Source organism: Taudactylus pleione, unplaced genomic scaffold, assembly GCF_031769625.1.
Source record: "Taudactylus pleione unplaced genomic scaffold, aTauple2 ptg000333l, whole genome shotgun sequence".
In the NCBI taxonomy this organism is placed as follows: domain Eukaryota; kingdom Metazoa; phylum Chordata; class Amphibia; order Anura; family Myobatrachidae; genus Taudactylus; species Taudactylus pleione.
The window spans coordinates 9542797-9614885 of NW_028284734.1; the positions used below are offsets into that span (position 1 = coordinate 9542797).

The following is a 72089-nucleotide window of genomic DNA, read 5'->3' on the forward strand; positions in this document are numbered from 1 at the left end:
ACAGCCGCCCAGCTCCAGCTCCTTTAGCCTGGCCTGGGCAGCACTGGGCTCTTACAGGTGGCTCAGCTGCGGCCCAGGCCGGGCAATGACCTTTACACTAACAGCTGACTGCAACGCGGCGGCGTGACGTCTTTTGTCACGTTGCCGCATGTCTTCCCTGCCCGGGCAGATGTGGATGGATTCCTGGCCTGCCATCACGTGAGGCTGCTGTCGGAAGAAGAGGCAGAGGAAGGTGACGGGGCGGAAGGTGATGGGCTGGACGTGGAGGACAGAGATTGTCCCTGGTGAAGGAGGCTGATGCAGAGGAAGGTGATGGGCTGAGGCAGAAGGTGACAAGCTGGGCGCACAGGAAGGTGATGGGGCGGAGGGTGACGGACTGGAAGCAGAGGACAGCGATGGTGCCTGGTGAAGGAGGCTGGATGCAGAGGAAGGTGACAAGGGCTGGGGCAGAAGGTGATGAGCTGGACGCAGAGGAAGATGAAGGAAGCTTGGGCAGAGAAAGGTGACGGGGCTGGGGCAGAAGGTGACAGGGGGTGGAAGTAGAGGAAGGTGAAGGAGGCTGGATGCAGAGGAAGGTGATGGTGCCTGGTGACAGAGGAAGGTGAAGGAGGCTGGACGCAGAGGAAGGTAACGGGCTGGTGCAGAAGGTGACGGGCTGGATGCAGAGGAAGGTGAAGGGGGCAGAGGAAGATAAAAGGGGCTATGGGCAGAGGAAGGTGAAGGGGCAGAGGAAGATGAAGGGGCCTGGGGACAGAAGGTGATAGGGGCTGGGGACTGAGGATGGGGTCTGGGGACAGAGAAAGGTGATGGGGGCTTCTGGGTTGAGGATGCTGATGAGAGGCTGAATTTGAGGAAGGTGATGAGGGGCTGATGACTGGCTGCAGACACCATCCCTCCTACCCCTGAGGCATCCACAGCACTGACATCAAGAAGACCTTGCAAGAGATGGCAGAGAAGAACTACAGCCTGCATCATCAGTGACAGAGAGACACATGTGGTATTTGGTAAGTCATAGTGTATTTTTACTTTATTTAAAGTCTGGCGTATCTTTTAGTTAACATATCGTGCTTCACATATCGCACATGCAGGGGAGAGATGTGCGGGATCGGGGACGGTGGCGAGAAGGTGGGGCCCCCTGAGTCATCAGTGTACCAGGCCCCGAGATTTCTGCTGCCGGCCGTGTATGGGGCCCACAAAGTTCTAGTTAAGCCCCTGCTGAGAACTCATGTTTTGGTGTATGTGCAGTGGCATATCTATAATAGGTCCGGGGGGCCCGCTCCGCGTACACTGCACCCATATTTTTTTAAACTTACCTGTCCGTGGTCCTGCGTCAGGTGTCAGCGCTGCTCAGAACACTGGAAAAATGGCCGCTCTAGTGCCCGGAGTCTACTAATGCTCCTGTGGCTGGCCAGCCACGTCAGTCGGGTGCCAGCCACCGGGGAGAGAGGAGGGGTCTCTGCACAGGGAGTGCACACGAGCCCCCTCCTCTTTTAAGACGCCCCTGTGTATGTGCCATTAATAAATGTTGATTATTGTACAATGAGTTCTATATCATCATAAAAAAATGTTTTTAATTAATGTATGTGATTGTGATGTGGCGTGTGTGGTCTGTTGTAGTTTAATATTAGCAGCTATCCATCTGAATTGAAGCTGTAAGAATTACTAAGTACTATTACCTTTGTAAGAAGCCCCGGGAATTATAATATTTAATAATAACTATTCCCAATCTCGCAACATGGCTGAGATGAGGTAAGTTTCCTGGGTACAATGGGTAGTCACTGCCTGCATGCAACCTGTATAGGGCAGGTATACACCCAGGTGAGAGAGGCAGAGCCTACGTTCCACCCTTATTCAGATGTCACATGTGACACGGGTGGGGGAAGGCCACGTCTGTCTGCAGCAGGAAATCACTGGCTGGGAGCTGTGCTGTATTATTGGGAACGACATTTTACAGGAGAGTGGGAGTCCGACACCACATTAAAGTAGGAGAGTCCGACAACCCAGGAGACCCCCCCTGACTACTACTGTACACAGCTGGTAAGACCCCACTTACTACACTACCTGAATGTATATTCCCTATGATTCCACAGGAGAATATGTATACTTATTACTGACAAATGCATTGTAATACAAAAGTAATGATGGAGCAGATCTCAGCATATGGGGTGACTGTGGCATCAGAGGGGGTTACTCAGGTGTGTGAGCACCCTTCTTCTTCCTGTCCTAGGGGTGTATATATGCAATGTATGGCATATCAGCTCTATCTGGGAGCGGTCTGTGCTAGTCTTTCCTGTACACATACAATGCTCTGGAGGTTCCTGTAACACACACAGCAGCAACTTTACTGACAGGACACAGTGTGATTCAATTTGCTATTTGAATCTAATGCAACAGGGTATGTATATGTGGGGAAAAGAGCTAGTAAGTATGCTCCACAACCAGCAGCTGTATAAAGAGTTAATTACATATATTGTGTATAATAGTAAGTTAGCAATAAGGACAGTGGCTAACTACATCACATCTATAGGCAGTATAGTAAATTTGTTTTATTCTTATTGTGGGTTTGAGTAAGTGCATTATTTTGGAAGATAATATGAGAGAAAAGTTATTTTAAAGGGATGTAAATGTGATCACTGGTATACAGCACCTTCACATGACAATGTTGAAATAAGCACTCTTAATGATGGAAATACAATTTGGTGATTTATTACATAAATAACAAATCCAATATCCAAAAAGAAACCAATCCAATATAAGTTTAATTGGAGCATGGGTACAATTGACCGCTCTATACTGATAAGCAGTTGTTCTTTGTGTTTTCTATACACTATACAAATCGCAAAAAGTACGGTCCTGTGCTACTACGGTCCTGTGCTATTACGGTTCTGTGCTATTATGGTTCAGTACTACTACGGTCCTGTACTACAGGTTGAGTCTCCCCTATCCAAAATGCTTGGGACCAGGGGTATTTTGGATATCGAGAATATTCCGTATTTTGGAATATTTGCATACCATAATGAAATGTCTTGGGAATGGGACCCAAATCTAAACACAGAATGCATTTATGTTCTATATGCACCTTATACACACAGCCTGCAGGTCATTTTATACAATATTTTTAATAATTTTGTGCATCAAAAAAAGTTTGTGTACATACATGAAATTCATTTATGTTTCATATACTACTGTACACCCTATGCACACAACCTGAAGGTTATTTTATACTGTATTTTCATAATTTTGTGCTTTAAACAAACTTTGTGTACATGGAAACATCAGAAAGCAAAGGTTTCACTTTCTCAGTCATGCTAAAAATATTCCGTATTTCGGAATATTTGGATATGGGAGATTCAACCTGTACTACGGTCCTGTGCTATTATGGTCCTGTGCTATTACGGTTCTGTACTACTACGGTTTTATTTAAAAATTTTCTTGTCATAAAATGTTACTTGCGTGCCAGTTTGTTTCAGCGCCGTTGTAGGGGCATGCATAAATGATCCACTGTGAAGCCATACTCAGTGTGAGGACTCATAGCGTGCGTGGCTGTTAGCAATTTCTGAGTAAGGTCAGGGCTTGTGCAAGTGTGCGTTTGGGTCTGATGGTACTCCTCGATTGTACCGATGGTTTCGCTATTCTGCTAAGTATTACAGATGTGCGTATGGTAAAGTGGGCATCCTTATATAGTGTTGGGTTTGCATTGCGATCGCAGTGGAGTGGCTTGCTATCACAATTGAACTGCGTGTGTACGAAATATTGCGATCCGTACTGAATAAGGCCCTTAGTTAATTACCCCGGTATGTACTTAGAAATGCTATTAAAATTGCAAAGGACAGCTCTCCCGGTAAGAGCTGTCCTTTGCGATAGCCTCGGATAGAGGGACCTTTCCGGTTTAACACCCAGAAGTCCCTCTGGCGTGTTTCTGCGCATGCCAAGAAGGGAGCTGGGAGGGATCTGATTGGATCCCTCTCAGAGGGCGTCCCTATAAGAATCCTCATCAGATAGCGTTACTGGGACGAAGCACTTAGTACATATGGGTAATGCGGTAAAACGTTTTACTGCAATTTTCAGTTTAGTACTTCTCGCTCTTAGAGAGGATGTTTAGTTAATAGAATGTCCCCCAGCAGAATGACAAACTCCTCAGAAGGCACATACAGGGGTGTAACTAGACCTAAAGGGCCCTATAGCAAAATTATAATGGTCCCCCGTCCCCCTCTGCACTTCTCACTCACCTTCTGCGATTTACCTCTGCTCCATGGTTAGGTCCTCCTTCAGCAGAGTGCTGTGTAGGGCAGGCACATCGCTTCTCCTGGTCGGCTCCATCTCTCCTCACTGTAGAGATGGCTAGCGAGTGAGTGTCTCAACACACTGACTCGAATCATTCAGATGAGTGAGTGATTCGAGTCACTCAGTGTTTGGTGTGTCGAGACACTCCCCTCCCTAGCCTCTCTGTCACAGTGAGTGGCAGCTTCGCCCCCTACACTGCTGATCCGACCTGATTTATACTTCTGCACTGTGTCAGATCAGCAGTGAATTGGGCGGAGCTGTCAGCGACTCACTCGGAGCTGTCAGCGAGTCGCGCAGTTACTGCCAGGGCTCAGGGAGTTCACTGACTCAGGAGAGTCAGTGAGAACCCTGAGCTGTAGTGCTGGGCTGTGGGGGTGCGGAGCTGTCAGCGACTCACTCTTGAGTCGCTGGCTCCCCTGCTGGCTACAGCGCTGCACTATCTAAAGAGCCGTGTCTCGAGACACTTCACTGAGTTGAGCCATGTGGCTCAACTCAGTATAGTGAATCATTCTGCCCATTCCTACCTCACTGACTGATGCTGGGAGGAGCAGTGCTGAGCCTGCTGGGAAATCCCCTGATCATGGCCACGCCTTCTCCCAGCGTCATTCAGTGAGGAGAGATGGAGCCGCCCGGGAGGGCAGATGCGCCTGCCCTGCGCAGCTTAGCAAACTGCTGAAGGAGGACACAAACATGGCTGGCCTGGCACTGATGACGTCAATGGGGTACATTTATGGAAGGGGAACTATCCGCTACCATCCCCACAGGCTCCCTCAGTGTACCCAACTGCCCCCCAGCATCTCTGACCTGCCCCACCACAGCAGCCTGCGCGCAGCATCCATTTAGTGACGGGAGAGGGGCTGGCAGAAGCCCAGCTAGTGAGGCTCCCCCCAGCCTGATGTTATTTAGGGGGCGTGGCCTATGGTAATTAGGTCACGCCCCCATTTTTGGTTGCGCTGTATAGGACCGGCACAGGGTGCTCCGACCCCTGGAGCCGGCCCTGACGGTACCACGCTTCCTTTTACTACCCCCTCATGTTATAATTAAAGGAACCACAGGCCCCCTAACTCTATAACACAATTGTTCAAGCTTGGCGACACAACTCCCATGCAGTTAGTTGATAGCTCTACTAATTAATAACTGTTTATAGAGTAACCCTACTGCAATGGATTGGGACAATTCCCCTGATCCCCAGATGCCGGGATTGGGTCATCGGTAAAATCCAACATTTCCCGGCTTTATCAACCAGAATATGATTGTGATCAGCAAATCGCCGATTTTTAACATCAATAATTTCATTGATTCCCTAAAGGATCACCTATCCTCGATGGCTGCCGATTGACATTTCCGACCAGCAGATCGTCAGTTCTGGTCTGATCGGGGAAATGGCCGGCAGATGTATGGAGCATTTACGTAATAAACCAGATGAAAGATGATGAGGTTTTTGAACCTACCTATATCTGATCCCACCTGAGTGGTCAGATGGCATACACTTGTGGTTTGATTACCTCCCACTATGCTTGCTTCCTATAGCTGCAAATACAGACAAAAGGATGTGCAATCTAAAAGGCCTGTTATGAAGTTGCACCTTCTTGCTGACACAATTACAATAATCAAATACACATTTACATTGGACATCCTGGTCCCAGGATTTTCGCAGAGATTATCTAACGACCTTCAACCATTTCCTCTCCTGAGTGGAATTAACAAGTTTATGAAAAACCTTCCAAGGGCCAACATAGGCTTTCCTGTACCTGTCTTCTCTGACTGTTAATTAACAAAATGAGAATTCTATGAGTCATCGGAATTACCATTCTACGGATTCTGTGCCTGATTCAGAGACGGACGCTCTGAACGAGCGCTCGCTCTGAATCGGGGCATTTTTTTTTTTTTTGTTCGGCCTCCTGGCTGCTCGCATAGCTGTGGGTGACCACCTACAGCTATTGCGAGCGGCCAGGATGATGGTCGCGATGGTCAAGACCATCGCGTCCATCGGGTGGTTGGGTCTCGTGGCCGCAAGCCCCAGAGAGCTTTTGGCTCTAATAGGGAACGCCTCCGTTTGTCCAGCCACCCCCCCTGCCCGCCTACCAAACGGGGCGAGCTGTCAATCACCATCGACAGCTCGCCCCCTTTGGTGCGAGACCCGGATCGACTCAGCACTTGCGACCGGGTCTGAATCAGGCCCTCTGTGTGAGGGAAGACTCATACCTCGCATTAAAAGAAAAATGTAACTCACAATATGCTCCATATGGGAATCGGTAATGGATCAAATACCGACAGCGGCAGGCCGGCGGGTCAAAATCCAGACAGCTAAAGGTAAGTAACCTAACCCTCCACTCTCCCCCCCTATCCCTAATCCTCCCCCCTTAGTGCCTAACCCTAACCTCCCCCCTTAGTGCCTAACCCTAACCTCCCCCCAGGGGTGCCTAAACCTAACCCCACCTCCCCGCACCCTAAACCTAACCCTCCCCGGGGAGTGCCTAACCCTAACCCCCCCTTCCCCTAGCCTAACCCTAACCTTCCCAGAGGGGGTGCCTAACCCTAAGTCCCCCCGGGGGTCCATAAACCTAACCCCCCATCCCCGGGCTAAGTGTTATACTTACCCGTCCGAGGATGATCGGGATGGCGAGTGTCAGTGTTCCGGCGTTGGGATTAAGATAGGCGTTGGCATTTCGACGCCTATCTTAAGTCCCTTGTCGGGCAGGAGGAGTCGGGATTTAGACCCCTGGCATTGCGTCCGCCGGTCTATTAACTACATCCCCTCTGTATTCTCTACAATTATGTTAGCAATTATAAATAAAATGTTTCCAAGTATTTACCAGATTCTTTTAATATAACGTACAGCACCCTTATGTTTGCATATCTGTTTAATATGTAATACAGTGACAAGGAACCAAATCAACCTATGCATTTATTGGGTTATAATGTTGTTGGTAAAAAATCTTCAGTATCAGTAAAGGGGTCAAGATTCAGATTTCTGTTTGCAGATCATCTCCTTTCTACAATGAAATCTGTTACATTGAAGGGGCTAGTGACACTATTGCTTTTCAATAATTTGATATAATCACCTCTAAAATAGGCCTGCTTAATTTTTTTTTTTTTTTTTAATCAAGTATTTTTTTTTTATTGGAAAACAGCTTCCAAAATTACATAATTACAAACAATACATGCAAAATTAAACAAAGCAAAGTCATCAGTTGCATATATGACAAAATATACATATGATACAAATAGACAAAAAATGGAAAAAGACAGAAAAATATCTGTTCATCAGGCGAGATACAAAAATCAGCAATACAGATATAAAAAAATCGCCTCAATACATAAAGCATACAAAATATCAGTAATTATATAACATAGATATGCTGTTATATCCAGGAAAATACTATATACTTGGATAAGTCGGTCGTCTCCACATGAGCCCAGACAGACACATGCCAACCAAAACTGGAAGAGGGAAAAATAGTTATACAGACATAAAGTCACCGGTATCTCTGCCCAATCTTGAATGGCAGTGGCACCACCTATCCCATTTGTCGTGAAATTTAGATATAGCATTACGGGAATTGAACATATGTTTTTCGTGTCTAATCACATCACCGACCAAGATTCTCCAATTAACCACATTAGGAGGGTCAGACGTAAACCACCTTCGAGCTACAATTACCTTGGCCAGTGTAGAAAGACACAAAACATAACGGTACAATATCAGGGAGTGTGTCTCCTCCAGGTCAAGTCCAAAGAAACAAACTTCAGGGCTAAAGCTTGGTAAAGAGGGGTCCGTGGTCAGGATGTCCCTCCAAACATTCTCCCAAAATATATGAACTAGCGGGCACTCCGGATAGCAAATGCCAGAAACCAGCACTCTCCTCCCCAAATCTACACAGGTAGTATCCTTCCTAAGACCAGCACGATGCAAGAGAACAGGTGTACGATATACTCTATTCAGGACATAAAAATGTACCTGTTGATACCTAACACAGGGTGTAGTATATTTAATTGAACCTAATATTTGAGACCAATGTTCGTCTGAGAGTGGGCCCAAGTCCGCTTCCCATTATAGCCTAAGGGGCATAAGCAATTCTGGTAAATTGCTATAATTGAGAACTGCATAGATAGAAGACACCCTACCCCTAGAACCCAAACTGGAAACCAAGGAGACTTAACAGGAGACTGGGATAATACAGGAGAAAAACAGGCAAATTGTGTATGTAGAGCATGTCTCAGTTGCAAGGGTATACGTTTAGGATGCCGGCGGCCGCAACACCGTCCGCCAGCTTCCCGACTCCTCAATCCCGGCTAGGGTTAAATGACAGGCGTCTAAAATCTAGACGCCTGTCATTACCCCTACGCCGGGAGACCGGCACCCGGCATCCCGGTCGAAGGGATGCCGGGCGCCACGAGCGGACAGCCGCGGGGGGGGGGAGGGTTAGATTTAGGGCTCCCGGAGGGGAGTTAGGATTAGGCAACCCCCGGGAGGGTTAAGGTTAGGCTAGGGGAAGGGGGGTTAGGGTTAGGCATCCCTGGGGGGAGGTTAGGGTTGGGCACTTAGAGGGTGGATTAGGGTTAGGCACTTGGAGGGGAGGTTAGGGTTAGGCACCCCTAAGGGAGGGTTAGGGGGTAGGTTAGGTTAGTTAGTACTTACCTGGGGACGATCAGGATTTCCAGCGCTGTCGGGCAGCCTCTGCCGGGATCTCTTCCTCTGTCGGCCTGACGCTGACGGGATTCGAACTTCCGGCCATGCGGCCGGCGATATTACATACCGATTCCATTGCAAGTACCGAAAAAATGCTGTATTAGGAATATCAAAGTCAATTTGTAGCTGTTGAAAAGACTTAAGGTTCGCACCCTCATACACTTGGCCTAGAGTCCTAACACCCTTCAGAAGCCATATATTATCCGCTGATAAATCAAGTAGTTCTGGATAAGAAGGCCTGCTTAATTTTTAACCTCTCCCTTACCCCAAATGTTTTGGAGGTCAACAGTTTCTGTACAATAGGTGGGAGGTTGAGTGTTCCTGATTGCTCTGATCTACATGATGGAAATCACAGGTGGTTTTGTATATGGACATTAAAACTGCTCAGCTTAACAATGACACTATAGTGGTAAAATGAATAATGGCCAATTCCTTACAATTTAATGAACATTATTTGCTATGACAATTCGGAACGGTGCTGAGGTATGGGAACTTACTCCCTCTAGACTTGCTAATATAAGATTCCCCCCACACGAAACACATGAGAGCCCTGGCACATGTGCCTAATAGCTGCTCTGTTATTGATCTGAACTATGCAAAGTGCAGCCTGTTCTATCACTCATATTATAATCAAGAGGACGTCTAGAGAAGCTGCCGCCTCCAATATGACCACATATGGAAAAGCACTTTCTTCATGATAAATGACATGATTAATGACTATAAGCTTGTAGATCATGTAAAAGCCAGGATTTCAAATGAATACAGGTGCAGTTCAGCCACAGGAGTAGTATCTGGGAGTCTTTAGTAACTGGAGTGGTGTAGGAATAGCCAGCTGTTCTGTAGTTCCCTATGCTGTAACTAGCAGCATATTTATAGTTCCTGTTTTTTAAAGCGACACCCGCTCTGCAGTGTAGTGCACTAGGAGATTAGAGAGGATGGTCCTATAAAAGTCAAGGATGAGAGTATGGAAGAGATCCAGTCACTCTGTATATTTCTGGGCCCTCACTTTCTGAAAGTGCCCAATAGCTGATGGATGTCTTTGTCACGCCAGCTACTCTCTCCTGTTTTTTACCTGAATGATTGGAGTGTGCAAATGTAATGATTAAATGTATCAGAGACTCTACAATACCATTCAATTGCCTTCTTTGACCATTTCATTTAGTCCAGAGATGCCAATGCATTATAATGTCACTGACTGTGTGTTTCAGCCTTGCAGGCCGCCCTGGTATTGCTGGACGCTGTGACCATGTGTGACGCTCTGGCCAGTGAGCGTAACTGCCTATCGGACGAGGAGGAAGACTTCATGGCAGGCGGAGACTTAGGGGAGGGATTTGGCAGAAAGCCAGGGGGTCTCTATGAGGCTCTCGAAGGGACTGAGTCAAAAACATTCAAACTGAGAAAAGGATCTGATTCTGAGGGTCACTATCATCTTGTTAAGAAGGGAGAAGATGTTTCCACCACAAGAAACCATGTCCAGAAGCGCAGTGTTCCTGAGGAAAGGAGTGCTACCAGACCTGGCACAGAGGGCTACCAGCGGTGCAGACAGAACAGCATTGGTAAGACGGTGCCAAATGAGGAATTATAATTATGTGCATGTGGGTATTTGTATACTAATCTCAATGTGATGATGTATTAAGTATGCAAGTGGGTACACATGGGCATCAGGGAACATGCCCAGTTACTGTCTGTTATAACTGTCTGTTATAATAGTGCCTAAGACTCTCTTGCAGTAATGATATTTCTTTGTGGTGTACTAATTTATTCAGGAAAAAGATCATGCTCTACTTTTGTGGCACAGCTGTTTTGTGTTACCCCCTGTGGTCGATTAAGCCAGTTCATCTTTTTAGATGCCCATTGACTCCCTTGAACACATCATAGCCTAATTTGGGTCCACTCTCTCCTATTTTTTTACTGTCCAGGTGGAAAAGCTCCGCATGAAACACACATTGCAAAAAAAATAAAAATAAAAGGCAAAACTGAAGAAAATAGAATATAAAGCCAAATACTCAGTAACAGCCTTTGCCACTTTATTTAAATAATTCTACATATAATTATATGTAACATGTACAGTATATAAACTTTATTACTATGTTGGGAGAATAGAGACATGAATTATGGGGCTCTTCCTGTCTATATGTTATATAACTGGTCTGTTATATGACACATAAATCTGCATGCTTTCACCAGTCTGTAAATATATGGGGCATAAGCCATATAGGGCCAAATGTAATAGGGTGAGAGGTTAGAAAATGTGAGCGTTTTGCAGTAACCTCTCACATTGGTCAAGTCAAGTGTTGTCTTCAAAATGGGAAAACATCTAGATAAGAGTTTACATCATGAGAGTTTACATTGTGAGAGTTTTTGGGGTAAATTTACTAAAGTTAGAGTTTTTAGAAGTGGAGTTGTTGCCCATAGCAACCAATCAGATCCTAGCTATTGTCTACTAGAAGGTTCTAGTTAAATGTTAAGTAAAATCTGATTGGTTGCTATGGGCAACATCTCCACTTCTAACAACTCTCACTTTAGTAAATATACCCCTTTGAGTCTAAAAACATGTGTGTTTACATGTTCTCAGACTCTATTACAATGACCGAGTTTAAAAAGTGTGAGAGTTTACTGCTTAACTCACCCTATTACATTTGGCCCATAAGCTTCATTTAAATTTGTCCATCAGCTAAATGTAAGTTGTTATTAAGTAAGGGTCTTGGTTTTCATATTTAACACTTTTGGAGGGGTATTCAATATGGGAGCGAAAAGTCCGTGGTGGACGTGCTCCACATCGGAGCTTTTCCTGGGATAAAGTATCGGGCGCGCGCCTGCTTTATCCCCGTATTCAATTAAAAAGCTACGAAAACGGGAGCCGGCGAAATAGGATCGACAAAAAAAAATGGGATTTACCTGGGATAAATTGTAGGACCCCCCTAAAGCTATCAAAACATGGGGGATCACTATGGGTACCCCCGTTTTAGCCTGCAAATGAAAGTCGGGGATTTAAATAGCCGCGGCAGGTGTTTTTTTTCCGACATTGAAGAAGTGATGCAGAAGAGCACTTAGGTTATTTTTTTCCTTTTTTTAAGTGGTCCCATCAAATTTGGGGTACATGAAAATGGGTACTAGCATATTTTTAAGTCCCTAAAGTGCCGCTAATAATCTATTCTAGAAAACACCTGTCACATATTTGCAGAATAGCCCTGAACCTATTTCCCTATTTTTAAACACATTTCTCCTTTTTTTTTCGCCCCAATTTTTAAATAAATTTTTTGGAGTGTCCCTATTTTTTTTTTTTTTTTTTTTACTTTTTTTGACAGTTATTTTTAAAATGTCATTCCCAGGGGTGCAGGCTATTTTTTTTAAGCCTGCACCCCTAAACCCCAATTCTGCACTTTTTTTCACCACCTATTCAGTGGTGAAAAGTTATCCCCGTTTTTTTTCAAAGACTTTTCGAACGATTCCGAAAATTTTCGCTCCAAATTGAATACCCCTGTTAATGTATCTTTTAACTAAAGTTTTCCCTGCTCCAAAAGCAATGTGGTGGTCCCATGACAGGAACCTGGCCGCACAGCATACAACATGTCCTGTGACAAAAATAGCCATAGAACAGTTTGAACTTCTCTGCTTTGATTAAGACCAATCACAATCTGTGTTAGAAACTGACTGAGCACAGTCTAACTGATAAACCTGGTTAGTAATAGGCGGAAAGGAAGCCAGTGTTGGAGGCAGTGAACTGCATGGTACCTTCACAGTTTTGCATGTAGATGGCAAGGAGGATGTTCACTTAATAATAAATGTTAGATTTAATTATTGTTTAATATACAATAGGCAGCGCCACTAAACTGCATTCTGTCGCCTCAGCCAAGGTACAATGTAATATGAGCTATATTTAATATGCTAAATCCTAGATTACGTATCTTTACTAACAAAACAACTTTTGAACAGATTTCCTCAGACCCAATGGCAAACTTTTTATATTGTTCTCAGCAAGGTTATACCTGTAATAATTTTACAATATGTTGTTTTTTAACATTAGGCCTTTGTCAACCCACCAGAGATAATATTTCTGTGCTGCTGAATGCTTTATTTAATTGAATTGGTGCATTGGCCTCAAGTAATACTGTCTTCATAGATTGTTTCCTGGTCAGCCACCCTGCTTTACATGGCACACGCATACCCGATTACAGTTTTGTCTGTACTGTAAAGTGCTTGCTAGATTCTCTCTGTCTTCATTGTGGTCAACAAGAGGCCCGGCAACAGAAATCTTGGAGCCTGGTACACTGATATTTCTGGCCCCACCTCAACGTTGCACCCACACCCTCGACCCCCGCCGCACATATTTAAATATATTTATATATATATATATATATATATTTTTTTTTTTCAGAAGAAATAAAGAGCGCACAATTGTAAAGTCTATTCAATCATATGAAATAAAAAGTAATAAATTACGTACATTAAAATTTAAAAGCAATCTGTATAAACCAGTCTGCGAGTTGCTGGCTAGTACAAATTTTCTTTGGCAGAGATTTTCCCTGGCAGAGATCGCTTGCGTGGGACTGCTACTCCGGACTCCGTAACCACGATAGATGGTGCGTGCCTCCTAAGCCTCGTTTTCAGAGCTGATGAGGCCCACTGCCAGCGCAATACAGCAGCTCTCCGTCAGATGGACCATGAACCGCTGCCTGCGTTGCTGCTGCAGTAATCAGCAGGGGCCCCGTACATAGCTGCACCCTGCTGATCACTGCAGCAGCCAAACAGGCAGTGGTTACACTACGGAACAGTGGTGCCCCTAGTCCCCACTTGTTGCCGGGCCTGGTCAGCAGATGTGCACATGTCATCACAGGCCTAGGCCCAGTATGATCATGGAGATGTGCAAGAACCAGGCATTCTCACATAATCGCTACTGACATGGGGTTTAGAAGATAACATACATTGAAATAGCCAGTAGTTATTAGTAATAGGATCCATTCTCCAGGTCTGGCCATATAATCCCATTGCTGTTTGTATTATATACAGATGCAAGCTCAGAAATTTCAAATGAAGATTTGAGGCAGCGTCTCCAAGACTTAACTGAGGTAAGTGTGACGACTAGCATGGACTCTAGTGGCTGTGTACTGGGCTGCTGTTGGGGGTCATTCTATTAGGTGTGTGTGGGGGGGCCAAGTTGCTGTTGCAATGTCGTAGAACCCTCATTTCCGGCACTGCAACTTGCCCCCCCCTCGTGGCTCAATCTAACCTTTACTCGCAGACTTTTGTGGGCAGCTCTATAGGGCTGCAAACAAATATCAGTGAGTCTGGGGGAACCGTAAGTACGGATAATACAGGGAACTCGTGGGAGATAGGATTGACCCTTTGGGGGGGGGGGGGGGCATGTCATTTCTATGTGGACATCACAGCAATGTTTTGCTGCGCACATTACCATTTAGTAAGGTAGGCAGCAATGTTCTTACAATCTCATTGACCTATTTGGAGTCTGCGGACACATAAGTTCCATAGGTACGCTGTAGACATCATGCTGAACTGAATTACCCCAAACCCATACCTTATATCATAACAAGAGTTCCTTTTATCAGGTGTTTTGTGGAGACCAAAGTACTGCTTCTAGGCTCCGTCATGTATTCTTCATTAGTATGATAGAACTGTATGTTGCTTTTTTTTCCCTCTGTGAGAGTGAAAAGGGGCTGTGTACTGTACTTGTTAGGTTTATATGTGGTATTTCATGTACATCTGAATACTAGTCCTCAGTATTTATCTTATGATGTATTCTCCTGGAATCCCACATGCTACTTAACCAGTTCTACAGGTTCCTAATGGTAAGGACTGCACACTGAGACCGTGATGGGGACGGATTACAGAAATTATGTTATGTTTTGTTATTACTCTACTTTGGTTATAACAGAAATGTCTCTCTTTATTCACAGTGGCCATACACTGTTAACCACTTAACTGACTAATTTTTTTTTTACCAGAAACCACTCAGAAATTGACGTTTGTTTTATTTAATAAAGTTTTAAATGCATTTTAAAATATATATTTAAATTAGGGATGTGCAGGCTCGGATTAGTTCGGATTTTCCCGCCAAGTTCGGGACTCAGAAAGAGGCAAAACATCATCTTCCATGGACAAACATCATCATTCCTGGACAAAAGTCTGAACTTATCTGAGCCTGCACATCCATAATTTAAATAATTTTAATATTTTATTAAATAAAACATACCTAGGGGTTATTTTGCACCGCTCTGTGTCCCTTATCAGAAATATAGATATCCAGAGATATCACCCCCCTAGTGATAATAGATTTCTGTGGTAAACCCCCCATCCATACCCCCCATGTGACAATGGGCCCCTACTGTTTAGTGATCCCCTTCCCAATTGTTACTAATAATTAAGTTTTTTTTTTTTTTTTTTTTTAAATCTCTACCCTACCCCCATTACCCCCCCCCCCCCCACCCCACCACCACTTTTCCCCCCGGCCAACAAAAGTCAGTGTTGTATATGTATGTAGGAGCTTTCTTCCCCAATGCAAGCCTAAAAGAGATGAATGATACATATGGACCGCCCTTGGCTACTGGCTGTTGATTTGAGTATTATGTTTTCAATGAGATGTCCATCCATACACAGGGGCGTAACTAGCTATTTGAAGGCCCCATAGCAGAAAGTTTGTACGGGTCCCTATGTACCAACCAATGGTGGAAATGGGCCCCATAGCAGCTGCACCCCTTGTCCCTATGGTAGTTACGCTCATGTCCATGCACATTTTTTTTTTTAATATTAAAAACCCCTCCACACACCTATCAGATTTGAACCCTGGAGTCTCTACCTTTTGGCGAGGTACCCTCATTTCCTCTCTCCCTCATTTCCTCTCATTATAGCTGATTCTGATTCCACTGACGACAGTAAAATGAATGTAGTGCTTCTGATACATTGCAGGGGGTGATGTGGTGGGAACACTGACTGGTAATTGTTGGAAGCACTTAATTTGAAAAATTCTCTGGACATTAGCAGCAGGAGAGTTAGACATTGGACATATGCTTTCTCAATGTCTTCTGTATGGTTTGTGTCCTGGGCATCGGGCCCCTGCCATTATCATACTTTAGGGGAATTTAAATTTGGTTAAAAAAAAAACTTTTTATTGCATTGTCTTGGTGCACTATACACACAAAATTGGAACCTGTGAAAAAAATTGTCTTGATGCCCCATCACTCTCATAAGGGTGTATTCATTTAGCCGAGCCGGGGGCAATTAAAAAAGTGGGGATTACTCCATGCGTGAGCCCCCGCAGTCGTACTAAAACTCACAGCTCATGAAGGTGTGTGGTAAAGTCCGCGGAAAACCCACCAAATCATGTTCGCGGCCGGGGAAAAAACCCATTGATTCTGCAGTTTACGCAGAATCGGTGGGTTTCCCTGCCTGAATCACAATTTTTCGGCCTGTGAAAAAGGCTATTTGATTGAATAGCATTTCCCCGCGCCGCAGTGATTTTTCCCGGTAATTAGACACAGGGGAAACCCTGTGACTAATTTAATTCCCCCCATAGTGCTACACCAGGAAGTATTTTAGGAGAAAAAAATAAATGTGTACTTAATTGCAGTGGGTGTAGGGGGCAGGTTTCTCATAGAAGCACAGTTACTCTGTGCCGGAGTGTGACGAGTAGGGGCACGTGTGATTTGTGCTGGATGCACCAAAACTAAAGTGTGTTGTGGTGTGACATAGGTTCACTTTGCAATCTACCTTCCCCGTCCTTGTTCGTGGCTCTTGAAAGTAATGGTAAAATGGGCGAGGAGTTTTTGTTTTTAAACTGTAACACTTGGAAAGTACACATAGCAAGCACAAAGCGCCAGAACCAGGAGACACTAATGTTTGTTTTCTTACTTGGTGTTTTTCTGCTTCAATTTTCTTTGTTTTTAAGGCAAGAAACTAATAGAATTATTTTTTAGAAACCATTTTCTACACTTGTTCAGGCAATGTGACACTTTTGTTTGCCCTGGATTTAGAACTAGTGTGTAAATGCTCTGGCACATGGTTAATTTAGATCATGCACCATTTCCTTTAATGACCAATTGGGTGGATCCCTACAGAATTTGTAGGCTACACTACCTGGCTCTCGGCACCAGCAGTTACAGTACAAGAGTGTGAGAGAGCTCAAAGGAAGGGCCAACAAGAGAGAGAGTACTGGCTGCACACATGATCTAGTACTGCATGGTGCATACTAAATAGGGGGGGGAGGTGTGTGTGTGTGTGTGTGTCTGTTTATTAACCCCTTAAGTTCCATTATTATTATTATAATTATTATTATTTTTGATGACTTCTATGTTAACACAGTCCTTATGTTGGCATGGTACCCGAACTGGTTGTCTTCCCTAAAAGTTGGCAATGGTGTCGCTAACTTGGCTAGGCAACCCAGGTAGCCAGTTGTATGAGTCAAATTCACACTCCGCTATCTGTTACAGGCAACCTTCACAATATAATATACTTACCAATAGAAATTGTAAGACATCCCTTGGTAGATGGTGAACAACAATTCATGTTCATCTGGCAATATAGCACTTTATTGTGAAAATAACCTTAGCATTTGTTATTACTATGGATTAAATACTGTGTATTACTAAGCGGAATGACATAAGACATAACGGACATGTTTATATGTTGGTTGATATCACCATCATGGTTTCTTTCACCATTCTCAAGCAGGTTGTTCTATAAGGGGAGGGAGGTGCTCCGGACAGGGTTAACGTCAGTGAGTGACTGACAAGTTTGCCGCCCTGATCTGCAGGATGCGCTGTGTGTAATAGCGGATTCATACACAAGTGTATGGTTTGGTGATTTTACAGATGTAGCAATGAGAGAAGTTTCCACTTTTAAGCCTGTAAAATATACAAAAATAGGAGATATTGGTTCAGTTTTGCTAATTGGCTTTGCATGTTAGAAGTATTTTATATTAGATTCTGTAAAGTACAGGCAACATAAAAAAAAGAAGATTCCCTCCAGCACACTGCAGCAATATTAGCAAAAATACTTGAATCCTACATGATAATAGAAATTCAGAACATTTGCAAATATATGATTAAGTGCCGGGCCAGCATCAAGGCTCCTCTATACCGGCGTCCTTAACATTTCTTTGTTTATTATTCATGTCATTTTAATTCTTTCTTATTATATTAACACTTATTGATTATCTTGACACATCTATACTTTACACTTCACTATCACCTTTCTTCCATTTTTCGTGTGATGCCCTGGGAGTGGTCCTTGGCTGGGTTCTTTTGGGCTGCTCTGCGCCTCAGACGTGAACCCCTTAATGTTAGGGAAGCCGGTATAGAGGAGCCTTGACGCTGGCCTGGCGCTTAATCATATATTTGCAAATGTATGCAACCAATACCTCTGAATTTCTATTATCATGTAGGATTCAAGTATTTTTGCTAATATTGCTGCAGTGTGCTGGAGGGAATCTTCTTTTTTCTGTGGTTCAGTATAAACCCCGCCCTTTACAAGCACCTGAACAATATAATTAAGCTGATGTGAGCGACCACTATACTTTCTATTTGAAGTACAGGCAACATGTAGAGAATGGCAAAGCAGCAGCAGTAGAACAATGTTTGGCAAAGTTAAATAGTCTGGTCGTAGTGTACAGAATGGATTTTAGGACCAAAGACTGGTTAGGGGAAGGCCAATAAGAAGGGATCCATAGATGTCCTAGATCTATAGCTAGAGCTCTACATAGCTAGAGCTCTACATAGCTAGAGATCTTTATAACTATAGATAGATAGATATTTATCTCTTCCTCTCCAAACGTTCTACATCTGCCTCCCCTCTCTTACAAGCCCTACACTGGCTCACTTTTCCCTTCAGAGCCCAATTCAAGGTTCTTACAAAGCCCTCACCCATTCCTCTCTCATTTACATCCCTGACCTCAACTTCCTTCACTCCTATCCACCTTCTTCGCTCAACAAATGCTCGTCGAATCTCCTGCCAACTGATTACGTCCTCCCCCTCCTGCCTCCAAGATTTTGCCCGTGCTGCTCCCTACCTCTGGAACTCTCTCCCTCTTCCTATCAGACTTTCCACCTCTCTACAAATCTTCAAACGGGCTCTGAGGAACCACTACTTCATCAAAGCCTTCCAGCTCTAATCCTAACCTGCTGCTACATACTCCTTCCTCCCTGTCTACCCCATCTGTGTCACGCCTGTTTGTCTGCCCCTCCCTTTTAGAATGTAAGCTCTCACGAGCTGAGCCCTGTTGTGCTACTCCTTATACTGTCATCTACTCCTCACTCGAGCGCCTAAGACCCTAACACCTGGTTGCTTACGCCCTGTTGTGCGGCAATGTATATAAACCTTGTCCTTGTCCTGCATTGTACTGTACTGTAAGTCACTTGTTGCTTGTTCACTTATTTGTCTATGTACTTTATAAGGCGCTGCGGAACACTTGTGGCGCCATATAAAGGCTAGTAATAATAATAATACTATAACATTAGAAAATGGACCTAAAGTTATAGGAGGGTCTTCAGCTGTCTATAATGGAGTGGTGAAGTAATTATTTACTTTAGGACAGTTTGATGTTGAAAATGTATTTTACCAGCATTATTCATGTGTGGTGCTGTATATAAAAAAAGCAATAAGTGTCACTTGAGCTATTGCTTAGTAGTAGTACTAGTAGTAATAGAAGCAGCAGCAATAGGCCCTGTTTACATGTGATTTCATAACCATTCCAAGTCTGTTTCCTCTCCCTGCAGGAAGTGGATCTCCTGACAGTTGAACTTAAGGCTTCACAAAGACAACTTGATGGAAAGGATGAAGCACTGAAGATCCTACAGAGTATGGTGAGATATAGAGCCTGTCAGAAATGCCACATTATGTTTTTGTGTGTAAATGAGAACAAATACCTTTGGTACCTGCATTTAGTTATATCAGTTACCTGAAGTGGGAACGGGCTATGTAGCATTGTGTACTGACAGAAATAAACACATACAAATAATATACCATAGAGCGAGCTATACCAGATGTAAGGGGCTTGTCTTCCTGACTTACACCTATGTATGGAGGAACAAAGGATTTGGTGTTAAAAGCTATTGTCTTATGCATACCTGCATGCCTTGGGTACTGTATGTCATAGAATAAAGCAAAGAAACTGTGAAAAGAGATAACTTATTCTTCATTCTCCAAAGATTTTCTAAAATGGCCTGGACAGATTTGTTGGTATCCCCTAGAAAAGATAATAAATAATTTGATTATAGTGATATTTCAAACAAAATGCTTTCTTGAATGAACATTACATACAGTCAGGTGCATAAGTATTGGGACATTGACAGAATTTTCATATTTTGGCCTCTATTCACCACCACAATGGCTTTGAAATGAAACAAACAAGATGTGCTTTAACTGCAGACTTTCAGATTTAATTTGAGGGTATTTACATCCAAATCAGGTGAACGGTGTAGGAATTACAACGGTTTCTATATGTGCCTCCCACTTTTTAAGGGCCCAAAAGTAATGGGACAAACTAAACAATCCTAAATCTAACTTTCACTTTTTAATACTTTGTTGCAAATCCTTTGCAGGCAATTACAGCCTGAAGTCTGGAACGTATAGACATCACCAGACGCTGGGTTTCATCCCTGGTGATGCTCTGCCAGGCCTCTACTGCAAATGTCTTCAGTTCCTGCTTGTTCTTGGGGCATTTTCCCTTCAGTTTTGTCTTCATCAAGTGAAATGCATGCTCTATCAGACTCAGGTCAGGGGATTGACTTTGGCCATTGCATAACATTCCACTTTTTAGCCGTAAAAAACTCTTTGGTTGCTTTTGCAGTATGCTTCGGGTCATTGTCCATCTGCGCTGTGAAGCGCCGTCCAATGAGTTCTGAAGCATTTGACTGAATATGAGCATATAATATTGCCCGAAACACTTCAGAATTCATTCTGCTGCTTTTGTCAGCAGTCACATTATCAATAAATACAAGGGAACCAGTTCCATTGGCAGCCATACATGCCCATGCCATGACACTACCACCACCATGCTTCACTGATGAGGTGGTATGTTTTGGATCATGAGCAGTTCCTTTCCTTCTCCATACTCTTCTCTTCCCATCACTCTGGTACAAATTGATCTTTGTCTCATCTGTCCATAGGATGTTGTTCCAGAAATGTAATGGCTTTTTTAGATGTTGTTTGGCAAACTATAATCTGGTCTTCCTGTTTTTGTGGCTCACCAATGGTTTACATCTTGTGGTGAACCCTCTATATTCACTCTTGTGAAGTCTTCTCTTGATTGTTGACTTTGACACATTTACACCTACCTCCTGGAGAGTGTTCTTGATTTGGCCAACTGTTGTGAAGGGGTTTTTCTTCACCAGGGAAATAATTCTTCTGTCATCCACCACAGTTGTTTTCCGTGGTCTTCCGGGTCTTTTGGTGTTGCTGAGCTCTCTGGTGCATTCTTTCTTTTTAAGAATGTTCCAAACAGTTGATTTGGCCACACCTAATGTTTTTGCTATCTCTCTGATGGGTTTGTTTTGATTTTTCAGCCTAATGATGGCTTGCTTCACTGATAGTGACAGCTCTTTGGATCTCATATTGAGAGTTGACAGCAACTGATTCCAAATGCAAATGTCACAACTAGAATCAACTCCAGACCTTTAACCTGCTTATTTGATAATGAAATAACGAGGGAATAGCCCACACCTGTCCATGAATTGGCTATTGAGTTGATAGTCCCATTACTTTTGGCCCCTTAAAAAGTGGGAGGCACATATAAAAACCGTTGTAATTCCTACACCGTTCACCTGACTTGGATGTAATTACCCTCAAATTAAATCTGAAAGTCTGCAGTTAAAGCACATCTTGTTCATTTCCTTTCAAACCCATTGTGGTGGTGAATAGAGGCCAAAATATGAAAATTCTGTCAATGTCCCAATATTTATGCACCTGACTGTATGTCTTCGATCTTCTAATCAGTCATTCTGCCTATTTAGATGGAGAATTGTAGTCATCTTGCTGTTTGGTATTATAGTGTGCACCACAGTGAACATGGACCTGAAAAAGCAAAGGAGAGAGTTGTCTGAGGAGATCAGAAGGAAAATTATAGACAAGCATGTTAAAGGTAAAGCATGTTAAAGGTAAAGGCTATCCTACCATCTCCAAGTGGCTTGATGTTCCTGTTCCAATTGCAAATATTATTAAGAAGTTCAAAGTTTCTGGGACTGTAGCTAACCTCCTTGGACGTGGCCGAAAGAGGAAAATCGACTTCGGATCAATAGTAAAAGAGTAATAGAAATCTTCCAAAGAGATAAAAGCTGAACTCCAAGGTCAAGGTATATCAATGTATGATCGCACCGATTGAGGACTCCACTTTTGGAAAAAAGGCAAACTGGAATTTGCTAAAATGTATATTGGCAAGCCACAATGGTCCTGGGACCCTTTGTACAGATGAGCTTTTTGGCAAGTCACATCAGTTCTATGTTCACGGATGAGAAAGTGAAGCTTTCAAAGAAAACACCATACCTACTGTGAAACATGGAGGAGGCTCAGTTATGTTTTGGAGCTGCTTTAGACTATCAGGGCATGTCAGAAAGTTCTGTCTCAGTTGCAGGTCATGGGTTCTCCAGACCTAAAACACACAGCTATTAGCACCCAAGAATGGATAAGAGCAAAACATTGGACTGTTCCGAAGTGGCCTTCTGTGGAAAGAGCTGGAACAATGCAGTCTGGAGAAGGCACCCGTCAAGCCTGAGACAGCTGCAGCAGTTTGCTCAGGAAGAGTGGGACAAACTACCTGCTGACAGGTGAAGAAGTATCATTAAGAGCTATATAAATCGCTTGTTTGCCTTGATTTCCTCTAAAGGTTGTGCAACAAAATATTAGGTTAAAGGTCCCATCATCTTTGTCCATGCCTTTTTATTTGTTTATTGTTTGCATTTGATTTTTTTATGCAACAGAATATTTCAAAGTCTGATTTCTACTAAATATGGGTTAAACAATGATGGAAGTCTATTACTTTTGTGACTTTCAAGTTATTTCAGAGAAAAATATGGGTTACTCTTTTTTTGTGTTAGAGCACCAACAAATTTGTCCACGTCTGTACAGTATATGGTGATAATCATTTTACATAGAAAATCTGCTTCACTAAAAGCATGAGCAGAGGCTACCATCCTGCTTGCGTTACTATCAGCCTGATTATGGTGCATACACATGGTCAGATATGTCAGATGAAGGATTGACCGAAGTAGACTGTATTAAAATGAATGGAATCGTCCAAACCTGACTGCAAACGCATCAGATGTCAGATATCGTTATCTGACAAGTGGGAACGCACATCATTCATCGTTGCAGGCTCACATATCAGATTTTCTTTCAGATATGAACGATTTTTAAAATCGTTATTCAGATCTGACAGAAAATCTGACTGTGTGTATGCACCATTAGGCTTCAGCGGAACAGCGCCCCCAATGGACAAATCTTTGTAAAATATGATCGCAAATATGAAAGCAACTCTAAGATATGGAAGTGCCTTTGTTTCATTCAGAAGAGACTTTCTTATAATTGAATCATTGTTTTAGTATCATATGAAGCTACAGTTGACACAGTAGGATACTGCAGAAGGGGTCACATTTATTATTAAGTCCCTTTTGTGTTGATGGTATGGTATGTTGATGTTATGGTTGTTCATTTCATTGTTTGTAATGGTCATCAGCATGGTGGATTTTAATATGCTTTACATTGCCTTTCTATTACTATTGTACATTGTTAATGAGTTATAGGAATATTGTATATTTTGTTTAGTCAACAAGTATCATTTGATTGGTAATATACGGCCCTGGCTATCACAAAGCACAATAATAAATATATGTGTATGCAGTTTATGTATCTGTGTTACTGTATCTTCCTCAGGCTGTGTTTAATAAGGCAACAAGTCACACCAAGGTGATGCTGCAGAAAGCTGTGGACCAGCGGAGAGCCCTAGAAAAGGTCAGTGCAGCACTTTATATTGTGAAGTGATGTAACAAGTAAGTATTTGGATATGAATGTAGGTTGTAATCTGTACATGGTGCTACATTACAGAAACTGACAATAATACATTTAAAATCAACATTGAATTACGCAGTTTAATTTAACATGATACTGTAATCTAAACTCAGGGCCTGATTCAGAATGGATCGCAAGTCTGCAATTGCACGCACCTGACGCTGAGAAAATATGCTAATGAATGCATACGCACTGCCACCGCACCATATTATGAAGACGCCCAGCACTTCATAAAGACGCCCCCTTTCACTGAGTATTGGGTCTGCATACTGCCTGCGATCGCATTTCCGATCACAGCACCTGGATCACGCACGCGTACTGCGTCCTATGCGCAGAATGCAAACATCGGCTGGCTGCGTGCGAACACAGCCTTGCATTCCAACCTGAATCAGGTCCTCAGATCCATTCATGCCTATCAGTGGTGTATCTATAATGGGTGCAGGGTGGGCAGTGTACGTGGGGCCCACACCGCACTCCTTGCACCCATTGCCACTTAGGCCATTATTCTGATGATTTCTTGCTGGAAAGGTGATACATGTGCAGAAGATATCACAGACTCTAGCACAGTGCCTGAGACTTTGCCATCTTCTGTGCATTTGCTGGTGCCATATTTTCAGTGGGAACGAGACCCACGAAAATCTGTACAAGGTCCCCCTCATGTATTAAAATGCCCCTGGTTCCTATTCTAATATCCTGTACATTACATTTCTTGTATATTCAATTTATTCGTATCAGGAGATTGTCCATGCAAACTACTGCTACTGGTAACAATTCTGTGTTCTAGTACGTTTAAATAGGGACAAGCACAAGCTTTGGAAATACACTATACAAATATAAGAAATGGTCCACTAGCAAGAAAGCCAGACAGCTGACATACAATATAATATAATATAAGATGACTACAGTGAGGATTACAAATGAAAACTATGATTTGTCATGAAAATTAAATGGTTTGTTACATTTGTATGCACAGTGGTTTCTCAGCCAACAGGAGGACACATTGGTTTATTCATTGTTTATATTCAGGTTTCAGCCATATTGGGTCTGATTCAGAGTTGTACGCAATGCGCATTGAGTTGATGTTTGCCTGATCTGCGTCCGATATGTGTATATAGTTGTTGACAGCCGCAATGGCTTAGGTGGACGTCTCAGGACAAGTTCCTGCCGCTGCTGCATTAGCATATTTTCGCACGCAAATCTCACCTGCGGGAGCAATAGCGTACATCTCTGATCAGGCCCATTGTACACTCTTTAAAGAGATCAATGTATCACTTTAGAAGTTGTATTGTGATGAATAAATCAATTGTGTAACTTTTTGCTCTGCTTCTGGCCATAACAATGACCTTCCAGGCGCCTGGTAAACACAATCGCTGCTCCTGATGTTCCAGGAATGTTCTCATTAGATCTAGATTAATAAATTTAACATGTATGACACACGTTTTATCATGCATACAAATACCATGGCAGGACCTTTCATAACGAACTGTTTGCAGTTTACCCTGGTCAGGGCTAGAGTTTGATCTATGGTTAATGAACAGAGAAAACAAACAGCGAGTCCGTGTGAATTGTTGGAGTATAAAGACAATATTTAAGTATGGTGCCTTCATGCCTGATCTTTATTAATGGTTTCTGCTTTGTGTGTGCGTTCACAGGAGATAAATGTTCTACAATGGGAAATTGAGTTTGATCAGGTGAGGCTTAAAAACCTGGAGGAGTCCTGGCGGGAGAAGTATGAAAGGTACGTTACCCATTAATGACATGAGAAACCTGAAAAGTAGTTACAAACTCATACGCCCTAAACATAATCCTGAAAGCAAACAAAACTTCATTTCAGTCTATTGTACTTTTACTGCTTGAATGGCATGCATAGGCTTATGTTTACCATGGGAATGTAGTTATAATCTCGGCAGTCGGCATACTGGATCTTAGAATCCCGGTGTCGGCATCCCGACGGCAAGTACTGGTTTTAGGGGGAGGGTTAGGATTAGGGTTAGGCACTAGGAGGAGGATTCGGGTTTGGCACTAGGGGGGTTAGGTTTAGGCACAACATATTTGTCTACATTGTGATTGTATACATGATGACTGCATCTCAGTTTTGAACATGGCTTTTTGCTTCGTCATCGTAATATAGCAGAGGTTATACCAGATAATACACAGTAACAGAAGTTTTGGTGCAGGGCAAAATGCGAACTTCCCTGATCAAACAATTTTATTATATTAAACTGTATTTTCTAATTTGGTACCAGCTGTATCAGTAATACGGTTTCTTTAGAATGAAGATAACTGTCCCTCAGACTTTACCTTCTAATCCTGCCAGTTGTGGTTAATCTCCAGCCACTTTCCCCAGTTCTCTTCAGCCTCATCCACCTTTTGTGTCTCTCTAGCCTTATTCCTTTGTCTCTCCAGCTCCCGTCTGCCTCTCCATCCCGAGACCACTTGTGTCCCTCCAGCCCCACAATATTTTATGTTCGATCATGACCCTAAATTATTATTATTATTATTATTATTATTATTATTTATATGGCGCCACAAGTATTCCGCTGCGCCTTACAAAGTACATAAAAAAAAGGAACCAGTGACTTACAATACAATACAATGCAGGACACGGACATGTATAATAAACATTGTTATATTAGCGACCTTTACACCCACATAAGCAGCCAAGTGTTAGTTGCCCTAGTGGGGAGTAAGAGAAAAATTAAATTACAGTAGGGAGAAGCACAAGAGGGTAGAGGGCCCTGGTTTCGAAAGAGCTTACATTCTTTAAAGGAGGGGCAGACAAACAGGAGTGAAACAGATGGGGTAGGCGGGGAGGAAGGAAGATGTAGCAGCAAGTTAGGATGAGAGCTGGAAGGCTTTAATGAAGTAGTAGGTCTGAAGAGCTCATTTGAATGATTGTAGAGAGGTGCAGAGTCTGATGGGGAGAGGGAGGGAGTTCCAAAGGTGGGGAGCAGCACGGGCAAAATCTTGGAGGCGGAAGTGGAAGGAAGTAATAAATTGGCATGAAAGGCGTTATGTGAACGAAGAGGGCGGACAGAAGAGTGAAGGGAGATGAGATCAGAGATGTAAATGGGAGATGAATGGGTGAGGGCTTTGTAAGTGAGTGTGAGAACCTTGAATTGGGTTCTGAAAGGGAAGGGGAGCCAGTGGAGAGCTTGTAGGAGAGGGGAGGCAGATGTAGAGCGTTTGGAGAGGAAGATGAGCTGAGCAGCAGCATTGAGTACAGACTGGAGAGGAGAGAGATGGGATTTGGGGAGGCCAGATTGGAGGAGGTTACAGTAGTCCAATCTGGATATGACCAGTGAATGTATGAGGGTTTTGGTGGCCCTAAAGTGTTGTATATGCAGATAAACTGAGAAGAGGGGTAGATAGGGCACAAACTGATCATTAATTCCCAAGATATGGATGCTCAGTGATTCCAGTGTGGTAATGTACTTTCATACAATGGAGACTTCATTTTTATCTGTTTTCCCAGAGCACAGTGTGAAAATGTAGCATTGAAGGAAAGTCTAGAGTTACGGACACACGAAGTGAAGGCTCTCAGGTCTGAAAACACAAGTAAGAGCATGATAACTGTGCAGAAGGCAAGATCAAAATGATTGCCTTCTTTGTGAGCAGACAATGGGCCTGATTCTGAGTTGGGTCTATCTATGACCGCTTTTCTTTCCTGTCATGGCAGCCTGTATGTACTAGGTATGTATGTACAGTATGTATGTATGTACTATATGTACTAGGATCTGCTAATGAAAATATCAGCCTGTTTATGTTAGCAGCCCGTGCTGCTACGTGTGTCCCAGTCACTACACCCACTGCTTTTCTGGCTGAAGCCATCATCATTAGCATCGGGACTTACACACACTCCATGCTGGGTGCAAATATCAGTCAGAAACAGGCGCCAAGCAAGCACGGAAGTTGGCCTATACGACCACGAAACTCCAAATGGATCTGTTCTGTGCAATCGCACGGTTACCGCCTAGAAAGATTAATTGCAGTGACAGAGTGATCCATCAATGGGCGGATCAGCGCGTCTGCTCTTTGAATCTCCGCCTGTGTGCGTATGTATGACGCGCCAAATGCGCAGTCTGCAACTGCTTTCTCTGGTGCATGCACAGTTTGCAGATATCCATAAGGTCCGTCCGTATTTGGACTTAAATCTGACTCAGAATCAGGCACAATGGGTGCACTTAACACATGTAACATGTTTTCTTAAACCTACCTCCTATACACTGTCAGTCACTTTGCGAATAAATCTTCACTGCGAGCGATGGCGGTAACTTTACGCCTGCGCAGTGTGACTCATGCATGTGCAGACCACCGATAATCGCTCAGCTGTGCAAATATCGCCATTGTGTCCATCTCCGAATCAGGCCCTGTGTGTAACCAGCTTTAGTGTCTATAAGCCTGGTTCAGAGAAGGATGTTGGTATTGCACAGCTGCTGCGTCTTTGTATTCGGCGGCTGTGCTAAAATATGCAAAAGCAGCAGGAGGCGTCTGTAGTAGAAAGACCCCCACTGCCGGCTCTAGTGTTCCGCAGCTGAGTCCGAAGATGCAGCATCGGATCATCTGCATGAACCCTCAGATTACTCTGAATGGCCAGTGAAGCTGCATCTGAAGACACAGACCCTGGCCTCAGCATGCCTACAAAATAGGGCTGACATGTTCGTATTTTGTAAAACGTTCCCCTTCCCTAGGGGACAGATCCTGCACATATGCAGTTCAAAAAACATCAGGCAATGTACTCAAACCATCAGGTTTGCGCATGTCTCTGAATTAGGCCAAGGGCGTAGCTACCGTGGGTGCAATTGCTACAGAGCCCGCACCGGCTTCGTGGGGTTCACCTTCCCCCCTGCACCCAACCACACTGGCCCCTGCTACCCACCTTCCTACTTACACCAAGGAACTCTGCGGCTTGCAGACGGGGAAGTGCCAAGTGGTGTCCCCAGCTTGCTCGGCCCTGGCCTCCTCTGCACCCCTACCCCCACCCAATCACGGTGCAGAGTCCATGCCGGCTGCCAGCCCTGCTGTGATGGACTGACTGTAATGTCACAGTAGGCGGAGCCAGATGTAGCACCAGAGGTGACAGGAGGACACAGGAAGAGTGTACTGCTGCTTTGGAACTCTATGCAGATATTATTAAGCAACAGTCTGCAGCAGAAGCTGCAGCACTCAAAGTGAATTAATGTGGTAGGCGAGCCCGGGACTGGGAAGGGGGTAATTGAAAATTTAGGGGTGGGGGGGCCCTTTGAGAATCTTGCTGTGGGGCCTGATTACTTTTAGTTATGCCCCTGAATTAGGCCGTATGTGTAGTGTGAAGTGTGTTCTGCATGTTTTTGGACACTGTTGTGTAGATCAGGTGAATGTTCAGTTAAATATTAAGTGTCACCGGGAGATCTGATGGGGCTGTGTACATTGTATGTACATAGAGGTTAGTCACCTATATATGAGCAACCAATTACACTCTATACACATTTCATAATCAAAAAGCCATTATGGGGTAGATGTACTTAGCCTTGGAGAGAGATAACGTGGAGAGAGATAATGTACCAACTAATCAGCTCATAACTGTCATTTTTCAAACACTGCCTGTAAAGTGACAGTTAGGAGCTGATAGGTTGGTAATTTATCTCCGTCCACTTTATCTCTCTACAAGGCTTAGTACATAGACCCCTAAGGGCCATATTCAGTTAGGCTGCGAAAAGCTGTTATCAGTGATAATGTATCACCGATTACGTAATTTTCGACTTTTCCCCATATTCAATTTCAAAGACTTTTCGCAGGTGCGAAAAGTCTTTGACAAAAACCGGGGATAACTTTTCACCACAGATTTGGTGGCGAAAAAAAGTATGCGGGAGGTGCTTTTTAGAATGCGGTTGGTTGCGGCAAGTGGATTTTTAAAAATTCACTTTAGGGACTTAAATATATGCTTTCATCCATTTTCATGTACCCCAAATTTGATGGGACTAGTTATTTTTCGGAAAAAAAAATGCTATTCTTCACCACTTTGTTGAAGACGCATTGAAGCACATGTAGAAACCGTTTAAAAACCCCAAATACCATATCAGGGCTTTTCAGGGGTGCCCATAGTGATCCCTCATGTTAGTGCATCTTTTGGGGGGTGACAGGCTGATTTCCCCAAAAGTGACAGGACTTTTCGCGTCTTACCTTTCCGCTGGGTCCCGTTTTCTCCGATTCCAAATTGAATACGGGGATACGGCGGCACGTGCCCGATACTTTTTCCCCAACAAAACCTCAGATGATGGTGAAAAGTCCAGCATTTGACTTTTCGCCTCTAATTGAATATGGCCCTAAGAGTGATAATGACTGTGCTGCAGCACAGAGAATCTGTTTCTGGTATGAATAGAAAAAGTTTCTTATAACAGCTATTGGGGTTATGTATCAACACATTTTATTTCAGATAAAGCATTTTTTTATATATTTTGCTATAAATAAGTATTGTGGTAAGAAAGTCTAATTGAATTTGAATGAGACACATTATGTATTATTGTTTTATCGTGAATTTGTTTTACGAAACGTATCAATATTTATATTTCTTTGGCAATTAAAAAAAGTGTTCATTATTTTTTATCATTAAAATGACCATTTGCTAAATGGGTGCACAAATATGGTTAAAACAATTAAAAAAGTGTTCATTATTTGTTATAAAATGACCATTTGCTAAATGGGTGCACAAATATGGTTAAAACAATTCAAAAATTACTGTGCATACAGTCAGTCCGCTCCTCACCCACGCACTCATCAGAACACCAACTAGCATGCACCACGCATGTCCAAAACTGTAACAGAGCATGCGCAGTTGTAATTCTTTATCGTAACTCAAACAACACAAATACACAGTTATTTTTCCATCATCGAAAATTATCATGATTCAGCGGGTTTATAGCATAACTTTTTTATACGAAAAGATTTGATACATATGACGATAAAATAAACAGACAGGTGATGAAAAATACACAATGTCTGACTGAAAGAAATTAAATGTTTCTGCATTTTTTGATAACATCAGGCCCATAATGTGCTATCTTAGATCGTTTTTAGTCCTGATATTAGGTTTTATTTCATACTTCTTAAAAGAGCATAGTAATTTACTTCCCAAATCCTGAATCTATTCGTTTGGATTAGTTTATGCTGCTGTGTGCTGTAGTTATACATCCTTTGTCCTGTTCTCCCTAGTGGTGAATCAGCAGTGCCAGGAGCTGCTTGCAATGCTCGATGTCAAGCAGCAGAAAATGTTCCAGGACAATGTGTCTCTTCATGAAAACTGTCTGTCAGAAGTAACTGCACTTGAAGTAAGTACAGTATGTTACTATTTTAACCCTGATATTTCACATAATGGGCAGGTGTCCACAGTCCTCTAACTCTAAGTACTATGAGGGTGTTTACAGTTCTAAGTGTAGATTATGCTTGCTGCAATCTCATCAGGTTGGTTATGTTTGGCCCCTTTGGATGTAGTTAGTTTAATTAACCCAGTGTCAGTCCACGTCCCCCTGTCAGCACCTGAATTGGGTTGTGTCAGGATACGGCCTGGGATCGGCCTCTACTCACCATTGCGCCTGTTTCCCCTGATCTTCTAGATGGTCAGACCCCAGGTTCAGCGGCGGGTGAGTATTCTCCCCGGGGTCCGCTATGACGTCTATGCGATGCTCCATTGTGGAGTGTTCCCTTACTGCAGTCATGGGCGCAGCCATGTTGGTCTGTATCACCTGACTAGTCCCTCATCCAATGGTAGCCTTGCCAGCTCTCAGCTGACTCTCACCTCCAATGGACAGCTACCTCAGGGTATAAAGCAGGACTCCAGGTAACAGGAAGTTGTCTGTTCAACTTCGCTTCACTACTCCTAGTGACCGTGGCTATGCCATCGCTCCAGGCTCCATTCTGATATACTCTTCAGTGCTTCTCCAGTGTATGAATCTCTAGTGTGCTATTTCTGCACCACGCTGTACTATTTCCAGTGACAACCTCCAGTAGTTTTCATCAGTGTTAAGCTGCATACACACACAACGATTTTGTTACCAACGATTTTATGAACGATTTTCTGTCAAATTTTTTAAAGTGTAATGAACGATTTTTTTGAACTACAAAGATTTTTGCATATTAATTTAATGAAAATCGTTGAGTTGACAAGTCTGACTGAACTACAAACGTGAATGCAGATGAACGATGATCGTTCATCGTTTGACTCAGAAAGTGAACGATTTTTTCAAACGATTATCTTTAAACGATATTGTTTAATGATAATCGTTCAAAAAATCGTTGTGTGTGTATGCAGCTTAATCCTTTGTTCCAAACTCCAGTGATATACATCAGCACTAATTAGTGTGCTGATCTCCATTGATTAACTTCAGCACTTGTCTGCATGCTGAACTCCTGTGTTCACTCAGCACTATCCATGTGCTGACTTTAGTGTTTTTCCTTCAGTGCTATTCACCTGCGTCTGGATCACCAGAGTGTGTATTCAGTGCATCATCTGTGTACTGACTTCAAGTATTCTTCTACAGGACCCAGGGGCCTGCGTGCACTGCACACCCTGAACCCTGAATAAATATGCCCCTGCTCCAAGGCTTGATAAATCTCCTCCCTATTGTGCACTGATGTGTAGAGGAGAATAATAAGCCATGATTCCTGCTAGTATGTGTATTTCAGTCTACACAAGTGAATGCTAAGGCCTTTGTTCATGTGTGAGTGGATGCTAATCTTTGTACCCCAAAATTGACACCTACATGATAACTTTATGATTAAAACTTTTCAGGACCAAGGCAAGCCTTTCTCTGTTTGTATCCATCCCTCCTATAATACCAGTCCTGATAGGCCTCTGGTGCATGGTAGCTGGTACCTGTGGCTGGAAATCGCAGTCTGTCTAAATCCTACCACAACTGAAAATACAATGCACAAATAAAATAGTTTCTATTTTTTTTTACAATACTGTGTCTAGGGCTGGCTGCCCATGAAAACACTTTGTGATGATGCAGGTCACATATAATTGCATTTAACAAGCAGTGATGCTTGTGGTCAGGCTGAGGTTGTCAATGAAGTGTATGCCATTGACCCCAATGAATGCAAATAAATAGAGCAGACGGTGCCTAAAACACTGGGGCTGCAGGCGACATGGGAAAGACATTGTCCACCTAGCATCATAATGTGGTCTCTATATTGGAATGTCATCGGTATATTGGGAATCATTTTGGGTGTTCCGATGGGCACAGAGTGGAGATTAGAAATAACAAATGATTGCATTAATTATTATTCACCATTTACCTTAGTGTTAAAGAACCATTGAAACTACAAAAAAAAACATTATTTTGAGTTGAGGTAGTCAAATTAATTAAGACAAATGTACTTTCCTCTCCCCTCCAGCGATTTCATCATAGTTGTAAAGGTCTGAGCAGGAGATCATTTCTCCCAGTCAGGGTGGGTGTTTTCTATGCTCCTTGCCGTGAACAAATTGGACCGTTAAAGTATTTGTCAGGCCCCTCAGAACGAAGGTGGTTAGTTTGTTTTATTGTATTATTCATCTTGTCTAACTCCACTCAAATCATTATTTTTTTTTTAAATCCAATAGTTTTTTTATTAACTTTTGTTTTGGATTTACAAAAAATGTGCATTAATAAACATTAATACATTGTAAACATTACATTGATGACATAAAAACAATAAGCATAGCAAAAAAAAAAATACATACATGTGTGGTTTCACTTCTTACTATTTAAATATCTGTGTACATTACAATCTTTCCTCTGTATATAGAACAAATAAAAATGTTAACCTGGTATATATAATCATATTAGTGACCGCAATTACAGCATCCCTCAAGTAGTACTGTAAGCTTATTCTAAGGAATTGCTCAGTGTTGCAGTTATATGGGGAATCTAGCCATCTGTCCCATACATTATAATACTTCTGAGCTATATCTCTAGCAGTATAGACATATTTGTCATGTGCTGCAACCGCTCCAACTAGAGATTTCCAGGTGTCCAGATGTGGCCCAGCATTTGCCATCCAATTCCTTGCTATACATACTTTGGCAAGCTCACACAGGTTATTACGGTAGTAAAACATATAGCAGGTTTGTCAATTGCGTCTGCATTTATTACAGCCAAAGTACATGCCGCAGGGGTAAGGATATCCTGAGGTATGCCCATAGAAAAAATAATCGTGAGTACACTTTGCCAAAAGGAATTTACTACAGGACATGACCATAGCAGATGCCAAAAAGTAATCGGACGGGTGTTATATATACTCTATGTAATATGAAATACTGTATCAGGGTTGCCTACCCTCCCGGTTCGGGCGGGAGCCTCCCGATAAACGGGTGCAGCTCCTGCCCCCCGGAAAGGCAGGCAAGCCTCCCGCCAGAGGCCGATCCCCCTCCCCATTACCTGATTAACCCCCGCAGCGGGGGGCCGCTGCCGCGATTCGCGTCATTTTGGCCCCGCCCCCTGCTTCGCAATGCCTTTTTTTCTGCATTGTGTAGCGGGGGCGGGGCTAAAATGATGCGATCGCGTGGCCCCACCCCCTGTCACGCCCGCAAACAGACCTCAGCTCCTTTGGACCCACCCCCTTTTGCTGGCCACGCCCCCTGTTCTGCCGATCTGGCTGCTCCCTCCCGGAAGGAGCAGCCAGATTGTTGGCAAGTATGTACTGTATCTGCTGATATCTTACCGACATAGTGGCGAGGCGTGGACTAGCAAGAGCTACACTCCAGTCATCCTCCGCCAATACCCCAACGTCCTTTTCCCATTGTTGTTTTATAGATGTTAAATCAGACTTATGATGCTTGTTCAATAAACTAGTATAAATCACAGATACCAAGTGACTAGTACTAACGGATTGTAATAGAGTTTTAATAGGAGATTCCTGTATAATCAAAGGGGCTTCAGAGCATTCAAATAATTATTAACATTTTTGGTGCAATTATCTTTTTTAATAAAAAAAAAAAGAAGAAAATAATACATTTTTTAAAATGTATTTATTACACAGTGTTCCATACATATTCATATTTGATGCTATAGATGTTTTCCTGTGTCCTAGCTATTTGTAAAAGGGGTAAACACTGTACATATTGAGTATAATGTAAAATACAGCTGCGGCAGACGGCCAAGCTGGAGAATATACTGTACTGTATAAACACTTGTGTGAATTGTAGTTGACCAAGTGCCTTGAACAAAATGTTCCACAGTAAGAATGTAATAACATGGTGAAAATGTATTTATTAGCTGGCGGTGCTTGGTGCCTGTACATGTAATACTAGTACTGGAGGCGAACCCTGTTCCTGTGCAAAGATGTCAGCTTCTACTCGCAAACAGCTGCTGCAGTTGCGGCAAGAGGTAATTTATTGCGATTGTGTTACAGTTTTACTGTATTATGGCCCTCATTCAGACCCACTCGCAAACAGCAGTACGCTCGTTGCGTTCCGATGTTGACTAACCACGCATGCGTTGGTGTTACACTGCGCATGTGCGTACGGCAGTTTGCGAGCTTTTTATCTGTCGTTCCTAAAATAGCGTACAGGAAGTGACATGTCAAATGTGATTGACAGAACAGGGCGTTTTTGGGTGTTGACGGGGGTGGAGATGGAAAAACGCAGGCGTGGCGAGGCGTTTTTGGGGCGTACATACATTAGCAGATGCGAACGTCAAATGTGTTCGGACCGTCACATACGTCACTGGAACATCCTCTTTCCCTTCAAAATGCTCGCACAGTTTAGGGTCTGGATTACTCGACCACATTGGCGATGGCCTTCTCCTCCGTCCCGGGACTCCACGATGTTGCAGCGATTAATCGCGGGTGGTCACAAAAGCAATTAGTGTTGTATTGAAAACCGGCTTGGTATGTGTTTGGAAAGCAGTTTATTGAGATAGCACAAAACCGTACGCAGGTGGAAATCATACCTGCTAATGTCAGGATTACACAATCAATTGGCGTACATTTTTTGGGGTTTTTTTTGGCCTCAATTTGTTGTTTATGGCCTATTGTGACAATAATGTCATCATGTTTTAATTAGCTCCCCTTTTTTTTTTTAATGTGCAATTTGCATCGTTATGTGTTTTTTTAAACGTTCCTTCAAGAGGCCTTTTTTTTATACAAATGAAATGGTTTTTGGTGTCCTTTTTTGCCTTTAGGGCCAGGATTAAATGTAACCCATTTGTCCAATAATGTCACAATACAATGTCAGATTTTATTCATAAATTTATTGTTTAAACACAAACCAATTGGCATAATATTTTTTTTTTGTTTTTCTGCCAAAGATACTTTTTATCAAAAAAAAAAAATCAATAACTGATAACATAAACGTACAAAAATAACTTAAAAACATTTCACAAGAAAGGAGAGGGAAGTTTTGACCAGAAAGGAATATGAGCCAAGCACAGAAGGAGTGTGGGAAAAGTCGCCATTGCTGTCACCGTTTTTTCGCCCGTTTGGATGGGGGAGGGTGGGCGCCAGACCGGGTCCGGGATGCCATCGGGCTGGCCTGTCCAGAGGCAGATGTTGTGGCCTCTGGACTAGGCACAGGGCTAGGCACATTTGGAGGATTGGCTGATGTTGTGCCAGAGGTGGAGGATCCAGATGTTCCGGCAGGAAGGGAGGTCGGCTCCACCATGTGCTGGCGAACGAGCTGCTCCAGGGCATCGGCGATGCGGATGTTGGCCCTGGTATTTTCCGCCAGGGCCTGACCAATGGTCACGTTGGCCGCAGCATTTTGCTCCAGGGCCTCAGCCACCCGTAGCAGACTGGCGTCCATCCTCTGCAGAATCTCCGTATGGAAATCCGATTTGAAATTGAGTTCTGTGAGGAGGCCCACTGCCTGCGAGGGGGCACGCCCTGGACTGGCTTCTGCAGGGTCCTCAGCCGGATGTACTGGTTCCTCCCCTGCAGAGCCAGCAGAAATTCTGCGGCCAAGGCTTCCCTCTGGAGCAGACTCATCCGCCTGTGTCTCTATTGGAAAAATGAGAAAAGACTCACATTAGAATCTACATATTGGCACAATAGCATTTCAGAGTTGGTGACATCACAAAACTTACCTGGGCCAACATGAGGAGCCGCAAAGTCTGGCATGTCCGTATCCATGTTGGACACGCCAAACACCTCCACAGGCTGCACACACCTCTGTGCCAGCTCTTCTAAATCCGTCAACTCCAATGACACAGGGGTGGGACCCCCACCTGTCCCCCTTGCATGCCTAGCCCTGTCCGCGAGTTTTTGCTTTAGGCGATATTTGAAGTCGCCCCATCTGTGGGGAAAAATGGAAGCCATTATCCTTTGGTTTAAAATGGGGTTTGTTTTTAGGGGGGGCAAGGGTTTACTTACCGCCGTTTGACATCCCGGGCTAGACGGACATAATCACCCACCGTATTGACAGCAACGGCTACCTCTTCCCACATTCTCCACTTCTGGCTTAGACTCATATTCCTGTCTGCCTGTGGCAGGATGTCCACACACTTCTGGATCAAAACCTCCATCTCCTTTCTTGTGAAATGTGGCTGCCTTTTTTTTTTGGCCGCTTTGGCCGGAATACTGGGCCCAGCAGCCTCTTCCATGTCATCCTCCTCACCTATTTGTGTAAATTTACAGAATTCACAAAATCACAACTTGCCTCATCTTATGTTTCAAATTAATCGTTGATAGAAAATGCATGAAAGACTTACCGCCTGACTCTTGGGCATTTTTTCCCTGGTCTGTCGCCATGTCTGCGGTCCAAACAAGAAATACACCAGAATTTGAATGTGTTTTCGTGACGTATTTATACATGCGTCCTTATTTTACGGCCGCATCATTGATTGTGCGGCCCTATGATCCCTCCTTAATTTGTGCGGGAAACTAAACACTATTTATGGCTTGGTGTGTCTCAAGTCGAGGTGGCGTTTTTGGATTGTTGGAGGTTATCTTGGCTGGAGTTTATTGATTGTGTAGAAAGGAGTTGGAGGTTGGAGAATCGTTTGTTGGTTAGATTTGCGTTTTTTTTTCCGTTATCTTTGTTGGTTTATATTTTTGGGACCTCGTTTGTTGATTTGGTAAGTTTTGTGAAGTCTAACTTTTGTTCAATTGTTGTTTCATTGTGTTTCGTATATTTTGTAATTTTTGGATACCTAATTTATTCTATTTTAGATTTTGTTTATTTTCGACCCCAAAGACCTTTTGATTTTGCATCTTAGATATTTGCTCTTGGTAAGTCCATTTTTTATCTTGTATTAGCGAACTAATTAGCGCATTTTTAGTAGTTACTCTTGTGACTTGTATTAGCGAACTAATTAGCGCATTTTTAGTAGTTACTCTTGTGACTTGTATTAGCGAACTAATTAGCGCATTTTTAGTAGTTACTCTTGTGACTTGTATTAGCGAACTAATTAGCACATTTTTAGTAGTTACTCTTGTGACTTGTATTAGCGAACTAATTAGCGCATTTTAAACAGCTTAATAATCATTCTAACTTTTTGATGGTTTAGCTTTCGCTTTTTGAGCCAACATTTCGACCCGTTTTGATGTACTGTGTTAAATGTCGCTTTGCGGTTTTGCTAAATGGGTGTTTGGCATATTTGAACTTTGGTCTAGCACAAAATGTATCCACAAAAATGCACAGAGTGAAATGTGTCAAGTAATTTTGTTGTTTATTTTCAGTTTGGACGTATCATGACAATACCCCGGCATGTAAGCAGCAATGGATGGTATCATCAAGCTAAGTTGTTTTAATATAGTTTGGGGGTGGGTCAAAAGCCTTACTTTTAAATTTTGGAATTTCAGGTTGATCTGGGGCGGATTGTTCTGGCCATGCTCCCGGAAGCCGACCAACCTCAATCTCATCCCAGGCGTAGGCATCGTAGGCATGCAAGGCCCCAGATATTTCGAACACGTGTCACCCTTTTTGGAATGCCCGATGATGAGGTTTTAAGACGCTACCGTCTACCTCCCAAAATCATCATAGACACTCTCTCATTAATAGAAAGTGATCTTGAGCGGCAAATTGACAGTCCAACAGCAATACCACCACTGACGCAATTTATGGCGGTGTTACATTTCTGTGCCTCAGGATCGTTTCAAACAACGGTGGGAATAGTGGCAGGCATCTCCCAATCCTCCTTTTCCCGGATCCTGAGGGCAGTGATGGAGGCACTTTTCAAGCACCTCCATCATTTTATTCAAATGCCTTTGGATATGGGTGCCCTTAGTGTGGCCAAGGCCAATTTTTACCAAATAGCTGGCTTCCCACACATCATAGGGGTTGTGGATGGTACTCACATACCACTTCAGCCTCCAGCACGGCTGGAGGCAATATTTCGAAACAGGAAACACTATCACTCCCTGAATGTAATGGTGGTATGTGATGCCTCCCTCCAGATCCTGTCCCTGAATGCTAAGTTACCAGGAAGTGCACATGACTCCTTCGTCATCCGGCAATCAGGGATATGGCAGAAATTAACCAACCTACAAGCTGGTGATGCGTGGCTTCTGGGTAAGTGGAGACCTTTAGTACATAACAATGTTAAGCTTGATACACAGTGTTCCTGATGTTGTCTCTTATTTTTCACAGGAGACAGTGGATACCCTTGCATGTCCTGGCTGCTCACTCCTTATTTGGCTCCCACACCAGGCCCACAAAGTGAGTATAATTCCGCACTTACAGCCACCAGGCAAGTGGTGGAGCGCTGTATCGGCCTTTTAAAAGGCCGATTCAGATGCCTCCACCGCTCTGGTGGCGAGCTCATGTATTTGCCGGATATGGTGTCGAAAATTGTGGTCCTGTGTGGGATATTTCACAACATCGCCATAAGGAGTGGTGTCCCAATGCAGCCAGAGGATGCCTTACCTGAGGATGGCCCCCCCGAGGTTGGTCGGAGGTCAGTATGTGGGGGGGCCATACGCGATGATGTGGTGGCCAGATTTTTTAGGTAAGTTTGACCCAAACTACAGTGTTTATACCTAATGTGTTTGTGTTTGTTTGCGAACATCTAATTTATTTTTATTTTTTCACCATCTTCTGTTTGTTCACATAATCTTTGCCACTCCAACGCTCACTACTTCCTGCTACCCTTACCAAACCTGGATCTGGTGATTTTGTCCATATATTCTAGAACCCATATCGCAACGCCATGTTTGTGGAATCATGTTGGCATGGTCCTTCGTCAACCAGTTCTTGATTGTTTTTTTTAATTAAATATTTTATTTATATGTGTTGTATTTGAGATTATCACTGTTTTTTTTTTTTTGGGACTGACCACTTTGATTTCTCATTTATGTTGTGAATAAATGTTTGGAGAGTGAAATGGTCTTCCTTTTTTTGGACGTTAACAGCAAGTGGAACCAGGTTAACACACCTTACAATTGACTAAGGGGTAATCCAGTACTGACACCAGTTGATGTAAACTGAAATATGTTTGCAGGTTCCCAACCCACACCAAAAGGAAGCCTGTCCAAACCTTTGGATTTTGAAGATTGGCCTAAGCAGCTTGCACACCAACTAGGAACCTGTAAAATGGCGAAATATCTAATTGACACTACACCCAAAAAGGGAAATGACATTGTATTTTGTATTTGTATGTTAAACAGCCACAAGAAACACATAACAGTAACAATCTAACTTTTAAAAAATGGAAATCCGTGCAGGAACAGTCTACTTATGTCAGGGGAAACTATTTGTGTTTTAGAAAAAAAGAATGAGCCAGAACGTATATTAGAACTACAAAATTTATTTACAAAACAAAAAAAAACAAAAAAAACTACTGGCGAAGGATGCCAGACAGCCGGTCAAGGGCCACAAGAAGGCCAATTACATGTTGGCGCATCTGGCCAACACAATCCTCCACCTCTTGACGACGCCTCTGTTCCTCTGTGGGTGAGAAAAGTGTGTGGATTAATAAAACAATAGGGAATCCACATTAAAAAAACAAAAACACAACGAAATCACTCCTAAACCGAAAAAAAAAAACCAAAACAAAAAGGGGGTGCTGGCAAAAATACAAGGCCTATGTACAAATTCACACAGGTGTGATATGTGTATGTTGAAATCAGCAGGAAGAGGTAAAGGCAAACTGCTAAATCACCAAAAGTAAACCAAACAAGCACGAATAAAGGCACGACACATGATTACATACAAACAGTTTGTGGTTAAAAAAAATGAGAAATAAAAACATACCGGGAGCCAAAACGGGAGCTCCGGAAGTCCCTCCATGTTCCTCCTCGGAGGAGCCTTCATTCCCCAAAGAACGGGGAGGGGTAATGATGGACTCCGGGGAGGGGGTAATTGGAAGAGGGGTGGGTGGAGGAGAGGGGGAAGTGGGACGGAGGGGAAGGAGGCCCGACAGTTCCGGGAGAGGGTCTGGGGAGGAGTGGGGTATAGGGGAAATATTTGGGGTGGAGTGTTGGCTGGGGGTTGGGGATAGTGGCCGGGAACGCCGTCTGGCCGGACGGTGACGGCGTAGTCTTGGCTGTCCTCCTAAAATATGTCAAACAAATTGAGGTTAGTTTCTGGGCAAATCCGGGGCCCAAATTAAAAAAAAAAAAAACAGCAACAAAAAACATGCAAAAAGGAATAGAATGAAAAAATCAGAAATAGAGGGAAAACAAGCACACGCTGATATGAGGACAAATAATTAATAGGACAGACAGGAAAACATGCACACGCAGATATGAGGACAAATAATTAATAGGACAGACAGGAAAACATGCACACGCAGATATGAGGACAAATAATTAATAGGACAGACAGGAAAACATGCACACGCAGATATGAGGACAAATAATTAATAGGACAGACAGGAAAACATGCACACGCAGATATGAGGACAAATAATTAATAGGACAGACAGGAAAACATGCACACGCAGTTTGCCCCACAAACACAAACATGAAAACCACAATACATAACACTTACTTTCAACGATCTGCATGCGAAAGCATGCCAGCAAGCGGGGCGTTCGCCGTTGCAGGTCTGACCACCTGCGCTCAAGCTGCCCGATGTTGCGGCGTGAACCCATCGACCGCAGGCGGGACCGTGCCTCCGCATACGCGGAGCGCTTCTGCCGGTTGGTGATGGGTGGAGGCTGGCTGGTGATCCGCCTATCCATCACCTCCGTAAGCACCAGCAGCTCGCGCCTGGTGAATGCGGAGGCTCTCATGATGGCAATGGAGTTTTTCATACAAAACATTTTTGATAAAGTGTGGCCAAAATTTCTGATTGGCTAATGTATTTTGGAAATTAACAGGAGCAATTTTATTGGTTAGTGTATGAGTCATGTGTTCAACAGGGCCACAAATCTCTGGAGAGTTATGATAGGCTTGATGCAGTGACATGCGTTTGCAAATTTAAATAAAGAAATGAACCCCGGAAAATATGCGGGGATCCACAGCAATAGAACAATTGTTTAATTGTGGTTCACATGTTTTTTGAACAATAAAAGCGAATGTTCCATCCGTACGTATTCTGCGGGTAAACACAAACACGGACAAGAGTAAAGTTTCTTGCATTGTGTTGAAAAAAAAAAAACAATTAAGCTAATTGATACATTGATTGGCATGATACGATTGATGGAGGTAGGCAGAATAAAGGAGCAGGTAATCGACATCTGACAAGGCCACTTCCGGTTTATACTTGTGCGTGCGTTCCCTTCAAGCCATTTCGGGGATGTACGCTCGCTATTTCGCACGCTCGTTAGTTAGAGGAGGGGTCGCCGGAGTTTAGGGAGGAATTTTAGATGCGAACGAAAATACGAGCGAGCCATTGAATTTAAATATTTTTGTACGTACGCCCGCTTGCGAGTGGGTCTGAATGAGGGCCTATGTTCCGTCATCATATGATAATACAATGGGCAGCACAGTGTTCATAGAATAAATTCCAACGGTGGCCCTATATGTGTGAAGTTTATATGTTCTTTCCATGTTTGCTTGGGTTTCCTCCGGGGACTCTGTTTTCCTCACAGAGTCCAAAAAACATACTGCAGTGTTGCGGGGACATATTACAAGCTTGGATAATATAATCGGTTTTGTGACAATAAATTATAAATAAATAAAAACAGAGAATTTTTGCTGTTATTTTTTTTTTTGATCCAGTCAAATGTTAATGAAGTAACTAGCCAAATTTGAAAAAACTAATTAATTAGTGTATGATTTTGCTGTCTGCTCTGTTTGTTTATTAATCTTATTTTGCAGCTTGAAGTGGAGAAGAAGAGTAAGGAAGAAGCCTATGTGGTGGCAGATGCATTTCGCATTGCTTTTGAGCAGCAGTTGAAGCGCAGAAATGATCAGACATTACCGCTAAACAACATAGAGAAGCTCTGCAAGAAGGGGAGCAAACAGATAGACAGCTGGAAACGTCTTAAAGAGGATGGTAACTTCTGACTACAATAACTGCCCTTCTTAGAAAATGCACAATTCTCAAAAAGTACTAATTATTTCTGAATTATATACTCGATTGTGTCTGATCTCATCCACCATTGGGGTTTTTTCTCTTACTATATATATATATTATAGGACTCATTTTAAGTATTCCATAAAACACAACTAAATATGGGTGTCACCGCCGCTCATTGTAGAGGCTTTGTTGAAAGCCTTATGGAGAAATTGGTGGTGGCACTAGTGTTACTCCCGCTGCATAGATCACCATAACCTGTAGCCTGCTTTTCCGAAAGTGAGGTTTTGATCATCTAATTCCATAGTGTTGTGAATTATTGTCTCTCTTTTTTCTCTTGTGATCAGCTTTCCCTCTTTAATCTCATCTTATAACAGTGCTGTCAAGTGCACAGTGTCTGATGTCTTGTTTAAGCACTCTCCAGAAGCTCTTCTCTGATGAAAAATACCATTGACATCTGCCCTCACTTTCTCTCCTATAGAGCTATTAATGTATTCTTTTAATGGTTTAAGGAAGTTGCTTGATATCTAAATTAACATATGTTTTCCCTTTAGGACAACTTTCCTTAAGGGATAAAAACAAAACTCTGGGTCAGAAATTAAAGGGCATGCTGCTATCAGCTGACAGCACGAACTTAGATGCGGTTGATGATCCGCAAGAGATTCTCCGAGTATTAATTGATATGGTAAGTGAAGATGACATATTGTTTCATCACATTTTTATGTGTAAATGTAAGGCATAATAAGGTACATTTCTAATAACTTGCATTTAAGAACTAAATGTCATGAAGTCTTATTTCACATTTCCTCATATTAACTTCCCTAATTTGCAAACTTGGAGTTATATTTACTAAAGTGCAGGGTTTATAGAAGTAGAGGTGTTGCCCATAGCAACCAATTAGATTCTACTTATCATTTATTTAGCACCTTTTAGAATCTTGAGTGGTTGCTGTGGGAAACATCTCCACTTCTATAAACCCGCACTTTAGTAATTATATACCCCTTGGTATCTGTTAGTGTGAAGTAGACTTTTTATAGCCCTAGTATTAACTAAGTAGTATTAGTATTATTAGTTAGTAGTAGTATTAATTAAGTATTAAAAAAGAGGGGTCCAGGGGCTATATTTACGAAGCAAGTCGCCGCTTCTCGCCGGGTTGTAGCTGAAAATTTAAAGCGGCACTCACATTCAGTCTAATGCCCGGCATGCTTTTCACTGAAAGTCCGTGCTGCTTTAAATTTTCAGCTCCAGCCTGCTGAAAAGCCACTGCACTATAACCTCGTAACTATAGCCCTAGAACTATAATAAATGTCACCCCTTAGAAAATAAAACTAGGCACTGCTATGGGCAGAAAAGAAGAAGCAAGATGTTCTTTATATTTGTACAGCTCCTATTAATGTCTAGCATTATAATATGTTCAGCATATTGCAGCTTAGCTTTGCTCTTCCCCTCAGCCAATATGGAGCAATGATGGATTCATTGCACAGAACCACGGTTGCCATTGGTACAGGGGAAGGGTTAGGTGGCAGCATTGCAGAAGGAGAGTGAGGCAGATTGTTGTATTTGAGAATGGGTCTCCGTCAGTATACCAGCAGACAAACCTTTATTATTTACAAAACGCTAGTAACAGAGGCAGTGGGTATGTTGGCACAATAAATGTGTCACAGGAACATTTAAGGGTAGATTCCTTTAGACTCGCCCCGTGAGTTACGACTATATGTCACACTTATGGTAGCCCCGGTCTACCTGCTTTTTGTTTGCAGCCACATAGGGTTGAGATCGGCCCACTGGGGGGGAAGATAAGGTGCTGTTAAAATGGCATCTTGCCCCCCTCGCGGCAAATTGATTCGACGCCTTAAAATGCTTGCAAAGCACACATAGTAAATGTCAGTGGCTATACGCCACTATAGAAGTAGAGCAACATAATTGTAAAAGTATTAATTTTTATGTTATAAAATGTGTTTGCACTATGTATGGTATTCGTCTGAACAGGGCCAGCTTACCTGTCGTTTAACCAAAGAACTGCCCAGTGCTCAGCAAGGACTCTTGCCTTCAGGCATCTCCACTTACAACTTAGGGCCCAATTCATTACGGATCGCAACTGCAAATGCAATAGCGATTACACACGCAGTTCAACTGCGATAGTATGCTTATTACGAGTGCTATGCACTACATAAGGACGCCCACTTTACCTTACACACATCCATAATATTTACAATCGAGTACCATCGCAGTCTCATGCACACTTGCACAAGCTCTGTACTTACTCAGAAATTGCTAACTTCAGCGCACGCTATGAGGCCTCGGGCTGCGTAGGGCATCGCAGTGGATAATTTATGCACGCCCCTGCAATGGCGTTCAAATGCACTGGCACACCTGCGTTTCGCTGACCACCCCCCCATTACCACCCACAATTGGCACTTCCTCTCAATCACTCTGTGATGGGTCTGCGTAGTCACTGTCCCGATTGCAGTGGCTGGCTTGCGCACGTGCACTGCGATGCATATGTATGCGTAGAACGCAACAATCGACTGATTGCCTGTGTATTAGCAACTGCGATCAAGATAAGATAAACAAGTGGTATAAGCTATAACAATCAAATCTGATGATAAAGCATGAAGGAGTTGGCCACAAGTGACAGCTCTGAGGGCCCCTGTTGCTCATCGTTTGTATAGACAGTGGAGATGAGAGAGGAACTCATAGGCAAACGCAAGGAGGGGGAGTTCCAGTTGCCTGGAAACTCCCCAGCCCATTCCATGACCACAATAGAAATACTATATAATGCAATTTTACTAGTGCTGTATGTTCTTCTCAGTGTCACAAATGAAACAATTTGCACCACATGTGTCAGCCAGTAATGAATGCACCTGTGCGCCAACTAGGAGATCTGCAAAACAGGCACTGTTAGGGGTGATCAATATGTACCAGTGATGTGCGGACAGGTGAGGCAGAGCCTTTCCTGTCATACTTAGGTATACTCCAGAGTTTTTACTATAAAATTTATAAGAAAAATTTAAAGAAAATATTATAAACATCTTTGTATTATTCTAATCATTATTATAGTCAAAACTCCTGGAGTAGAGTGTATGGCAGGTGAGGCACTGCCTCCCCTGTCTACCTTTTCCGCACATCCCTGATCAAATCTCACCAAATTTCCAGCACTATGTACTGCTGCACCTTTGTATAATGCCCACATGCACCCTCGGGTTCATATATCTGTCAATCTGGCTCTGATACTAGCCAGTGCCTCCCCAGCCATTTACCTCACCACACTTTACTTATGTACATATATGCCCAGGGCAGTGCTAGGTTCTTCTGCTGCTCCCCCAGACTCTCGTTTTTCTCCCATGCCCTGAAATGGTGCCCACATGTGAAATAAAAACATTTAGCATACAGGATGGCCCTACTGCCACATATCATGGCTTACTGTGATCGCTGCTACTGTATATGTTGGAATTATGATATACACTACACTTTGTTTGATGCATATTAAAGCTGGTCAAATGCTAATTATACCCTCTTCATGGATTGGCCAGACTCCATCTAAAATCAAGCATTTGGAAACCCCCCTCTAGAAATCCTGTGTTTGCCTCTGGAACCTACTGGATTACTATGCAATAAACTGTCTCTTTATAGTATTCTGTATACGGGATCATGTACTGTAACCACAATTACACCAGGGTAAGGGATATGCCAAGACTTTTATGCAGATCATGGTGGTGGGGGAATCTAATCCTCAGATCTCCCAAGCTTGGTTCCCTCATTTGATGCGGATGCTTCCTTAGTTGTTGTAGAGTAAGGGAATATTGTCGGATTATCACACTTGTCTTTCGTAGCAAAGAGTTTGAAACCGTGATTTCCAAGTATCTATGAGCAGTGGCGGATTTTGCCTACATGACTGCACTGTGACTAGCAGCAGTGGCTTCCTATTGGAAGCACTACCTGCCAGTCACATATACAACATGTGTCTCCTTCCCCGGGGACTGTCAGTTCGTGCTATTAGCCGCCACTCTGCCTTTCCGCCAGCCCTACCCGGCTCCTAGGGGCTGCAAATGTTGCAGCCCTTTGGAAGTCGGTGACATGCGCAACTCCCCTCCGCTAGCGTGCATGCGCTTGACATCTATTGCGCAGGCGCCAGGACGCGGCCAGGTTGGGCCGGTGAGTGATTGTAGTAGTACCCTCTCATTGTCATCGACGACAGCCACCCTTATCTAAGAGGGTAGGAGCTGCTGCTATCCATGAGTAAGGCTACATTTATGTTATAACCCTTGTTTGTATTTGGGCTATAATGTGTATATAGGCCAAATTCAAACACATTATAAGGTGATTCTGACTTGTATGCTATTTGCAACGCCGCTGCGTCCAAAGACACAGCATCAATGTGAAAATACGCTAAAGCCGCAGGAGGTGGGGGACGTGGCTACGGTGGCAAAGGAGCAACTGCGTACCCCACTGCAGGCCTTGCTAAGTGGTAAGATTTCGAGGAGTAGTCCTCCCCTACTTGTCCAAGCAATTAAATTATGGCGAGAGGTACATACACTACTCCAGTTTGATGGGATTGATCCGGACCCCCCCTTGTGGTGTTTGTGCCGTTTCTCTGAGTTGGATACTCTTCCTGTTAGACAGGTTTGGTACAGTGGGGCAGTTATATTTAAATGAGGTTTTGAAGTCTTTTCCTCAACTGATGGAAGAATTTCATCGCATCATAGGGATGGTTTAGCCGAACTGCGTAGTGGTTGGGCATCTATAGTCAGTATTTTTAGTGATGAGGAGTGGGAATCAGCTTTAGGGTTTCCATGCAAGGCTACTGCGTCTATACGTTTTCAGCAGATACAATTATTTATTCTACATAGAGCGTATTTATCCCCTGTGAGATTGGTACATTTTGGAGGTAGACAGTCTGATATCTGTCCTAAATGTGGCATTATTCAGGGCACAGTTTGGCATTTATTTTGGGAATGTTCGGTGATTCAGATTTTTTGGATTAAGGTAACGGCTGCTAGGTCTCACACCAGTATTCCCATTACAGTACTTACACCGAAGCTCTGCAGTTTAGGAGCTAGGGAAGATGACGGGCGGGACCGTTACAGCACTCAATATGCTATTAATTTGTGTGCTCTGGCATGGATGGCTTCCAGTGGGCCTGAATTTCAGGAGTGGGTTTCTTTGGTTAATGCTACTGTGGAACATGAGCGATATTTGTACCTTGCCCGTAAAACCTAAATTTTACCGTATTTGGATAGAGTCAAAATATGCACCCCCTCGGACATAGCTATAATTTATAAGGTGGACTTTTGGTTTATAACAAAAAAAAACTTTTTTTTATTATTTTGAGTTTAAGAAAATATTGGATGTTATATTTGTTGCTTTAGTTTTTATGTGTTTTTTATTTTCAATTAGTAATATTTATATTGAAAAGATACAATAGATTGTGATATACTATTTTTTTATACAATTTGGGAAGGCATTTATTATTGGGATTATTTTGTTTTAGATGATGCTAACTGATGCACTAGACTAATATGTTAAAATTTAATAGTTGTCTGTAGTAATGTATTTCCTTTGTGATATGCTATTGTGTGCTGTATATTTATATGTTTATTTATTTTTTCTTGTTCTGTTTATGTTATGATGTATGTTTAAAATTGAGAAAACTTTTATAAAAATTACTTAATCCAAATAAAAAAGCAGCAGGAGGTGTCTGAAGGCAAAAGATGCCCACTGCCGGCATCATTGACCCGAGGGCTGCATCCAAAGACTCAGCATCAGATCAACATCGGGCAAACATCAGCCGCCATCTCAGTAAGCCTAAGCTTACTCAGAATGGCCACCCAAACTCCACTGCCGAGGCCAGTAAATCTGTATCAGAAGACACACACTGGCCTCGTCAAGCCCAGAAAACAGGGCATCTGGGGTTCAAATGCTTTAGAAAGCCATGTAGTAATATCCTGTATTAAATGGATAAAACAATGTATTTTTAATACTATAATCTTTATCTTACAATTGTCCCTGTGTTACTTCTGCTGGAACCTAACAATGCACACGGTTAGAAATCATCGGAAAATCTAGTTGCTGCTCTCAGATTATAGGCAACACTTCTCTATTTGGAATGGATATAAAAATCTTTCTATCCTAAGAATATTATTTTCATAACTTTAGATCATTATTACTGGCTTTGGATAACGTGAAACTTTGGGGTTATTTAATAACATGCAGCCAGTGGCGTTATGAGGGGGGTGCAGGCCGCACCCAGGTGTTACCCTCAGAGGGGATGACACCAAAATGCCGGCTCCTCTGCAGTGACAGGATCCGCTAGCTGCAGTGTGACATTCTCCTGCAGCACCCGGCTCCTGTCATAGAAGAGGAGCCAACAGTGCAGACTGCTCAGTCTCCGGGGGCAGCCCAGCATCTCCGGTGATGCTGGGCTGCCCCCGGAGTAATGTTATCGGGATCTCCAATGAGGTCATGCCCCTTCATTCAGACCACGCCACCTTTTCAGGCGGGCACGCTGCGGGTGGTGAGTATCCATAGTGCGCACCAGGTGTAACCAGACCCAGTGATGCCTCTGCATACAGCTGTGCACTGCAATCCCAAATAACCAATCAAATTACCTTTTAAGGGGAAACCAATTCCTCATAACATACTCTATATCTTTACTCCTCCAGTTTTGGGATCACTAACGGTACTCGGCAGGGTTGTCCCCTCTCCCCCTTAATATTTGCTCTTATTATGGAGCCCCTGGCGGCAAGGATCCGTTGTAATAGAGCTATCTCGGGAGTATCCACTGGCCCCTCTGAATATAAAATCGCATTATATGCTGACAATATTTTAGTTTCCCTCACTGATCCAGCCCAATCCCTAAATTCACTTTTAGAGGAAATAAATTCATATTCCCAACACTCGGGTTATAAAATTAATGTTACCAAGACTGAAGTTCTCGATTTCTATATCCCTGCTACCCTAAAGCAAACCCTAGAGGCCATGCTCCCTTGTACTTGGCATAAAAAAAAGATCAAATATCTTGGTGTTTTTTTAACTCATCATCATCATCATCAGCTGTTTCAGGCAAATTTTCCCCGCCTTCTAGATTGTATTAGGTCTGATTTGCATGAATGGTCCAATTATTTTATTTCTTGGATAGGTAGAATCCATTCAGTTAAGATGAGCGTTCTCCCTCGGCTCTTGTATCTATTTCAGACCCTTCCGATTTACATCCCTCCATACGTGTTCAAATTTCTTCAGTACCAAACCTCGTATTTCATATGGACCCGGAAACACCCGCGGATCAGACTAAAGTTGCTTCAACGGCCCTCCAGGGGTGGGGGTTTGGGTATATTTGCGCAGCTCTCTCATTGTGCTCAGTGATGTAACTTCAATGCGGGGAAGGTCTGGGTTGCTATCGAGGCCGAGGAGCTGGGACTGGCTACTGTATCCCCCCTCTTATGGTTACCTAAGATTCATCATCCCCGGACAGTTTCTTCCCACCCTGTAATTTCCCGTTCTTTAGCAATTTGGGATTTAACCAATAGATGTTTTAAATTAGCTCCAGCCCCGTCCCCTTTGATACCATTACTTCACAATCCATCTTTTCCTCCTGGTTTATGCAAATCATCTTTTACTGCCTGGGCATCGGGTAATATCTATTATGTAAATGATATAACTATAGATACTAATTTCCCACAATTTTCTGAAATCCGGGATAGAGTAGCAATTCCACCCAAAGATTTTTTCCGGTTCTTACAAATTAGACACTTCCACTCCAAAATTAGCTTGATTCTGATTAGCAGACCTTTGACTTCTTTTGAGTCTATATGTTGGAGACAACCCTCCACTAAGGGTCTTATTTCTACTATTTATTCCTTATTAGGGGATGAAGTAAGCTCCAATCGGGATTCTCATGAGTTGGCGTGGGAACGAGATCTGGGGCACTCTATAGATGCTGAGGATTGGACGGAGATCTGGGACAACGCTGCCGCCAATTCTATTTGCGTCAAAATCAAGGAAAATATTTATAAATTGCTATATAGATGGTACTATGTACCATCGCAGCTACAAGTAATGTTTCCCGATGCTTCAGATAGATGCTGGAGGGGTTGTGGTGGCGAGGGCAATTTTTTGCACATCTGGTGGACTTGTCCCAAACTGGCTAATATATGGCAGGAGATTTTCAATCTCCTCTCGCGCCTCTTTGAGATCACGATCCCCTCTGATCCTCAGCATTTTCTACTTCCCTTAAATTTACCCTCTTTATCCCGATTTCAGAATAAGCTATTCCGACATATAGTATCTGCTATGACCTGCCAAATTGCAGCGGACTGGAAAAACCCTCATCCCTCTCCAATGCAGGCAATATTATCACGTATTTGGTATATATACAAGATGGAATACATGACCGCTTTATTACATAATACATCCAAAACTTTTGATAAAACATGGTCCCCTTGGCTGACATACCAAAATATTTCCTCTCCATTCAACAATTAAATTTTCCATTTATGTTTTTTTTTTTTTTTCTCTCTACTATATCTAGATTAAAAGAGAGTGATCCTATATAGAGTCCACCCATCTTTCTCTCCTCTTATTCCCCTTTGTCTTTCTTAAAGGTTTTTCTTTTCCTTTTATCTCTATTCTTTTTTGTTTCTCTTCTATTTTTAAACGGATTGCCACACCGTTGCAGCAAGATACTTTTCTTGCTTCTATATTCTTTCTTTTACTATACTGAGAAAATGTACTATTATATTATATTATTGTTCTGAAATAGTACAGTTCCTATTATAAAAGTATGTTATGTGCTGTATTTTATTTTTGTTTTTTGGAATGTACTGTTCTTATGTGATTTGCTCAATAAACAGAGTTTATAAAAAAAAAAAAAAAAAAACATACCGTATATACTCGAGTATAAGTCGACCCGAATATAAGCCGAGGTACCTACTTTTACCCAAAAAAACTGGGAAAACTTACTGACTCGAGTATAAGCCTAGTGTGGGAAATGGCAGCAGCTGGTAGTGCCCCCAGTAGTAATTCCCCCTGGTTGTGCCCCCAGTAGTAATCCCTCCTGGTAGTGCCCCCAGTGGTAATCCCCCCTTTCAGTGCCTCCAGTAGTAATCCCCCCCTGGTAGCACCCCCAGTAGTAATCCCCCCTTTTAGTGCCCCCTGTAGTAATCCCCCACTGGTAGTGCCCCCTGTAGTAATCCTCCCCTGGTAGTTCCCCCAGTGGTAATCCCCCCTCTTAGTGCCCCCTGTAGTAATCCCCCCCTGGTAGTGCCCCCTGTAGTAATCCCCCCCTTGTAGTTCCCCCAGTGGTAATCCCCCCTGTTAGTGCCCCCTGTAGTAATCGCCCCCTGATAATGCCCCTTGGTAGTGCCCCCTGTAGTAATCCCCCCCTTGTAGTTCCCCCAGTGGTAATCCCCCCTGTTAGTGCCCCCTGTAGTAATCGCCCCCTGATAATGCCCCTTGGTAGTGCCCCCTGTAGTAATCTCCCCCTGGTAGTGCCCCCTGATAATGCCTCCTGTAGTCATCGCCCCCTGGTAGTGCCCCCTGTAGTCCCCCCCCCCCCCCTAGTAGAGAGAGACGTGAAAAGAATTTAAAAAAAAATAAACACTTACCTTAAACTCCCGCTCCTGGTCCCGCCGCTGTCCGCTCCTCCGGCCGCTTTGCATGGGAGAGGAGACGTCATGACGACGTGTCTCCCATCACCCACTGCGGGAGCCTTAAGGTGGCTCTCGCAGTGGGAGCAGCAGCAGCCGCTGAGAGTCTGACAGACTCTCAGCGGCTGCTGATTACACCAAACACGCAGCTGCCAGCTCCGGCGGCTGTGTGTTTGGCAGTGTGTAGCGCTGACCGAACTCCGTCCGGTCAGCGCTACACTTGACTCGAGTATAAGCCGAGGGGGTACTTTTTCAGCACATTTTTTGTGCTGAAAAACTCTGCTTATACTCGAGTATATACGGTACTCTATATCAGCAAAATATGGTAATGTGCACTTTGTCGATGTTGAGAAAATTGAATCACTCCCATTATATACTTGTAAATGTCACTATTTTTTTAGTAATGACTAATGGCACAATAAAATCCTTTTAGCCTGAAATTTAGATTAATTTCATACCATCCTATTTAGTAGCTGCATCCTGCCCAGTGTGCTGCTGACACCGGCTCCCGGTTAGCTCTGAATAATCACATGCAATTAGAGACATAAGAAATTTAGCCCATTCCACCAGTTCATGTTAGTAATGCCTACAGCATTGGGGCAGGAAGGAGTGGACTGTATCTGAGTGGAATGGATATGTAGTACATATCATTTATGTGGTAATATTTTACATTGCAATTACACTTTTATTTGTCATTTAGATGTGAACTTTTCTTTTTTTATCTTGGGGAAAAGTACTAGTAAAAAGGAAAGTGTTAAATACTAATGCTTGTATGGATTGGTTTTGCAGCTGAATGACAAAGAGGAGGCTTTGGCTCATCAAAGGAAGGTAAGCTACATGCTGGCACGAACTATAGAAGCCAAGGTAGAACCTTCCAGAACTGACGAGAGAAGTAATTCTGGGACAGAATCTCCTGTGAGTGTGAATCAGCACAACTGCTCCGAGACCAGACACATTGTCTCCTACACCTGCCTAACAAACACTCCCATAGAGGAGAGCATTAGCCCACAGCAAGGATCACTTGGAGCTTTCGAAACCTCTTTTTCTTTGCTGCTTAAGGATGTTTATCCTCAAAAAGAACATGCAGAAATGACCACTTCACACCCGGGGACTCCCTCTGAGGATGCAGAAGAGCCTCAGACATGATGTTTAGAAAATGGAAATTGTGTGTTTTATAGTAGTTATTCATATTTTGAATTTATATTTATTTTATATAAAACTTTTGAACTACTGTCTGGTGAAGACAAGAATTAATTACATGTTAAAGAAAGAAAAAACCTTTAAGATCTAATAGGCCAGTATGAAACCATATCGACCATTCAAATGAACTGCCGATATATCGTGTGTGTGTCTGCCAGTGTGTACAGACGATATGTCTGTGAACGACGTCGTGCAGACATATAAAGTCTGCTGTGCAGCACAGCCGATGACCGATATATCTGCAGATCTATCGGCTCATTGTGCTGTTTGTAGGGGCAGCCAGATGACCGCCCATACAGTGGCTGCATATGGCACCGGTGACTGTCATCACAACTGGGGGGGGACGTGTAAATGCCCACTCAGTTGTGACATCAGGCATGACACATCGAGCCGACGATTGGTAAGTGTCTATGCACTTACCAATAGTCAGATAGGACAGCGGATCAGCCGGACAGCCGTCCTAGTGTCTTCCCATCTATCCCATGTTACAAAACTTTAATTCATAAACATTGTTTTGCACAGTCCATTGTATTTATGAAAGCTACCGTTGTGATGTGGTCGCCTCCTACCATACTTTTAACTACGTGTTTGAAAGAGTTAAAAAAAAATGTAAGCATTTACACTAGAGAATTAATGTAAGTGTGAAAGGGTTAGTGTGTATTAAAAAAAAATAAAATCTAGTATATCTAAAATTTGATAATACTAGAGGGGGGTCTTATTATATGCTTACTTTAGAACACCATTGTCTCACTGTCATTCCCAGCGGCAGAACCATTGAAACACAAACCAGGTATCCACGAATAGCAAAGTCATCATTCAACACAATGGTGAAGGAAATAGCCTATAAAATGCCTATAAGATGTATATGGTCCCAGCCAACCTATGGATCTTGTTGAATAGCCTGCAAATTGCAGGGATAGGCACGATCCCAGTGAGTTATCCTGTATTTTTTAAAGTGGCAATAATTTAAAAAAGCAAAACCATCCTGGTTTTACTTCTTAAATTATTGCTGCTTTAAAAATATGAGTGAACTCGCTCGCCAGAATCACGCCTGTACCTGCAACTCGCAGGCTAATCAGTAACGGTCTATGTGTCCTCGTGTGTTGGAGGAACTGTGATCAAAGGGGTATATTCCTACACATATGGCGGGTTGTCTGCCACAATCTTGATTTTGGGATAAGTTACTAGATCTGACCACCCAAACTACCAACATACAAGTCCTCAAAAAAACCCTCATCATACTCCTATTCCACCTAATCAAAACACACTAACAAGTCCTTTGATACACTAATTTGCCACTTATACAGCGTGGCCAAGCTTCTGAGATGTCTTCAAATCCATGCCCACCTATCACGTTATGGTGACTGTGACACTAGCTCACAATATTAACTTTCATAGCTACTAGCATGGGTGTAAATTTCATAGGTGCAAGGGGTGCAGCCGCTATGGGGCCGAGAGAAGAGGGGGGCCCATCTTCCTTGTCAAAGTAACATGTGTTATATGCATTTTTCACTATTGGGTGGTACATAGGGGCCCTTACAAACTTTTGCTATGTGGCCTTTGAATTCCTAGTTACGGCCCAGCTACTAGGAGATATTACTTCTGCTCCCAAATCCTGTATTCTACTTTCATCCATCTCTCAGTCATTCTGAGGCACCACTTGCTGAGGGTAACTCCTCCATCAGTGGCGTTATATAATATATATATATATATATAATTACATCTTGCACTTTGAACGCACAGATTTTAAAGGTTCCTAAGGACCAGGTGACTCAGTCATTAGCATTACTACCTCAAAGCACTGAGGTCATGAGTTCAATTCCTCATGAGGAACCTATCTATGCGGAGCTTGTATGTTCTCCCAATGTTTGTGTGGATATCCTATGGGTCCTCTGATTTCCTACCACACTCCAAAAACATATTGGCAGGTTTACTGACTTCTGACAAAAAAATAATAAAATGAACCCTAGTGTGTGTATGTGTCCATATATACGGAATATAGGGGTCTATGTACTAAGCCTTGGAGAGCGATAAAGTGGATGGCGGTAAAGTACCAACCAATCAGCTCCTAACTCACTTTAAAGGCTGTGTTTGAAAAATGACAGGAGCTGATTGGGTGGTACTTTATCTCCAACCTCTCTCCAAGGCTTAGTACATAGGGAGGAAAGTACCAACCAATCAGTTCCTGTCATTTTTCAAACCGATGCATTAAGCCTTGGAGAGTGATAAAGTACCAACCAATCAGCTTGTGTCATTTTTCAAATACAGCCTATAAACTGACAGAAGCTGATTGGTTGGTACTTTATCACTCTACATGGCTTAGTGCATCTCCCCCCTATACTGTAAAGTGACAGTAAAGCTGGGTACACACTGACAGATACATTGGCCGATCAATTGATCGGCCAATGTATCTGCTGCCCATCGGCCAGTGTGTACCCGCGATATGTCAGTGAACGTCGCCGTTCACCGACATATCGCATTGGCTGTGCTGCACAACCGATGGACAGATATGTCTGCAGACATATCTGTCCATCGTGAGGTGTGTACGGGCAGTCTGCAGACCACCCATACACACAAAGCAGCGGTGGGGAGGGGGTCGGGACACGTCCCCTGCCCGCCGGGACATGCCCATGCCCCCAACACGCCCCCTGGACGCCGGGACTTGCGGACAGACACAGATGATGGTTGTTCAGTGTGTACGAACAACCATCATCTGCAGATATATCTGTATAGTGTGTACCCACCATAAGGAGCTAATTGGTTGTCACTTTATCTCTCCAAGGCTTAGTACATAGACCCCATACACTTTAAGCCCCCCTGGGGCAGGGACTGATGTGTATGTCTGATACATTCTGTATCTGTAAAGCTCTGCGTGCTATATAAACAACTGTTAAATAAATAAAAATAAATAAGTTGCACTCAGTATGTTGGGGCTGAATGCTTCTAGTTATAAACTAAAATTTTTATCTTTTTTTGCCTATATGTTGTACATAACAGTATGATTTGTGATGTCTGATTACTGTGATCTATGTTTATTACCCACTGTTACAAATTAAAAGATAAAAAACAAAACACAGCAGCAGTGACAGCACATACATCTACTCTTTTGTATAATCTGCTACCTGGGGAAGTCTAGAAGGAATGGACAGTATTAGCAAAATACTGAGATCATTTTGGTTTATTTTATAACTTGCTATTTCCTACATCAGCCTCCGCTGGTATTCTAATCTGTTATACAACAATTTTTTCCCTTTTGTCACTAACACCCTCCCCCCATCTCCCCGCTAGTACTGCTACATTAAAAAAGGATCAGCAGCTGCTCTGATACAAGGGGAGAGGGGGGTGGCCCTTAAATCCACCACTGAGCTCACCGCAGGGCAGCAAGCTGAGCCTGGCCCTGCCCACTTACATCCAGGAATTACCAGTGCGCATGCCATCTATCCAGGCTTATCGCAGCGCTACACATATATACCCGAGCTGTAACCATGACTATCCTAGAGCGGCTGGTCTGCCAATTACCGTGGACTCCATCCAAAAGTAAGTACTACCTATATTTGCAGGACATTGCTTTCTAGGAGCCACGTCCTTCACACACACACATATATATATATATACATATATATACAGTGCTTGAAGTGGTAATTTAGAGGTGGGGGTATGGAGATTGAATCTCCCCCCCCCCCCCATGGGCCGCTGCTTCCATATCACTCCATTGTACTTCTAACCCCCCCCCCCACACACACACACACTTCTCCCTGCCTGCTCCCCTCTCTCACACCCTGCCCTTACTGATTCCCTCTCTCTTTCACCCCCTACAATAGCTAGCCTGCCTCTGTCTGCCCCTCTCTCTATTCCCTCTCTCACACCCTCCCCTCTCTCTAATTCTCTCTTACCTGCGCTGCTGAAGTGGAGCCACCGGGATCCTCAGGTCTTCCCTCCAGTTTATCTGGCGCCGCTGCGAGCCCTGCAATTGGCTGGCGGCCGCGAGTCCCGCGATTGGCTGGCGGCTGCGAGCCTCGTGGTTGGCTGGCAGCCGTCCAGTACGTGGTGCTTACAGTGCAGCCGGGACCAGGTACTTTGTCCCGGCTACATGTCAGCGCCTCCACCTCCCCGATTGAGATGTGTCCCCTGCGGGACACATCTTAACACATTGCCGCCGCTGTTCCAGCGCTGGGATCCCATACTGGATCCCAGCGCTGGTGCAAACTTTTCTACATCTAAAATGAAGTGGGGCCGGGAAGTGGCGGTATGTCATACCGCCGTATACCACCCCACTTCGACCACTGTGTGTATATATATATATATATATATATATGATATCACATCTACTATACTTAGAGATAAAGGCACTTGCCAGACTTTTGAAGTGAAAACATACTTTAAACTTTATTAGCGTGCACATAATCCATAGTTGCCAACGTTTCAGTTCCACTCCGGAACCTTTGTCAAGGCTTCATAAGAATACAACAAACTGTGGAGCTGAAAGAGTGTATGTGTGTCATGCCAGCATGCACACATACACTCAGCTCCACATGTAGATGGTGTGGTCACGTGCCAAGGGCACACCAGTAAATTCCGTGGATTGAGCCTGTCGTTTATTTAAATTTTGTGGTCACACTTGCTAGGGCACCCTGTTTTTCAAATGTAAGACAAACTTTTTTTCTTTTTCCAGGTGCTTATTAACTGATAGCCCTGGGTGTGGTCCTGTCTCTTTAAGGCAGGACCCAGTTTCATGTTTAAAATGTATGCAAGCTTGAGCCAAAGGTGGCAGATCAAGTTTATTTATCTGAGAATCAGTGTAGGGACTGGCCAGATGGGAACGACCGTGAAGCGGTGGTCAGCTTAACAAATTATTGCAATATTTTGGAACCAACATTCCCTATGTTTAAAGGAGTTGCAGTTTGAAAAGCATGTGAGTGCCGAGTTTGTATGATGTTTTATATATATATATATATATATATATATATATATAGACAATATTGACTTGTAACATGTACTGGCACGTGCAGGGTCAGCTCAACCAATACCCACCCCCTGCTGGTCTCTCCCATTGCTGCGGTGGAAGACGTTGGAGGTTAACTCCCTGTGCATGAAGGAGACGGGACAAATGACTGTCAATTAAGATACTATATAAACATTTGGTTACAGGGCTGCCGAGAGCTCTGCCGGATGCCGGTACTGGGAGTAGGTGTGTCCAGACCCCTCCTTACGAAACATATAATATCTTTGCGGGCACCGCACAGGAGGCACCGGGGTCCGTGGGGTGGGGGAGGTGACCAGGTCGGAATCGGTACGATTTAGGAATCCTGACAGCAGCTGCCCGTCATGGGTGAAAATCCTGATCGTCCCTAAGTATTGACTAACCTAATTCCCTCCCCTAACCCTCCTTTAGGGGTGCCTAACCCTAACCTTTTCCCCCAGTGCCTAACCCTAATCTCCTTACTAAGTGTCTAAACCTAAACCCCCCTTCCCATGCCGCCTAAGTCCCCCGGGTTAGCCTAACCCTATCCTCCCGGGGGGTGCCTAACCCTAAGTCCCCCCCGGGAACCCTAAACGTCGGAATATCGACACCTGTTGGGATATGACAGTCGGGAGGCCGGCTGTCAGGATTGGGTCCACCGGCTTCCCGACTGCATACCGACCAGGTCACCTTCCCCACCCCACGGACCCCGGTGCCTCCTGTGCAATGCCCGCAAACATATTATATTTTTCGTGATCGATCTCTGCTGCAGCAGCCTCTCTCCCTAGAACAGCACACAGTGTGACATTAGCATGTGTGCTGGGCTGGGGAAAGAGGCTGCTGCAGCAGTCAGTCCTGTCTCTCCCAGCCTGAAGTACCGCAGCAGGGGCGAGGCTGCAAGACGTGTGCCCCGCCGGCCCTTTCAACGGGATCGGATAAAGGCCCTCATTCAGAGCCGGACGCTCTGAGCAGAGCGCTCGCTCTGAATGAGGGCCGTCCTCCATAAAAATGGAGCGTCCTCCTGGACGCTCGTATAGCTGTGGGTCACCACCCACAGCCTATACGAGCGTGCAGGTTGATGGTCGCGATGGTCCTGACCATCGCCACTGCGAGCCGGAGCCTGCGGTTGAGTTTCTCAACAGCAAGGCCCGGAGTGATTTTGGCTCTATCAGAGCCAAAATCACTCCCACTGACATTACTAGTGATGTCAGTGGGCCGGCTTCTGACGGTAGGCGTTCCCTTGGGAACGCCCCTGGCACGCCCACCAAAGGGGGCGTGCTGTCAATCAACATCGACAGCACGCCCCCTTTGATCAGACACAACGAGCGAAGGAAAGTCCTTCGCATGTCGCGTCTCGCGCATGCGCACGACGGAGCTCCCTCCGTCGTGCGCATGCTCAGTGCACACCATCGACCCACTTGCGAGCGGACAGCCGCTCGCGAGTGGGTCTGAATCAGGCCCAAAGAGTACACACTCCCCCCACCTCTAGACACCCCTGTATAGTTAAAAGTGGAAACATGGTTTATGGAAAGTATTTAGGAGTGATAATTTTCTAGTTATCATGTTGAATTTATAATTATGACCCCCTGAGCTAACATAACATAATAGTTATAAAACAATAAACCAGCAAGGAAATTGTTTTGGAGGTATTAATAAAATGTAAACAAGTCATTTATTAAATGACATATTAAATAAAACCATCTGATCATTTTGTCTGGTTCATATATAGGTAGGGTTTTAGTTTCAATACATTTTTATTAAAGAATGTACAGTACATTTTGTACAGTTACAGGACAACTAACATTATATGGAACAGGGTCAAAGCAGGGAATACAAATTAGGGGGGGGAGCGGTGAGAAAAGGGGAGTGGTGTTGGGTCATCAGGGGCGGGCTGGGCCGAGGGGGCAGGGTGCCATCTGCCCTCAGCGCCGGTATGATCTCTGTGTTCTGGGGGAAGTGGCACAATAAATGGTATACAGAAGGGGAGGGGGCCAAAATAATGGGTATACAGATGGGGAGCGGGAACAGCAATGGTTATACAGGTGGGGGGGTGCACAATAATAGGTATACAGATGGGGAGGGGGCACAATAAAGTATACAGATGGGGAGGGGAGCACAATAAAGGGTATACAGATGAGAAGGGGGCCACAATTCTGGGTATACAGATATGGAGGAGGTCTCAATAAAGTGTATACAGAAGGGGGAGGCACTAGCTTGTGTTGCCCCCCAGGATGAAAGTTGCCAGCCAGCCCCTGGGGATCATCCAGAGGTAATATAAATAAAAAAACACAAGTAACAGGGTACTAACATATTTAGGGAGTGATTCAGATTTGGGAATAGAGTAAAATAGAGCAGGTAACTGCACCTTGGTAGAACCATGCTGCACTGCACGTGGCGGCAGATGTAACCTGTGCAGAGAGAGTTAGATTGGGGAGGGTTGTACTGAAATCTATATTGCAGTGTAATAATAAATCTATCCAGCATCTGTGGGCTACATGTACCAGCAGCCAGTATTTACCCTGCATGCATGCAATAAAATAAATATGTATCTGCACCCCTTGCATTGCAACATGGTTTGTCCAGGCACATATTTACTTGCTCTATCTTACTCTATTCCCAAATCTGAATCTGGCTCTTAGTTAGAAGTAAACCAAGTACAATACACAGAAAATAGTTGTTATGGTTTGGTTTTAAAATGGAGACGATTCATCCCCTTTAACTACTGTACCACAAGCAAAAATATTTAGTATAGGTAACCAACAACATAATGATGTAGTTGCTTAAGCAGTTCCAGATCAGAAGGGTAAGTGACATAAGGATCCCTTGTGTCCTAGTCTTCCCAGGGCCTGATTCAGAGATGGACGCTTTTACTCAGCCTCGTCTTTGGACTGACAATGGTCAACTCCTGTCTGGTTGCGATCCGGGACGTGCAGTCAGGGTAGACAGAGCCTCCCCTGTCATACTCCTGAGATTTGATGTAAGAATGATAAGAATAATGCAAATAAGATATTTATAACTTATAAGCATCTTCTTGTTTATTGTAATCATCTTTATAGTTAACACTCACCAGCTTTGTGGAGCTCCCTGGGACTGCAGGAAGATGAGAGATGAAGAAGGAGAAGCTATAACAACAGGCAGAAGTAGGCGGTTCAAGTGAAGGAGCCTTGTGGTGGCAGCGACTACTCTGTTACTAGTAATCAGTTGGCTCTCGTAGTCGGAAAGACAGACATAGAAGTCAGCAATAGCAGCTGACTGATGGTAAGGTCAGGGCCATCTTAACGTATGGGCACACTGAGTAGCTGCCCAGCGCCCCACGATTCTAGGGGCCTGTGAGCAGAAGCGGGATGCTCCGGGGCATACTTGCCTACTTTTTTTTCTCCTCCCTGGGAGAAGTTGGTGGGTTGCAACGGGGGCGGGGCCTGATGGTCCGAGTCATTGTGCCGCGCAACCTTCGCAAAAATTGCCACGATTAGTGCAAATTTAAATAGGGGGTGGGGCTAAATGAAGCAAAATGATTCTTGAAGAATTGCGTCATTAAGCCCTGTCCCCTACACCGGGACCCCCAATCGCCGCGGAATTTCTCCCCATTCTGCCCACTTCACTAGGAATTGGGCAGAATGTGGGAGAAGTGCCTACTCTACCAGGGGTGCAGGGGGTTACCTGAAAAATCAGGAGCCTCCCGTGACAGTAGGCATGTATGCTCTGGGGGGCATCTACATGGAGTGTACAGCCACTTGGTCTGTGCATAGGGCATAGGGGCTGAGAGGCAGGCAGAAAAAGATGCTCCCCACCTGCTCTAATCGTGAATGACACACAATCATGTATAGATATGTATTTTGGTGTGTGACTATGTGCGTGTTTGTGGATATATACATATATATATATTTTCATATATATGTGTATACAGATGTGTCCTCATACATCTAGCCTCAATATGCAATGAAGCATCTTTATTCGCTCAAAATATCTGTGTGCACCTGAGTCTGTATATGAAGCACAATGGAAATTCAAATGAAAAAAAAACTGCGCCCGCTACACTGCAGCACTTCGTATACAGATTCAGAGACTCAGTCGCACACATATATATAAGTGTCCCATTTCAAATTAATTAGCACAGTCTGCTGATGCATCCTAGTCACATGCACTTACACCCATTTTCGGCGAAAAAAACACGCAAAAAATATGCCCGGCACTAGCAGTGACTGCATATAAATATTTAATTGTGTTACCGCATATATGTATGTGTATACTGTAGTTGTGTAACTGTATTGTACGTGTGCTTGTGTATGATTGTATATGTATTATATGATTTTTTGTGACTGTATGTGTATAAGTGTGTCTGTACGGTATGTGTGGCTGTATGTATATGTTTGTGTGACTATGTATGTGTATGACTGTATATGTATTATATGATTTTGTGTCTGTATGTATGTGTATAAGTGTGTGGCTGTATGTATGTGTATAAGTGTGTAACTCTACGTGTGTGTGACAGTATGCGTTAAGGTATGTATGTATATCAGTGGCGTAACTAGGGTTTGCGGAGCCCAGTGCAAGTTTAAATTTGGTGCCCCTCCATACAGTAAAACATATTTTGCGCTCCTACGGCGCACGGCAAAAAATGGTCGTGGTCACATACTGGAAAAGGGCATGGTTACTGAACATGGGTGTGCCAGCATGACACACCACCCATTACCTGTCACTCTGGGAACATTCCTTTCCATTCCATATGCACCTTACCTATACGGTGGTTTCTCACAATAAGGAACCTCTGAAAAAATGTAACCTCCCTGGGACGAAGGCGTCTTCAGTCGGTATTTACTATTCATGTAGGTCATATCATCTGGAAGATGCCTGTTTGTGTAGGAATATTAACAAGGTCATCATCATACAACAGTGGTCAAATCAGACACGTGTCCCCTGTGTAACTTCCTTCCTCCTGCGTCATATAACTGATGTCCTTGACCAGTCAGGATTCTGTTGCCGGTATTGTGAACGCTGGGATGGTCATGAAAGGGATCCTGACAATATCCTTTTTGTACAATGGGGCGGCCAGTAAAGTTTGCAGGGTTTGATGTGTATATTTGTTTTTCATGCTTGAATTTTTTTCTTATTTTATACCTACGGAATATTTGCAGTGGTGTTCGTGTTTGTATAGTAGGGGAGTGCACACGGGCCCCCTCCTCTCGTAAGACGCCCCTGATGCCAGGTACACACTAGACGATATGCTATGTCGCTGATGATGCGCTCTGACGTGTGACATAGCTTCCGGCATCATCAAGTATGTACGCACTTGCTAACGCCGGGTCCTGTCGCTAACGAGATTGGTACACGCAAGACATCTTCTAGTGTGTTGTGAGTGAGGAGCCTGGTAGAGAGCAGTGATGTCCGCATACAGAGGCCAAATCAGCAAAAGCAAAGACCCCTCATGCTTACTAATTTCTGTCATCAGATAGGTGGTGTGGCACAAACTTACCAACCTATTTAGGAATACTTCCTGGAAGCAGCCCAGAGAGGAGAGCTGCTCTTGGCTTCGGGGAGCGGGGCCAAACTATACCCATCATTAGTTCCCCTCACCTTTACCGGAAAAACCTACAATTCGCGTCATTTAGCCCCCTCCCAATGGACCCGCACATTTCTCGTTAAACCTCCCCATCCTGCCCACTTCACTAGGAATGCGAGAGATCTGCTTACTCTTTCGGGGGAGCGGGTGGGTTACCAGAAAAATTGGGAGTCTCCAGCGACTCCCGAAGAGTATGTAAGTATGGTGTGGCGGGGATACTCCAGCTGCCCATGAGGGGGTGACACTCTTAGTGATTTAGGGGCACCAAAATGAAATTGTATCTGGTATACCCCCTCACCCCCACCCAGCCAGCCTAAATACTTTGTGGTGTGTGTCTGTAATCTAAAGACTAGGCCAGTTTCACACACATTTTTTGTTAGTCCGGAAAAAAAAACTTTTTTTCCCTGGGTCAGTCCCTTTCACACACACACAACGGTTTTGTGCCGTGTGTGATGTTTTTGCTGTCAATCCTTAACACTGAAACTGTGGACGGCAGCCGTCCTAGTCAGTGGTTAAAATGGCTGTAACACGGCGACTGTGCCGTTTTATTGCATCGTGGAATCCCTAATCTATATTTAACTTCCACTAAAGTTTGACAACGATAAAAACCGTTGTGTGTAAAATAGCCCTCCATACAAAAACTTTAAACTGGGACACTCATGAATAACACAGGTTCTGTGGGTAATTAAAACCAGGTGAAATGCAGACTTGCCTTGAAGAGAGTCAGCCACAGAACCTGTGTAATTCATGAGTGTCCCAGTTTAATGGGTTAGTATGCAAAATATATCTATATACACACACACACTGTACACACATATATCTCTCTATACATTCATACAATGCATACACACACATTATATATAACGACGTTACTAACACATATACAGCAGTAATCTACCTATGGGAAATCGCCCACAACAAAAATGGTCTCATCTGCCGCTGTACGAAAGGTCATAGGACATCAAGGACTGAGAGACGATCGCCGAGTAAACTGCGCATTAGCTCGAGCACCGGTTAGTTGCCCTGTCTGTACTCTGCAGTGAGTGCGATGGAGAACGACTGAGGTGCACCTGCCGCTATGTCACGTGAGCCCAGCGTTCCTCCCACCATTCGTGTGACCCACTGACGTCACCCTCACGTGATTTGAGGAGGAAGGTGCAGAAGTGACGTCAGAGGTGAGAGGAACTTGGAAGAGCGCTGAGAGAACAGGGGACAAGAAAACAGGATGAGTTCGGGTTGACGCCGGAGGTGAGATGGGCAGAGACCGCATACATGTCGCATCAGTCACCCCAGTAGCAGAGAAGCCCACTGGCCAGTCCGGGCCATGCCACCTGCAATGTGGGCACTTCTCTGCCTAATGCAGTAACCAGTCACATTTCAGAGAGAAAACAGCAATAATGCAACATAGCCTCAGTGTATCTTCTGCAATAAAGTCACAGTGCCCAGTGATACATGAATGCTGCACCCTTTTTATATATCATGCAGTCCTACTGTATATAAAAGCTTCATCATAATCATCATCATTATTATTTATTATTATTATTATTATTATTATTATTATTATTATTATTATATATAATGCAGCTGGTGTAACATGTACAGCTGCCTCCTTATATATAATGCAGACAGTGTAACATGTACAGCTACATCCTTATATATATAATGCAGACAGTGTAACATGTACAGCTACATCCTTATATATAATGCAGACAGTGTAATGTACAGCTACATCCTTATATATATAATGCAGACAGTGTAATGTACAGCTACATCCTTATATATAATGCAGACAGTGTAACATGTACAGCTACATCCTTATATATATAATGCAGACAGTGTAATGTACATCTACATCTTTATATAGATAATGCAGCCAGTGTAACATGTACAGTTATATCCTATATATAATGCAGACAGTGTAATGTACAGCTACATCCTTATATATATAATGCAGCCAGTGTAACATGTACAGCTACATCTTTATATATAATGCAGCCAGTGTAACATGTACAGCTACATCTTTATATATATAATGCAGCCAGTGTAACATGTACAGTTATATCCTATATATAATGCAGACAGTGTAATGTACAACTACATCCTTATATATAATGCAGACAGTGTAATGTACAGCTACATCCTTATATATAATGCAGACAGTGTAATGTACAGCTACATCCTTATATATAATGCAGACAGTGTAATGTACAGCTACATCCTTATATATAATGCAGACAGTGTAATGTACAGCTACATCCTTATATATAATGCAGACAGTGTAACATGTACAGCTACATCCTTATATATAATGCAGACAGTGTAATGTACAGCTACATCCTTTTATATAATGCAGACAGTAACATATACAGCTACATCCTTTTATATAATGCAGGCAGTGTAATATGTACAGCTGTATTTTTATGTATAGCGTCCTAGTTGCATCACATTGCGACGTGCAGTGCATCCGGAAAGTATTCACAGCACTTCACTTTTTCCACATTTCGTTATGTTACAGCCTTATTCCAAAATGGAATAAATTAATTTTTGTCCTCAAAATTCTACACACAATACCCCATAATGACAACATGTAAAAAGTTTTTTGGGAGATTTTTGCAAATTTAATAAAAAAACAAAGAAATCACATGTACATATTGTATTCATGGCCTTTGCCATGAAGCTCAAAATTGAGCTCAGGTGTATCCTGATTCCACTGATCATCCTGGAGCTGTTCCTACAGCTTACCGTATATACTCGAGTATAAGTCGACCCGAATATAAGCCGAGGTACCTACTTTTACCCCAAAAAACTGGGAAAACTTACTGACTCGAGTATAAGCCTAGTGTGGGAAATGGCAGCAGCTGGTTGTGCCCCCAGTGGTAATCCCCCCTTGGTAGTGCCCCCAGTGGTAATCCCCCCTTGGTAGTGCCCCCTGTAGTAATCCCCCACTGGTAGTGCCCCCTGTAGTAATCCTCCCCTGGTAGTTCCCCCAGTGGTAATCCCCCCTGGTAGTGCCCCCTGTAGTAATCCCCCCCTGGTAGTGCCCCCTGTAGTAATCCCCCCCTGGTAGTTCCCCCAGTGGTAATCCCCCCTGGTAGTGCCCCCTGTAGTAATCCCCCCCTTGTAGTTCCCCCAGTGGTAATCCCCCCTTTTAGTGCCCCCTGTAGTAATCGCCCCCTGATAATGCCCCTTGGTAGTGCCCCCTGTAGTAATCGCCCCCTGATAATGCCCCCTGGTAGTGTCCCCTGTAGTCATCGCCCCCTGGTAGTGCCCCCAGTAGTCCCCCCCCCCCCCCTAGTAGAGAGAGACATGAAAAGAATAAAAAAAAAATAAACACTTACCTTAAACTCCCGCTCCTGGTCCCGCCGCTGTCCGCTCCTCCAGCCGCTTAGCATGGGAGAGACGTCGTCATGACGACGTGTCTCCCATCACCCACTGCGGGAGCCGGAAGATGGCTCCCGCAGTGGGAGCAGCAGCAGCCGCTGAGAGTCTGACAGACTCTCAACGGCTGCTGATTACACCAAACACGCAGCTGCCGGCTCCGGCGGCTGTGTGTTTGGCAGTGTGTAGCGCTGACCGAACTCCGTCCGGTCAGCGCTACACTTGACTCGAGTATAAGCCGAGGGGGTACTTTTTCAGCACATTTTTTGTGCTGAAAAACTCGGCTTATACTCGAGTATATACGGTAATTAGAGTCTACCTGTGGTAAATTCAGTTGTTTGGACATGATTTTGAAAGGCATATACCTGTCTATATATAAGGTCTCACATTTGACAGTGCATGTCAGAGCACAAACCAAGCATGAAGTCCAAGGAATTGTTTGTAGAACTCCGAGACAGGATTGTCTCTACGCACAAATCTGGGGAAGGGTACAGAAAAATATCTGCAGCTTTGAAAGTCCCAATGAGCACAGTGGCCTCCATCCGTAAATGGAAGAAGCTCGCAACCACCAGGACTCTTCCTAGAGTTGGCCTGCCATCTAAACTGAGCAATCGTGGGAGAAGGGCCCTAGTCAGGGAGGTGACCAAGAACCTGATGGTCATTGTCAGAGCTACAGCATTCCTCTGTGGAGAGAGGAAAACCTTCCAGAAGGACAACCATCTCTGCAGCAGTCCACCAATCAGGCCTGTATGGTAGAGTGGCCAGACGGAAGCCACTCCTTAGTAAAAAGCATATGGCAGCCCGCCTGGAGTTTGCCAAAATGCACCTGAAGGACTCTCGGACCATGAGAGACAAAATTCTCTGGTCTGATGAGACAAAGATTGAACTCTTTGGCGTGAATGCCAGGCGTTATGTTTGGAGGAAACCAGGCACCGCTCATCACCAGGCCAATACCATCCCTACAGTGAAGCGTGGTGGTGGCAGCATCATGCTGTGGGGATGTTTTTCAGCGGCAGGAACTGGGAGACTAGTCAGGATAGAGGGAAAGATGAATGCAGCAATGTACAGAGACATCATGGATGAAAATCTGCTCCAGAGTGCTCTTGACCTCAGACTGGTGCGACGGTTCATCTTTCAGCAGGACAACGACCCTAAGCACATAGCCAAGATATCAAAGGAGTGGCTTCAGGACAACTCTGTGAATGTTCTTGAGTGGTCCAGCCAGAGCCCAGACTTGAATCCAATTGAATATCTCCGGAGAGATCTGAAAATGGCTGTGCAACGACTCTTCCCAACCAACCTGATTGAGCTTGAGGTGTTGCAAAGAGGAATGAGCGAAATTGCCCGAAGATAGGTGTGCCAAGCTTGTGGCATCATATTGAAAAAGACTTGAGGCTGTAATTGCTACCAAAGGTGCATCAAAAAAGTATTGAGCAAAGGCTGTGAATACTTCTGTACATGTGATCTCTTAGGTTTTTTTTTCTATTAAATTTGCAAAAATCTCAAACTTTTTACACGTTGTCATTATGGGGTATTGTGTGTAGAATTTTGAGGACAAAAATTAATTTATTCCATTTTTGGAACAAGGTTGTAACATAGCAAAATGTAGGAAAAGTGAAGCGCTGTGAATACTTTCCGGATGCACTGTAGATGCATTTTTGGCAATAAGACACCCAACGCTAGCAGTCTCTCACTGGACCAATCGCGCAGAGATAGGCTGTTTGGTGTGACTGCAGCAAAGACGAGTGAGGGCACATCTGTCTATCATAATACCTGTTCGATGACCTTTGTTAGTTATCAGTGCTGTAAATGTAAGAGTCAAGTGGATTAGAAACTAGCCCATTTCTCATTAGGGCGTCTCCTACTTGGGATGTGCAGACACGGGGCCCCTGGTCTTCTTTGTCATTTTACAGTATGTCCATGTATTGCTCCATTGGAAGAGTCAATTTGTTTCACCCCTTATACAGTTGCTGAATATTTTCTAAAGATGACCTATAATGATGACATTAAATATTCACTGGAGATATTTTCCGTGTGTACAGTATCAAAGAGCCACGTGTATTTTATAGTTCTTATGATATTTGAAAGAGAATGTTATTTTCTTTTTTATTAAAAACATGACTGTACGTTGCAGGTGATCGGCAGTGGGACACACAGACCTGCATACATATGTTATGCTGCATCCCGTGATCGGTCTCTGACTGCCAAGAAGAGATTGCAGCTCTTTGCTTAGAGTGTTGTTATCGAAATAGATAGTTTGCAGTTTCATTTAGATGTCGTATCTGGTTTCTATTTAAGCAGCACATTTGTTGTGTAACTGAACAATCTATTTCTGCATCCCCTTTTCCATTACTAGTAATTTCTACTTCAGGGTCCATAGGGTATCCACAGGATACCTTGGGGTATATAGGTGTGACGTCAGTCGCAGGGCACCAAAGAGTTAAGCTTTCAGCCTCCCAGGATGCACTAGGTCCCCCTCCTATACCCCGCCCCCGGGCCAAGGCACCTCAGTTTAGTTTGGTGCCCGGCCGGCGTCGGGTGCACCTGTCGGAGTGGGGGCTAGAAGAGCCCCTGAAGCTTTCTTCAGTGCAGCTGTGGCTGCACATCTGGATGTACAGCATGGACAGTCAGTCCTGACGTCCATGCTGTCTTCCCTACACCCCCGCCGGTACCAGAACGCCGGTACCGATCCGGGGATGCTGGTGAGCATCTGGGGTCACAGCTAGCGGTGACCCCAGATGTTCCGGACCATGGCCGGATCCAAGGGGGACAAAGGTAAGCAGCGGGGTCCCGCGGTGGGTCCCCGCTGGTCACATGGTCCTGAGTCCCCAGGCAGGGACTGGACTGGCTGCAGCGTGGAGCCAGGTACTGAACCTGCGCTTTCCACTACCCCCTGGGACAGCGGACCGCAGCAGAGCGGTAGCGCTGCGGCATCCCAGGGGTTAAATGCATGCCAGGGGAGCGCGCCTTCCCTGTCTCACAGCCGGCGCCTCCCCCGCTGCACACAGCCCTCTCTGCACTGTGCTGACTGGTCCTGTGTCAGCGCTCCTCCCCCAGGCCAGCTTCTCTCTGCTCCTCGGCGGCCATCTTCTCTGCAACGCATGGTGAACGCTGCTGGAAGTCTGGAAGGAAGCATCGTGGTCTGGGTCCCCCCGCATACCTCTCCTCCGCTGTGGCTCAGGTCTGTGTATGCAGTGCTGTGTCCTACCAGGCCCTGGGTCTGTGTAGTTGAGTGATCAGCGCTGTTAGTGCAGGAATTGTTATTTCTCTGCATTGTATGTGACTGTGCTAGCGCTGCCTGTAACTTTTCTTCTCTAAACTGTCAGCTTTATTACTGTCCCTGTTTTTTCTGCTAAAGCCCTTGCAGTGCGGTGCTGCAGGGTGGTCTCTCGCCTATTTAACACTTAATTGGTGAGAGAGGTCACATACGTGGTGCCATCATGTCTGAAAGTGATTTTCCCCTCCGGCTACAGTGTACCACGTGCAAAGTACCGTTAGCGGAGGGGGAGGGTAGCGCGGAGGGCCTTTGCCGGCAGTGTTTGTCCATGGCGCGGCCTATTACGGTTACAGCACCGGTACAGGAGCCGCCCTGGGCTTGTTTCGCTCAGGCGTTAACAGCTTTAGTGGGCCAGTTAGCTCCGCAGCCCGCGTTTACTCCGATGGGTTTGTCCCAGCAGTCTGTGGTGTCGTCACCCATGCAGGGGTTCCCACGACAATTGGTGGTACCCCACAGTCTCCCTATTTCCCCGCTCCCGGGTTCTCAGGAGCCAGCGTGGGTTAACTCCCTGACGAGTTCTGTACAGCACTTGTCGGATGTGTTGCAAGGGGAGTCTGTGATGCGGCTTCATAAAAGGCCGGTGGCGTCTCTGTCCGCTCCTTATGAGGATGACGAAGGGACGTCTGATGATGGGGAGATTCTGGATCCTTACGATCAGGAACCTCTCCATCTGATGCTAAGTCCAAAGTATATATTCCTGGACTTATTCGGGCGGTCCGCACAGCCT

At 43.9% G+C, this 72089-nt stretch overlaps 2 protein-coding genes across 5 annotated transcripts in view; both read left to right on the forward strand.

Moving 5' to 3' along the window:
- Positions 1–1863: 1863 nt before the first annotated feature.
- On the forward strand, positions 1864–57259 carry CCDC125 (coiled-coil domain containing 125). 3 transcript variants are annotated; one of them, XM_088443779.1, is made up of 12 exons: positions 1864–2037; positions 10186–10533; positions 13988–14046; positions 19705–19791; positions 23855–23932; positions 25642–25727; positions 27465–27547; positions 31181–31296; positions 35221–35331; positions 43145–43322; positions 43898–44028; positions 53777–57259. In XM_088443779.1, exons 2-12 carry the CDS (start codon positions 10224–10226, stop codon positions 54131–54133), a joined length of 1596 nt encoding a protein of 531 aa, XP_088299905.1. In that variant the 5' UTR covers positions 1864–2037; positions 10186–10223; the 3' UTR covers positions 54134–57259. The 3 variants fall into 3 exon arrangements, with proteins under 3 accessions (XP_088299905.1, XP_088299904.1, XP_088299906.1); XM_088443778.1 differs by lacking the exon at positions 1864–2037 and adding an exon at positions 2261–2395; XM_088443780.1 differs by lacking the exons at positions 1864–2037; positions 35221–35331 and adding an exon at positions 2261–2395.
- An 8612-nt stretch (positions 57260–65871) lies between these two features.
- Positions 65872–72089, forward strand: part of ZFYVE16 (zinc finger FYVE-type containing 16) — a 117148-nt gene continuing 110930 nt past the window's right edge. For both annotated transcript variants that reach the window (XM_088443781.1, XM_088443782.1), the window contains exon 1: positions 65872–65955. The gene's annotated coding sequence lies outside the window, so the exon portion shown is untranslated. The remainder of the gene's footprint in view (positions 65956–72089) is intronic.

Excerpts from the sequence above, each read along its gene's own strand:
- CCDC125 (XM_088443778.1), top strand. Across the intron at positions 14,047-19,704 it reads GTCTCCAAGACTTAACTGAG|GAAGTGGATCTCCTGACAGT; the intron begins GTAAGTGTGACG and ends CTCTCCCTGCAG. Across the intron at positions 43,323-43,897 it reads GAAACGTCTTAAAGAGGATG|GACAACTTTCCTTAAGGGAT; the intron begins GTAACTTCTGAC and ends TTTTCCCTTTAG.